At 43.5% G+C, this 72,089-nt stretch overlaps 2 protein-coding genes across 2 annotated transcripts; one reads left to right on the forward strand and one right to left on the reverse strand.

Annotated features, from left to right (window-relative positions):
- Nucleotides 1-4,282: 4,282 nt before the first annotated feature.
- LOC144936387 (alpha-N-acetylneuraminide alpha-2,8-sialyltransferase-like) lies at nt 4,283-23,254 on the forward strand. Its single transcript, XM_078863436.1, has 9 exons — nt 4,283-4,469; nt 12,113-12,235; nt 14,701-14,793; nt 16,537-16,623; nt 17,792-17,933; nt 19,456-19,568; nt 20,533-20,625; nt 22,223-22,337; nt 22,859-23,254. The coding sequence occupies exons 1-9, from the start codon at nt 4,369-4,371 to the stop codon at nt 23,252-23,254; spliced, it is 1,263 nt and encodes a 420-aa protein (XP_078719562.1). The 5' UTR covers nt 4,283-4,368.
- Nucleotides 23,255-27,404: 4,150 nt separating this feature from the next.
- On the reverse strand, nt 27,405-49,710 carry LOC144936459 (receptor expression-enhancing protein 5-like). The gene is made up of 5 exons (XM_078863527.1): nt 49,504-49,710; nt 33,459-33,552; nt 31,616-31,754; nt 30,757-30,925; nt 27,405-28,645 (listed from the first exon to the last, which is right to left on the reverse strand). The coding sequence occupies exons 1-5, from the start codon at nt 49,616-49,618 to the stop codon at nt 28,587-28,589; spliced, it is 576 nt and encodes a 191-aa protein (XP_078719653.1). The 5' UTR covers nt 49,619-49,710; the 3' UTR covers nt 27,405-28,586.
- Nucleotides 49,711-72,089: the final 22,379 nt, after the last annotated feature.

A 72,089-nucleotide genomic window follows, 5' to 3' on the forward strand; every position in this document is an offset into this window, starting at 1 on the left:
TCCCTACTGCCCTCTTCTGTGCAACATCTTCGAGGCACACTTTAATGTGGAATTGTGCAATTATGTGAAAGCCATCAAATATGTTTGCCAATACATCAACACAGGCTCTGACATGGCTGTCTTTGCCTTACAAAACAGAGGGGCAAAGTGTAGATGAGGTTAAACATGTTGTCCAAGGAAGATACATCAGCAGCAATGAGGCCATTTGGAGAATTATTGGCTTCCCCATCCATGAGCGTTCCCCCCACACTAATCCATTTGGCAGTTCACCTCGAAAATGGTCAATGCATCTACTTCACTGAAGGAAATGCCCAACAACAGGCACTGGCTCCATAAGATTCCACCCTTATGGAGTTCTTTGTTTTGTACCAAAGTGATCCATTTTCTGCCACCCTGCTTGACCATGAAGTTCTCTCCTACTATACAAGGAGTGCTAAAAAAAATTGAAGCGACGTGCTGCTCACGGTGAATCTGATGCTTCCAAAGAGTCTACACAGTTCATCCCAACAATCAGGGGTGCTACTTCTCCGAATGCTTCTCTATGTTGTCAAACAACCCAAATATTTCAAAGACCTCAAAACAGTGGAAGAAGTTGTCTGTCAAACATACAGGGAAGCTTGCAATCTTCGTGGAATACTTGAGGATGATCAGCATCTTGATAAAGCTATGACAGAAGCTTCTGTTAGTCAGTCCCCTTCCCGACTGACATTGCTCTTCTGCATAAATCTTCAAGTTTGCAGGCCATCTAACCCCATGGGACTCTGGCAAAATACAAAGAGGGCATGAGTGAGGACATCCTCCACAGAGCTCAACGAGAAAATCTAAACCTCGACGTCAACTTTTCTGATGTCATCTTCAAACAGTCCCTCATCCTTCTTGAACACAAACTGCACCCCATTGGTGGAAAAGACCTCACATCTATGGGACTACCAACACCCTACAGGGACAACCTGCATGCCCTTGCTCAAGAGATCCTACATTAAATATCCTCTGATGGTTTAGAGCTTCTTAAATGTATTGAGAAAAAATAACCAAAGCTGATGGATGCACACAGAGAAAACATTGAGACAAAAAATTTAGTAATTTTAGTTATTTTTTCCTTGATGCACCTGGCGGTACTGGAAAGACCTTTTTTCTCAACCTGCTCCTCGCTAAGGTTCGCCAGAGGGAGAAAATTGCCCTAGCTGTGGCATCATCGGGGACTGCTGTGTAAGTCGATGTGTGTGTGTGAGTCGATGTGTGTGTTTGAGTCCATATGTGTGCGTGTAGGTCGATATGTGTGTGGGCCGATGTCTGTGTGTGTGCAAGTCGATGAGTGTGTGTCTTTTTCGCCTGGGCAACGCCGGGTACTTCCCGCTAGTTATATATAAAATGCATTTGCGCAAAAATAGCATGCTATCTTTTTGCTTCTTTCGGTAAAGTCACGTAGAAGGGAAATAATAAAATAATAAAAATAAAACATAATAAAATACAATTCTCACGGCGTTTCGGCCACAACGCAAGCAGCCGTCCTCAGGTGAAGAACAGGTATGTCGGAAAGATAGCGTCTGACGCTATATATCTGACGCTATATATATCTGAGCCTTATAATGAATACCTGATGTGGCATGGAAAGATCGCCACTGGGGAGACAAAGGCGATCGGACTTGGCTCTGGTTATATAACTTTGAATATCTAAGATTTTTGGTCGTGGAGATTGGCATAATTAAAATATGTTGTTGTCCTTAACGATCCTTAGATTGAATACCTCAACACGAACTGCCATAATTCTTCTTCTTGGTTCTTTCGGTAAAGTCACGTAGAAGGCAAATAATAAAATAATAAAAATAAAACATAAAACTATTCTCACGCCGTTTCGGCCACAACGCAAGCAGCCGTCCTCAGGTGAAGAACAGGTCTGACGGAAAGACATAATTCTATTATCATCAAGTTTAACATGCTTGGAATATATTTTTTGATAACAGTGATTGTTAATACGATCATGCGAAATAGTCATATTAAAAACCGTTTTACCCTGGGCTGTTTTGTCATGTGGTCATACGTCCTCTCATCAAAGTTAAAGTTTAATATCATGATGTTTAAGAATATTCATATGCGGTAGTTTTCATTCTGAATGTTTTTATTCTGCAAATGCCAAGACTAATTTTGATTTTAAAAAATAGCTCAGATGCTCAGTGTTGCCGGTTTGCTGCAATGGGCACAGATAAAACAGCAGGGTCCCCATTTATGGGCTTCCCGGTTCGTGCCACTTCTTATCATCCCAAGCCATCAAGCCTGTTTTGTTTTCCAACTTTGTGCTCATCGTTTTGTTGCCCTTCTGGTTTTTCAACTCGCAGAACACAATGAGCACACATATGTCGACAAGTAACTATGACATTCAAAATACACTTGCATTTAAAAATAAAATTAGAAAAGGCAAATACACAACAACCGATCCTGGGCCTCCCTAGGTCGACTCAGCCTCAAATGAGTACCTGGTGCAATGTGTAAACATCGATTTACTGTACAATATTTATGACGATATTACATGCAAATGTGCTATATTTCTTCTTATTTATTAGTTTAATAATGCTTCAATTATTTGTTGAACCGTAAAACAATGTATAACACTGACCTATGTGCTTTTAAATACAGAATATTATTGTGTTCCGACTTACGAACGGCCCCCAGGAACTGAACTTTTCCGTAAGTCGAGGACTACCGTGTAAGGCAGCGTTCATTAAAGTGTTTTGCTTTTTGCCCTGTCGGAATAGATGTCACATAATATACACAAGCTGTATCATACAATTATATAAATACTATATATGCTGTTGAATGTGAAGGATTTAATTAAGTTTGTTAATGTTGCTAATTTTTACATAGCCCCTTTTATTTGTGTTTTTTTTTCAGTTCGCTCCCAATTACAATGGCAAATTTAAATTAATACTATGTAGTCGTAAATCAAGGCTTTAATTTAAAAAATGACCACATCTGTTTGCTATGTTGACATTGTACGTATATCGGGTGGACTGCGCGTGAAGCATTTATCTCGAGCTTTCACCGGCACGACCTTCTTCAGGAATTGAAATACGCAAAAATACGCAATCTCGCCTTGGATTCATACTTCCTGTTTGGTCTCGCGATTTTTATCACCATTCAAATGAACACATTTCTACTCTATTGATCTCCGATTGGAGATCCTGAGATGCCGACAACTTGGCCTTCATCCAGCAGTGGATGTTTATGTTTAGATTGTTGCACCTTTGCCCGTACCTCCGATTGGCACGGTTGGTTATGTGCGGTGCAAAAGAAGTCCACCGTACATACAACATGGATAATGGTTTTAACAATTGTCTGTACGTCCATAATTATGGATTTGTAGATGCTATTGCCGCAGCCAGATCTATGTATTACCGTATGTTGTACTTCTTTCGCACCGTACGTAGCCAAACGTGCTCATCGGAGTACTCTGGTTTCGGCCGAGTGCGCGTTCAACCTTAATTCCACAGGCCCCTATTTGGGCAAGGGCATCACCAAAGTAAATATGTACGTGTTGTAACAAACGTCCACGTTGGTTTCTGCATAAAGCAGCCCGACTACGACGTTCTACCCCGATAGCGCGTCAAACCAGTTTTTTACTGTTTCCTCTACGAGGAATTTCACAATCTCTCCCTCCCCACCCCCACGAGAGTGTCTCTTTACACTTTAAACATTCCGAACCCGCGAATAAGCATTGCTCAACTTGCACCCGGGCAACAACTTCCGTCTCGAGAGGAAACACAATGTCACTATGAAGCGATTTGCGTAAAGAAAACGCACGTATTACTGATGAATGAACGATGCTTATGTAATTCGTTTAAATATTCATAACCGTAACACCAGCCCAAGGTGCACGAGGCGGAGACGCAACGTATCGCGGCACGCAGGGGTCCAGGTAACACACCTGAACACCCCTGCTCTGGGCAGCAACGGCACGGCTCACACACGCCTCTCCCTGCTGCTGTTCCGCGCGAGTCTACACGCGGATCGAGTGTCGCGCCAAGAGTTGTGAGTCTAAAAGTCGAGTCCTTTGTCTCTCTGCTGTGGGTCCAGTCGTGAGTTTAGAGACGAGTCGGCGCTGTGAGTCTAGAGCTGAGTTCCTGTCTCTGCTGTGAGCATATAACCTCCGGCAGATTCCCTATGCTGTGTGGGTATAGTCGATATCTCTGTCACTGATGTGTGATCCTACAGCCGTGTCGTCTAATTTGTTCATTTATAGTCGAGAGCCGAGTTCATTGTCTAGCTGTGCTTTGTGCGTCTAGGAGTCTCGAGTCTGCAGTCGACAGCTGAGTCTCTGTCTCTCTGTAGCTCTCGCCACTGCTCGAAGGATCCCAGCGAATCTCGGCTGGCATGGCTCGCCTTCACGTGCGCCTATTGCTCAGCGTGGGACTGACCCTGCTGGTGCTCGTGCTCATGAAAGAGATCATCCGACTGGAGCTCACCCCCTCCAGGTGACTGGGCACCCACCCGTGTGTGGTCACACAGGAGCACCACTCAAGTGACGAACGCGCATGAGAGTCATTTCAAACAAGGCCGTAGCCATGGAGTCAACATTGGGGGGGGGACCAAATCTTCCAGGGTATCTGGGGGTCCCAACCCAGAAAAAGATCTAAATTTGAAAATTAATTTCCTGCCTAAAATATTAAAAAAATCACTAACACATGGGATGGACTTTTTCTTTATTTTTTACAATAATATCTAATAGTGTATTGTATTACATTGCTCTGTTTTTACTTTTTTTTACCATTTTTTGTTTAATTGTATGTAATGGCAGAGATTAGGGATTAATGAAGTACAACCATAACCACAATCATATAAACAGAAATCTATGCATTGATTTATATGAAGACAAGTCCAGATATTGTGGCCAAGGTTTAGCAAATTGTTATTTTTATTTACATAGCATAGCTAATTTTTTATAGCAATATATATTGGGGGGGACATTTTGAGTCCACCCCCCCAATATATATTATAATTACGGCATTGATTTCAAAGATCCATTTATAGTTAGCGCTGTGTGTCGGTAGCAGGTGGTCACTTTATCTGTCGTAGAGATAATCCAAGATAAATATACAACTTGAGTACAAAGTTGCGTTCCGTTAGGGACTTGCCCTATAGATACCGGCAAAGTGTTTCAAAAGATTGGCTAACACGCAGTTATAAATGTCAACTTCAGCGATAATTCATACCACATCTCTCTCACTTATTCCGTCTTGTTCATTTGAGGGCATCTCTCTTCTACCACCTCTCCCTTATATCTCATCTGAATGTATCTTCTGTCACCTGTCTACGTCTTAACACATTCCCATGATATCTCTGTTAGCTCATGTGAATGCATCTCCTACCTGATATTGTATCCGAATATTTCTATCATCACGTTATCTTACTATATTTTATCACTACAATTATATCGTATTCATCTCTCTTCTATAATCGCCCTTGTCGACATCTCTCTCGTTTCACGGCATTGCTGTCTCATCTGTATCTTTCTTTATGACCTCACTAACATTTATATTCTTTGTTTACACCTTTAATCTCACTATATCAATATGTAAGTGTACATTTGCCCTTTCATTACTACAGTGCTATCACTTGTCTATAACTCTTCTGCCAACTGATTACGAGGTCATTCAATGAACATGGAGCGGACAGCAGCACTGGACATATGAGTCTGATGTGGACTCGGCACAGCTGACTCGTCTTCGCTCAAGTCTAAAACTAATTGTATTTTTATTACAAAAGAGTGATCGTATTCAAGGTGGATCTAAAAAAGTTACAAGTCTTTGTAGAAGCGATTTCATTCACAGCAGTAGACAAGGTGGCATTGTCGTACCTACCAGAATTATTTTGTTGATTCATTAAGGAAATACTAAATAAGCAGAAAGTCGGAGCAGTGACGTGAATGAGACGTGTCTGGAAGGAGTTGCCTCATGAAGCAGTCATCACTCAAAGTGGCAGGTGAATTCGAGGGTAGAGTGATGGCGCCAATGTTCATAAGCTTAGAAGTCAAAAGTGTGTGGCCCAAGCAAAGCCGAGTCCGATAGAGTTTTGGAGATGACGAGATCGCGTGTGGCCATAGAAATGAGCCAGAGATGATATGAAGAGTGCAGCAGCACATGCTCATGGAGTTTTACTGCAGGTGTTTTATTTAACAACAGGCAGCAGTCCACGTGTAGGGAGATCTTCAAAAGACCTCGAGCTCCCCTTGCCTGTCCCTTAAATACTCTCCTGGCCCCTATGCTCCCAAAGCTTCTCTTAGCCGTTTCCTTTTCAAGAACTCCCGTGAATTCCCATATAAGCTCACGAGCCAATCTCATGCTCGCTCGTCGAACATACCATTGATTGTTAGTGGTTGCCCCGCACAATCAATCAGAATCAGTTAAATACAGCGACCAGCCCAAATGAAACCGTGAAACTGATGCTTAGCTTCGAGTAACGACTTCAATGACTGCCGAATAAGGATCACCCTTCGACGTCCTTTACAATTGAGAGGGATGCATGGAGTTCAGAAAGTGACACAGAGGTGGTAGAGATAGAATTAGATGGATCGTCACCATGCATGTGGAAAGCAGCAGAGGCCTAAGCTTGTGTTAACATCATAAAAGTCAGGCACACTCTTTTGAGTTTGGTTTTGGTGGGGAGCGTAGGCAACAGCGTTGAGAGAGCAGTGGGGGGTTAATGGAGAGCTGCTCAGAAGAGGTCACATTGTTGTGGAGTTTATGGTAGAAAATGTAAAGTCAGGTTAAAGAGATGACGGAAATTCCTGCAGCCTGCCTGCAGAGCGAGCTCCATGCTTGTAGAGGTGGTTGCCAGCGGGGACAGCCACAACTCAGGGTGAATGCCAAGTCTTAGAAAGCATGTTGAAATCGTGTTTTCTCATGATAAACATGCAAGGATAAAAAATACATATTTATTTACTATTGATTTTAATCTATTAAGTAGTTTAACACATAGGCTTTCGCGACCAATGTCATCCATAATGTTTTTTTGGGTTAGATTGTGTAAATATAAATGTGTTGTTAAACCCGCCGCTGCCCGACACAGCCAATTAGTAAGGTTTGTCACGTAAACAGAACATGTCAATTCGTTACTAGTACAGTACACCGCTGTGTTGAAGAGTAAATCCACAAATGTAAATTGTAAATCTTGTGGATTTGTTCACCAACACACCAGTGTGTTATACTAGTAACGAATTGGCATGTTCTGTTTATGTGACAAACCTTACTAATTAGCTGTGTCGGGTGGTCGCGGGTTTAATGACACATTCACGAAAGAAGAGTGATACTTAATACGTGATTTTAACCACTGCGAATTTTAGCCTAAAGTAGCTATGAGAGATATTATCCATTGCACAATTATAGGCAGTAGATGGGGGCAAGTCAAAGGAAGTAGTCCATGGGCTAGAGCACATAATCAGCACCACCTGAGGTTGCAAAACCTTAGTTACAACGATGTGTTTAATCGGCGAATACGAGTGAATTGTGTGATGACCCCATTCACTTTACCAGGTTATCACGTGATTTACTGTTGTGGGCCACATAGAGAAGTTGTAACCCCTCATGTAATTCCACCTCAGGTGGTACTGACACGTCTGGACCCATGGAATTAAAAGTGGATAATGAAATATGGCGGGTAAGAGAGAATCGTCAGAGTGAGGAGGGGGATTCCGAGAATGGGATGCTACTGTGTTTGTCAAGTTGACTGGAGACACATTTTCAGGGAAGGCTGATTTCTCAACTAAATTCAGCTTAGTGTCCTTGCTGGCCAGGGCACAAGTAGTGCATGGTAGTGAGCGATAAAAGTGGTGAGGCTCCGTTCATACCGCAGGCTGCCATGTAGCTATCCGAGATGGAGAAGAGGGGCACTCTACATCAGCAACACAAACCGAGAGAGGTCTCTTTTTGTTTTTTTGCTCTATTTCCCCCCGTTTTACCCTGATTGTACTTCATCATGTCATGCAATGAAATGTCCATTCACATTTCTTACAGAGCAGTAAAACCCTTTGTATTACAATAACAGCCCAACGTAGCACAAGATACAGAACTAACTACTTTTTTGAGACCTCTTCAAGGTGACCTGGTCCACACAGTATGGGACAGCATTTTACGACACACTCCGCCACTGAGGTTAAAGTTATTCGATTAACAACCTTACATAATTTAACTCTCACACCTGGAATTTGGCCAAGCTAAGTGCAGAAATAAATTTAATAATGATTTTGTTTTCGTATGCGGTCATTGGTTACTGGGCTGAGATCATCAACTCACTACATTTTAAAACACAGTTCATAGTAGTCATGTAGAGTTTATGACACGCATAGCATGAGTTCATTCTCAGGGAAGAGAATGATTTCGAGGTGCAGGAAACTTCAAACAATGCGGGAAGGCAGTCCTAACCAGCACCAACAATTACTCAAGCTGCGTGGCCTTAAATTTGGATGTTTAACATAACTCAGAAGTCACAGGTGGCTTCCTGCATTCAAACTCAGGGGACATCAGTCAGCAGTGCCAGGTCACCGCTCCGACAACCAAACCACTCGGCCACCTCACCGAGACAACTTGTGCTGTCACGCTTTGGATTTTTAGCAGGAAAGGGTGGAGCTTTCCTATTAGTTTCATAGCTATCGGCTGTGATAGCCATGTCTCTTGTGCAGAGCAGTGTTTTTTGTTATTAATGCCCCAACCCACGTGTTAACATTTTGGTGATTGGCAGCTTTTAACGATTTCTGAGGATACCTGCACGGGAAAGCTCACGCCACTCTGGCTGACTGGTGTTTGCGAACATCATCCTATTTTAGTTGTACGTATGGACTTTTAACTTCTTTCACACCGAACGTGGCCAACCGCGCTAATCGGAGGTGACTGCGTTAAAACATGGGAGAATCCGGAGGCCCTATACCGTGCTGAGGTGGCAGATACCCTTCACGGATGAGCAGATCCATTGAAAAGAGGAGTTCTCTAGTCCTATTATCGTCGAGAAGTATTATTCTTACTCACTCTTATCCACAACATGGTAGCATTAAGTTAACATGCAACGCCACCCATTTGTGAACATTCACAGATAATGGGATTGATTCTATGCACAAAGGCAGCCATGTCTGCGTGTCTTTTCCACAAAATCTTGCACATGAAAGGATTAGGCAAAAGAGCTTCATTGTGGTGGTTGTGTAGTGTGGTGTGCCATGTAGTGTGGTGGTGTAGTGTGGTGTGTCATGTAGTGCGATGGCATAGTTGGGTGGTGGTGTGTGGTGTGCCATGTAGTGTGGTGGAAAAGTGTGGTGGGGTAGTGTGATATTTTTATTTCGTATGGCTGATGTAGATGCACAGCAACAACTACAATTTCACATCCAGGTGGTCAAGTCAGATAACCGCGTCAGGAGCAGCGGAGTGTATCGCTGTGATGTCTTCTTCGTATTTGTGGATCGGGCATTACATCATTATATGTTGTATGGTCTGTTCTGGATGACCACAGTTGCACACCAAAGAGATTTCTATTTTCCATTTGTGCATCAAGTATCCGCATCTGCCATGGTTTGTGCGGATGCGGTTAAGGGGGGACCATGCGCTTTGTGGAAGATCAAACCCTTTTGCGTGGGGTCTTTCACAAGATGTTTGTTTGTGAGTTATTTTGAACTCCATTCAACTCTCCAGGCTTCATTGCGGTTGAACTCGCATTGTTGAAGGTTAAGCGCATGGGTCCTAAAGGTTTTGAGTGACTTCAAACGATGACAAGGGACGTTATTGAGGTCTTGATGAACGGGAACGCAACTGTTTTCCTCGATTCGCAGGACTTCCCGGATGGTTGCAACATTGCGGCGGATGGTTGGGGAAGAGATTTGTAGTGTGGTGGCATAGTGGGTTGGTGTATGGTGGACTGGTGATGTAGTGTGATGGCATAGTGCGGTGGTGTAGTGTTGTGTGCTATGTAATGCATGTATGTAGTGTGGTTGTGTCGTAGGATTGTGTATTATGGTGTGCCGTGCAGTGTCCTTGTGTAGTATGGTGGTGTAGTGTGGTCGTGTAGTGAAGTGGTGTAGTGTGGTGTGCCATGTCGCGTGCCGTGTCGTGCCATGGCACAGCGTGGTGGGGTAATACAGGACACCCTTGAATCTCGCGGGTTTATCGTTCGCTTTTTTAAGGCTGAGGCGACCTAGGGGAGGCCCAGGACCTATTCAGATAATCGCCACTGGTGTTGGGCGTGAGTAGGAATCTAACTCGGGTCACCGAGTTCGTAGCGCAGCGCGCTAATCTTAGCACTACCGCTCCCCACTCGCAGACAAACACACACACACCCCTGCTTTGGATCATCATCATCATTTATAGGTACAGTATTTATTCAGTCTTTATATTTCTATTTATTGTCTAGAAATGTTTTTCGTATCCGGTTTTTACATGTTTATTTCAAAAAATGTTGTGTTTTTTTTGCATACAGTACAGTACTTATATGCTGTCTGTTTTGGTTGTCGTGTACCCAACCCCATTAGTTAGGTAAGACGTACGTAATGAATATTGCGCGTTTGGCTTTCACGGCATTTTCAAGAACCACGTAACCCCCACGATATTCATGAGTCTCCTGTATTCTATGCCATGGTTGCAGCAGTTAATGGAGACTGCAGCAGCAGAAAAAATTACACCATCATATTCATGACCATCTTATGATCATCAATCTTCATTTAAAAAATATTTTCATGATTCGCCAATATTTATCGACTGCTGGAAAATGACCTCCCCACGCTGTCAACATCCCACATAACTCTGCAATGCCAAAATCAATAGTCAGGGCCGTCCATAGCGGTGGTTGCGCGGCCCGGGACAAATACCACCATGCCCCCCGAAGCCTTCAAACTAAACCGGTAGTATTACATCTGACACCGTAACATCAAAGTGAGCCCCCCCCCAAACGTGGGGCCCGGGGCAATCACCCTGATTCACCGTACCGTTGGGACGGCTCTGTCAGTGTCTTTCACGTGTGAAATGAGACAATTGGTCCCTCTCCAGTGGCCATCCCCTCGGGTGTATTCTCTTCTTTTGCTGCCATCCATCACTGTAGTCTGATCCGCACGTACACTGCAGCGCCAGCGAGCGTTGGCGGATGACATCCCCCTGCCAAACCCAATGGGAGGGAGATGGTAGTGTTCAGCAAGTGTGTACGTGAACTTATCTGTGTGGACCTTTTAGTGTCACGGCCTCGCATGCATGAGTTTGTTCCAGGTATTCCCATGTACAAAATTCTCCTCAAGCATTCACTTGTCAAGCATTCCAAATTAGTACTTTCCTGACAAAGTGTCTTGAGACTCTGGATAAATCACATCATCAGCAGCATCAGCCACAGCAGCATAATAATAATGATGATCTCAAGACTTGTTGGCATCATACGCATATTTTATTCATGGCAATTGCAGTTAGCTGAATGAAGTTAGAGAAGTGGTTCTTAACCTTTACTGCAGCCTGCACCCCTTTGGTTCTCATAAAGGGCGTCTCATACCCCCAGGAGGTGCATGCACGCCAGGTTATAACCACTGATTTAGAGGATACTACGTACAACCACTGCTAGGTGGAAATTCTTATCCACGGAAATGTTGTGACTAATTGTACAACTCTAGACACATATTACAGGAGTTTTGGAGTTTCAATTCGTCCTGCAGATAAAATAATTTGTGGATGGGAAGTCACAGGTAACAGCTCCTCCGAAAACCAACAAATGTGTGACTCTTGGTGGAATGTAAATGGGAAGATAATTGAATGTGATTGTGGTGCTGTCAGAAGCAAAATACAATCTAGATGGGTAAATTATGACTGTTCTTCATGTGAATCTCATGCTGTACAGTAATTATAAACAAATCAGTATAGTCCTGTGCAATGCATTTATTGTAAATTGTTCATTTCATGACTACTTTCCCACTCACTCCACCGACACACACTGACCAGCGCAGTAAAGTACAGTCGAACAAGCCCCATGACCGATACAGCATGAAAATAACTTGGATTGAAGCAGTGGATTGAAGCAGTGGATAAAGTATTACTGTGATTGCTAATGGCCTGAAACAGCTGTTCTATAATTCGCAAATATATGCTGCCCTCTTCTTTTTTAATAGGCACATGAAATCGCATAATATGAATATTTCAACACTCAAATTATTCTCCAACCATACATCGGAAAACCAAAACGTGGCAACGGAGAACCGACCACCAAGGAGGCACATGAGACCGAGACACAGGTGAGCTGAGCATGTTCGTACTGCGAGCACAGAAGGAAAGGTTAAACCTCATCTGTTCATTTCCATCCTAGCAACGTTGACTGAGCTTATGCCACACAACCGGAGCCCACACCCATGATCTTTTTATGAATATTATCGACATCACAACAATGCTTTACAAGTGCTGTTTTGTAGCATTTTATATTTTATGGACATTGAGAATGTTGCTCTCCATGTTAAACCCGTGTCAATGGGAAGAAGTTTTCGATTTGTTTTACAGATGTCATCCAAGCACATACACATAGAGCCATGGGAATGTCTAGCTCGGTACAGAATTTAAGGCCAGATAATCCATCTGCTAGATAACAATTACGATGTGAATCAGGCTCCAGTGCATTTCGAAGAAATTAGTGGCAGACCTCTCCACTGTCAATGATGTCCACCCACCACTACTAACAACACACAAGCCTAAGGCACATCATGAACATTGTTAAGCAATTGCTTTATCTTTCCCTGTTTTTTCTTCTTTTAAACCTCGGTCTTTAAAAATATAAAGAATTGTATTCTTACTTAACTGGATAAATCTCAATAAAAGTTCATTTATGTATTCCCAGCTCTTTTCTATGAGTTGCCCGATGGTAATAATGTAACCGTTGCAACACCTGCCCTATACTGGTGTTCCCTCAAGATAACTTACATTCTGAAAAGCTACAATTGCATGGAATGTTCAGCAAAAGCAGCCCTCCAAATGTAGACGTTTCATTTCTATTCCAATTCCACAGCCGTGGCTGCTGTTCTCTACCAAATGCAGTCCTCTCCTCCATATTTCTATTGGCCATATTTAACGTCTCTTTTGCTGCTTTTGTATATTTGTACTTTGGTTCTTTTTTTCTTTCTCTGGTATTCTGCAACTCAAGCCAATTACTTTTCGCCCTATGGGTTGATGTTTTCTCAATGACTCCACCGAGTCTCGTGGTTAAACCAGTTGTGTCAGATGTCATGCACTGAACGTATGTGCCACTGCAATTCTTAACTGGTTATAAACCAGTTTTCTTAGAATTCCTCTTGCCACTATCTCTCACAAATTAAGAGGACAATGCTATGCTCTAGCTCCCTATTTCTATCAGCAACTTATTTTAATCTGTTTGTGTTTGACACTGTCTCTAACACATTTTAATGTGATTTATTTCAGCTTAGCCTGCATCCTCTTCTAATTTTTATTCTCAGCTATTGTTTGATTCAATTTCTGACCTTAACTATGGCTTTCTTTTCTTTTAACACTGACCGATGTGTCTCTTTGGCTCCTTTCACAGGGAAATGAAGGCCATCATCCGCTTGTAAAATGTCATGATGTTAAATGACTAGAGTCGTCCATCTATTTGCCTTTTAACTATCCCAAGGGCAATAATAGGTGACAAAGCCTTTGCCGTTGCAGCAGCAACGTTTTGGAAAGACTTTGTTTCCTCCCTTAACAGTTTCCTCCCTGAAGCAGAAAATTAATGCTGGATACAACTGCATTTGCCAATGTAATTTGTAACTTTCATCCTTACCCATGTATCGATCGTTCAATTTTTATTTGCAATTTTATTGAGGGACTGTGTGTTGTCTTGTTGTGATTTGGATCTGTTTTTTCTGTTGTTTTGCTGCCTAGCCCAAGCTTCGGAATTGGTTTCCTTATACAATTTGTACTTATATACTTTATTTAACGTATTTATTTTCAGTGATGTTTACCCTTCCTATACTTTGAACTCCTGTCGTTTTTTTTATTGTTTGCTGTTGTAACGTTCTAATCCGCCCCTACTGGACATCTGTGAAAATAGCTCATTGGATTTCTCCAGAGTCGGCCTGGTTTTGTACATTGACAGCTTCGAATGAAAACTCATAGGTGTGGGACTTTTTACGAGCTATGAAACTTTAAAATAGCTAACTTTTATTTATTATTTAAATAAACAATATTTATTTTAATATTCATTAATTTTCATATTCATGAGCCAAGAACAACAGTCCTAATGAGCGTTTGACCGTAACGCCTCCTCAGGCCGGACTTCAACACTTTGCAAGCTAACAGGAAGATAAGCCTTCGGAATTATAGTAGATTTGATAAAGCACATGCATGTAATATGGTTCAAGACAGTTTTTATAAAACATACTACTACATATTATTTTCTTTCTTATGTGTTTACCTGCAATACACAATAATAATCTACATGTTTATTTTGCCTTAAAATTAAAGCATGTAATCAAGTAGCTTGCGTTTTTTAGCAATGGCTCTCTTCACAGCACATAGTGAGGTCAGAGGAATACAGCTGTGAAGAGGGGCCATTGCCAGAAACGTTGCCTATTAGAAACATTGAGGCAGTGTTATTTTAGGAATGTGTTGAGTGTTTTGTCTTATTTGTGCTTGTGCACTGCTGCCAATGCAGCATTACCAAGACATGTTTTATCTTGGCTTGCTGTTTGAAAAATGGTGCTTTTGTTTCTTTCAGTGCGAGACGAGTCAAAAAGATCGTCCACGTGCAATCTGTGACTTCGTGTACAAGACCCGAGTTCATTCTAAAACCCATAGCGCTTCCTATAAGGTGCCACGCATAAGCACATCACATGACCCTCACTTCCTGCTGCACCTCCAAAGCAGGCCCTCAGAATCAACCTCCGCAACAGTGGATGTGATTACACACAGGCAGAGATGTTTTTTCACAGTTTATGTTAAGGCAAAGGCCTTCTTGAAGGAGGTGACCTGCAATGCTGGGATACATGTGTGTTCACACGAAAAAAACATCCTCACATGTTTAGATAAAGTAGCTTTTGGCTAGCCATCGAACTAAGATGGTCACTGCATCGCTCGCTTTCGGATGCGCTTCTTTGAAACTGCTTTTTGTGTTTAGTTTGTTGTCCTTCCCCCGCACCTCTGATTGGCACGTTGGCTATTTACAGTGTAAAAAAAGTTCACCATACATACAACATGGATAATGGATTTTAACAATTGTTTGTACGTCCAGAATTATGGATTTGTAGTTACAACATATGGTTGGCTACGTATGGTGCGAAATAAGTTCAACGTACATACATATAAGAAGTGAAAAACGTTTCTGAGGACTTGAATCCAAGTGATAGGCAAAATCCTCCTCAAGACTGATGTTTGCACATGTTTAGCCAACTATAACAGGGATAGGGTACTGTAATGTGCAAACCATTCATGACACAATTCTACATGGACCTAATTTAGTGGGAATATATAAGATCATGATTTGCAGGGAGAGACATCTAAGTTTGATGTAGTGGATTGAATCCTTTTTTTTTCTGACAAAAATTATTCGACTATCCTGCTGAAGTGTTTCAGTATAAAGAGGCAAGTTATACACAGTACAGATTTCCAACAGAATATGCCACATAGGCTTACAAAGATATGAAATGACCAGAACCACAAGTATATCGCCACAGTCTATACACCTGACAAAGCACTGACAATTCAGCAAGAGACAATTGCAGAGTCGGTTGCCTTTTTTGACTTTGTACAGAAATATGTTAGAATGTATTTAAATGTATTACTATTAACTGGGTCACCCCATTACATGCAATACACTGATGATTGAGCTTAAAATGTGAAAAATGTTATAACAAAATGTGAACATAGTCACCTGAGCGTTTCACTTTGCATGAAGTTGATAGGATGAAATAATAAAATCCCTATTTTAAATTACAATAATAGCATTCTTCAGGTGGCACGCTGGTATAGTGCTTCATTGGGAGGAATTCATCCCATGGGTTGACAAAAGGTTGTACACACGATTAATATGAATATGTTTTATACCGGAATATAATTTAGTACATCAAATGGAATTTGGCACGCGTGAAAATGTGTAGACTAACTTGTAAACTTGTGAAACAACTTGTAAACCTCCTTTGTAACCTTTCTGAAATGATGTGTGAACTTGTGGTCTATCTTGTAAAATGTGTGAACTAATTTGTCAAGGTTCTATTCGTGCACGTGGCAATATGTTCAGGAGCTAAATGCCAATGTCAAGGTTTTCTAGCCACGAGAGGGCTTCAGGGGATAGTCTGTGTAGTTTTGCCATTCCTTTGTTGAAGGAATGCAGCCTATAGTTATTTCTACATGGTCCACAGCTTTGGTTGCATGGCCGGAGTTACACTGAGGCCTGTCTTTAATTTGGCACGTATGAAGATGCGTGCAGTAGCCTGTTGATGCCCGTTTATGTTGTGATGATGGTGCTCTGATGCAGTGCATTGTGGACAGTGCCTCGTGAATTACCTTGTGAACATGTGAACCAACCTGCACCCACGCCCCGTTGGATGTGTGTTAGTTCTCTGGATAACTCCCTGCTTAAGGAAGCGATCAGTGTGAACAAAAACAAGTGGAAGGCCAATGCGTCTAAAAAAGAAGCCTACAGGTCAGTGTGTGTGTGTTGAATTACATTACACGCACGATTGTAGTTGCTAAAATGTATGGTATTAATTTTTTATTTATTCTCCATGCCAAATTTGGTAGATATCACATGTTCCCAAACATATTGCATATCCAGTACCTGTGTAGTGTTGTACAGACGGACTCTTCAACGTCTTTTGTAGCACACACTTTTATTCGTCTTATTAACACAGTCCCTATGCACTGAGGGGTATACGGTCCCCTCATCCGTTACACTCAGAACGTACAAGCCCCCGTACCCTACAGGCTACTTAATATCCTGCTCTTTCAGTGTCCTCTGACTGGACCTAGGGAGATGTCTCCCGACCACTGGTTACTCTGAACCCTAGCCCTGATAAGGGCTGGAGGGCTTGGTCCAGGGTCCTAGGCTTCTTCCGCCGTCTTGGGTCTTCGTGTAGTCCAACTCCCCGAGAGCTCTCAGCGCTCTGGCTTTATACTTGTTCGTGGCCGGGTTGTCCAATCCCCGGCCACCTTGTGGAACCCTGTGATTGGTCGTTCCCAATATGCTTTTCGATCCCAATTCACCCTATCTGACCCTGACCGTTTGGTCACGCGGGAAAACCTTGTTTACGGTCAGCTCTCACAGCTTGTGAGACCCTGACCGTTAGTTTGAGCGGGAAAACCTTGTTAACGATTTGCTCTCCGAGTTTGTGAATATCGAGTGGGTAACTCTACTACACCTGTACTGTATGTAGTTATATAATAAGAACGTTGAATGCTTCATCCTTAACATTTTAATGTAATAGAACTGGATATGATTCATATTTTTTTGGGGGGGGTTGAATCCCTTCCACTCCATCAGTGTTGCCAACTCTGACAATTTCTCACGAGGTCTGGCAACTTTTTGGAATTCCACAATGACAATATATTTTTTGTTAAAGCGGCGAAGAACAAATCTAACGAGGACATTATGCAGATGTAGGAGCAATTTCAGGTGTGTATTAGGAATATTCCATGAGTTCGCTAATGTGCAATACCTGGTAAATTGTCTCGGGACATATTTGATGACTGTACAACGACTATCTAGCAACATGTCGTGACTTTTGAGATCCGTTTGGCGACACTACTCCACGTAATAACCTCTGACCTCAAGCCCTATTACCACGTGTGGCCTCTGGCACTGCTGTGTGCAGGATCTACATGAAGTGCTTCACGGATGGATCGTCAAACATTGTGGTGACGCAGAATAACTCTCCGCTCGGCTCCAACATATCCTACCTCATTGGAAACGCACAGCTCACAGTTGGAACTGAATTAACCAACATCATTCCAATGGTAACTGTTCAAGAAGACAAATATCCATAGTGCAGTAAATCCAATGTGCACGTGAAAATTAAGCCCACCATCATGCAATTGGAATACAACACCGGCAACATTTTATGTGTGTGGCATCTCAATGCAACCGCATCTCACAGCGCATTATATAAGTGAGGGGCAACATTCGCGAAGAAGATGAAATGGGAGGTGGGATGAGCACAGGGATGCATTGGGAGGGGTGGTCCAATAAGTCCAATGGGAAGCTGGGGCAGCATCAACGAGTCCCAAGGGCAGTCTGCCCCAGGGGGGTATGGGGGGGGGTGATCTACAGGGACAGTCCTTTCCCCTCACCACCCTTGTGAGTGGCAGTTCAGTGGTATATCAGCAAATATTATTATAATTGTCGATGGGCAGACAAGAGCCCCGAGGCATATCTTGTGGTGTAGTGTCATAATGATGACAGTGATTTTGAGTTGATATTTTGTAGATGTCTGAACTAAGTTATCAGGTGAATCACAGTATATATTGTATTGAGATGCAAAACAATTATATAATTTGAAAGAACCCCTTTTATCCGTGATGCCTAATGTCCACGAGGGTTGGGCCGATCATTCTTCATGTTTTCTGCAGGTTGCAACACTTTGCCAATCTGACGGTGGCACAAGCCAGTAATCTAGCACAGTGGTGGCGAGGTTTGGTGGATCATACAAATGTTGTTAAACTCCCTGTCAGTGTCAAGGTTCCCACACCCTGACTTGCCAGGTGGTTCAGCTAATGCGGACTCCATCTATTCCATCTGTATGGGAATAGAGTGTTGCCCACTCTCAAATGTAAACACTCATTAATTGGCTTAAACCATCTGAATATATAGAAGGCCAGAGAGCTTGGGCAATTGTTGGTGCCGGCACATCGCCCGGCTACTGCCTTTCCGCTTGCCTGTGGTTCCTCGTGCTTCTGAGTCGTAATAATGTGCACATTACAAGGTGACATTTTTGTGATTATAATCCACTGTTGGATGAAGACCTTCTTTCACCGTGCTGGATGTGGGGTTGTCTTGTTCACCACACTGGTGTGTGTGTGTGGGTTTGTGAAGGGGAAGACCCAGGACCAGTTCAGATACCACATGCTGTTTAGCACGTGCAAATGATGTGAGCCGTGACCAGGTATAAAATTTGAGTAGCTCGGATTTAGTGCAGCTTGATAACCACTGCAACACCAATTGTTCCACAGATTGGCACTTCCTGTTATCCACGATCTTGGATAAACTCACCTTTTTATCCACAGCACCTGTGGTGATGAGGCCATCACACAAGGGGTGGTGATGATGATGATGATGGCAATGGTTGAGGTGTGCGTCAAATGCACTACGATATGGCACTGCATGGAGGAGTGGTGACAGAGGTCATTCCATTGTGTTTTGGGAATAATAACAGTACCTCTATGAAACACATTCCAAATCTTTGTTTCTCATAATTGCGTGTTTTGATGTGTGAAACCCTAAGCTGAATATTTTTGTCATTGTAATTATTATTGTTTCCAGACATTTCCTGGACCTGACATGAAAATGAAAACATGTGCTGTAGTGGGAAATTCTGGGTTTCTGCTAAACAGCAAATGTGGAAAGGAGATTGATAAGTCAGACTTCATAATGAGGTTTGTGATTAAAATCCACTCATTGAACCCACAATGCACAGCACTGCCGGTAGAGGTGCTTCCCACGTCACAGGGGTCGTTGGATTGTTTTGTGTCACACTTCACGCTGGTCAGTGCGGTTTGGTGAAGGCAGGGAGAATAGCCATAGGGGTATATAAATTACATTACAACAGAACATTTATATGCACTCCCCTTTGCTGCGCACCACAACCCTAAAGCCTACAGCAACTTTGCGTGCATGGTCATTCACCCAATTGGGCACCATCAAGACTCAACTTTGCTTGGCTTCTGAGATTCAATGACGATATTTGTCTTAGTGCAACCTCCCAGTTGATGATGACTCCTTGAATAACGTGAGACGTTGCTAACCGCTGTTATGTAATGTAACACCATACTGTATGAGAAACGTATTTCCCCAATGCTCTATTCTGAAGGTCCATTGTCTTACATAACAATGTTTATTTCTGGATAAAAAAGAGAAAATAAATTTAAGCTGTCAACGTACAAATCATATGATAGCTGTATAGGGTCACCTCTTCACCAACCCGCATGGTTGTGATTAAAGCTACCTCTGCTGCATGAGGCACAGACATGCATGGTGCACATTTTTTTAAAATCACACGTCAGATGCATGCATTCTCCTACATACTGTAAATATGTGCTGCAACTTATTTTACTGCTACAGTTATGCTGATTGACGCGTAACTGTTATGTGTAACTCCAAGTTTTGTTTTTATCACTGTATGGTATTTTCCAGGTTATGCAATCGCGTAAAGTGATGCCTATTCATGCTACTCTTGAGCAACACGCCACCCATTAGGCTTGAGTGAAGAGGCCTTTATTTATTTCATTATATCACTTTTCTTGTCACTTCACACGTGTGTGTGTCCAAGTCCAAAACGTGAAGGAAATGCCCCTTTTTAGATTCATAGTACGTCTTTGGTTTTTGTTGTTTTGTAACCAGGTGTAACTTGCCAAACATCAGCAAAAAATACAGCTTGGACGTGGGTGAGAAGACGAACTTGGTTTTTGTGAAGCCATCTCTCATTGTCAACAAGTATGTGTGCAAGGGAAATGCAAATGCCCTTAAGCAAGATTGTCATTTTTAAAAAAAGTGGCTGAAACCCCATTCTCATGTTTTATGTCATCACACTTACTGAGCAGCACCTTTTTTTAATCTGCGGAGACCCAGTAGGTTTAAAACTACTCCAGAGTTTGCTTGCTTAAACAAATTCTTATACAAATGGCAGCGTCTTCATGCACACATTAGCACTAGGTGGTTTCTCCTTTCTATTGGTGGACTCGAGTCAGTAATTGGAATTCTACATTTCTATGAGAAGGACCAGTCTATCCATAGTAAGTCCACTCTTAACGTTCCACAAAGTGGTACTGATTTAATTGACCTTGGAGGATAAATGTGTTGAGTTAACTGCCGGAATTGTAACCTTCAGACTGCGAGTCAAACGCTGATACCACAGCGCCCCTTGGCCAATCGATGTGCATGGACAGTCCCGCAGCATCTGAGTGAAGACAAACGTCATATTCTTTGGGTCTTTCGGTCAAGTCACGCAGATAGGTTCAAAGAAAATAACAAAACAAAAAACTACGACGTTTCGATCGCAACACAAGCGGTCGTCATCAGGAAAAGATGGGTTAGCTTCTAAAGAAAACTTTTTATAAAGGTTTGAAATTGGCGTAGCCCAAATGTCAGCAGCCAATGTTAATGTAGGTGGTGGGCAGCGACTGCGGCGGTGGTGGGTTTTCCACCAATCAAAGGGCTGCCAGGTAAAAAGTTGCTTGTTAATGTAAGATCGCCGAGCATCCTCTACGGCGAGCGCGCCAAGGGGGCGATGTTAATGTAAGAGATTAGCATGTTAATGGGAGATCGCCGAGCAGCAGTATTAGTGTGAGAAATTTAATCTGTTAATGTAAAAAATCAGAGCCGACAATAACAACTAACATCGGAAGGTGGTATGATGGGAACATCACAGACAGTTATGACTTAAACTGGTTAATAACGTCCTTCCAATGATTGCTCAGTTTGTACCCATTTTCGGTTGAAATTGTGTCCGTGTCTATATATATGGATGGCATGAGTGTAGCTGATCATTGTTTTAATGCGGTGGTCTCACACGAAATTGATTTCTCTAAGACGAAGGAACTTTGCAAACCCACTGGCTATCAACAAAGATTCGTTCATGTAGCCATGAACGAATCTTTGTTTAGTTTGAAAGCGACGGGGGGCCCACATGGCGTGATTGGCCCTGGCCTCACATCCCCCTATGGACGGCCCTGGGTACAATGATTGACGTAACTGCATTGCCATCTGCTGACCACCACGTAGCACAGCTCTACGGCCGCCGATGACCTAACGTATGTGACGGTCACTCATCCAAGCATCCAGCCTCAAGCCTGCTCAGCTTCTGAGATCTGAAGAGATCGGGCGAATTCTGGGTGATTCAGTCATGTGTCCGTGTGGCTGTTTAATTACTCTTTGGCACCACGTCCGTGGAAGGAGTGCGCACTATTTTACTGATTAAAGCTTGCTGTGCGAGCTGTTCTGTCTCAGCACTATGGTTCTCAGTCACCCCACATGTCGTTCTCCTGTATGACTGGCTTCATTAGGCTTGACTCTGCGAATATTGCTGTTGCAGGTACTCGGGCCTGAGGGACAGCAGGATTAAATTCGTGGAAGACATGCAGAAGTACGGCAGTGACTTCCTCTTCACTGCCTTCAATCACTTGACTCACACCAACCTCGCTTACAAGGTATTGGTTGAATAAGGAAATTGTAGACTACTGCAATGATTCAGACATATTTCATATTCCTAGTTTCCATAATTGTTTTCACAACAGGCGAATCAGCATGAACAACATTCGTCAGTGTCGCTGCTGCTCAAAATAAGGTGCTTAAATTGTTTTATATCTATTGATATATACCATATGTATTAAAACATTCTCAGCTTACTCAATACATCCCAAATCCGTACTAGGATGAACAAACATCCATCCCCAATATCTCCCCAACCTTCCTTTTAATTTCTATTGGTTTTTGTATCTGGACCCATCGTGTAACCGATAAACTCACGATACCACATCCACGTAAGACACCACAATACGGTGCATTATACTACATGTGGTTATGAAAGCTATTGATCGACAAATAACAATTTTCAACAACAACAAAAAGAACATTGGAAGCATCCATGAATTTACTTCATATGCCAGACCTCTCTGTATGCAGCCCCAGATGTGACTTCGTGACTCTAATTTCCCCACATCTCTCTCAGGCTTTTTACACCATGGATGACTTTGCCACAGGGCAGTCCATCCTCTTCCTAAACCCCAATTACTCACGTGGGCTCAGAGCACTGTGGAACCACCAAGGCCTTGCTTCCAAGTACCTCTCCGCGGGCCTCCACATGACGAGCGCTGCCCTGGAAGCCTGCGAGGAGGTGCACCTCTTTGGCTTCTGGCCCATGGAAATCGCGTCGGTGAATCGCCGTGGTCGCCGGAGCAGAAGGTCCAGGACCTCCATCGTGACCGTCCGGCACAGCTACTTTGAACAAAGCGACCAGGAATCAAAGGTCAAGGAAGTCTTTGATCTCAAGATGGAATTTGCACACCTGCTGAGGCTGCACACCAATGGCATCATCCGTCTCCAGCTGGGCGCCTGTGCGGTGTAATGTAAAGTTTAAGGTAGCAACAACCGCTGAAATTTTGTTGAATGCTTTTAATGTAACTCGCGTAACAATGGGGCATATTGCTCATACTTGCCACAGTGAGCTTGGAATCATTGTATTTAAATGTTTTTTAAATATATTTTTGGAAGATGTTTTTTTCTCCCAGTGTCTCTTCAAAAGATGAAGAATCCATTTGGAATTCTGACAACAGTGCGCCCCCTTGTCAGAGAATGGCTATGGAACAGATTTTTCGCAAGACTTCTGAAAAAAATATTATTTTTGTATCCCGAACACAGGAGTTAACTCTTTCCAATATACTGTTGAGATTGCTTTTTCTAAGACAAAGTCAATGCATTTTTTTACATTACAGATATATTTAATTATAGCCAAATTAAGTACCAAATGTAATTTTGGTGGAGTCATTGGTGACCTGGTTGAGACCGTTAACTCGGTACACTTGAGAACCCAGAGGCAGCTGAACCGGATTCAAGCTGAAGATCTCAGTGGAACCTGACCTCTGAACCACCCAGCCGCCATGGTATTGTGGGATTTTAAGTGACTTCCACACATGATTCAGCATGAATGCGATGTCTCATGAATAGAGCACAATATTTGCAGGAACATCAGTTATTTTCTCATGATGCATTCGATAAAGTCGTATTTTATTAATTATACATCTCTTCCCGCTAATAATTGAATGAGACTGCTTCCGTTCTGATTTAATTGACAGAGCTATATTAATTAAAAATTCATGATTTTCTGCAACCATTCCACAGTACTGTCTGTACACAGTATTTAAATATTGTCACCATATGAAAATGCTCGTAGTATTGAATTTTAGGTGGAGGGTTTTGTTTAATGTTTTTGTCAAATGCCTTAAGTTATTTTACATGACGCTGTCTTACAAAATGTGATATATAAGTAGATTTCTGTGAAGGAAGGGACATCTCGATCTCTCGCAGCGACTTGGAGGCGGCAATAAGTGGGGGAAAGCCTCACTCATTTCTGCTCTGCCTAACCCAAGATTGATGCACAGAAAGTTTATTTAAAAATGAAGTGCATTTTTTCATCACTGAGAGGTAATAAAGACTAAAATTTCGCCAGCTGGCCTTATTCGGGAAATAATACATAATCTTGATTTGAGGCTTGAACACGTATGCCAGGCTCTCAGGAGGAATGGATATTCTGACCGCACAATCCGCAAAGCTGTATCCCCAACCATGGGTAGAGAACCATCTGAGGACCCAATCAAAACCATCACCTTACCATACATAGCAGGGGTCACCAAAAGGATTGCCAAAATCTTAAACAAACTCAAGATCCAAGTTCGGTTCAATACAGTACACAATCCGTGATTTGATCCCATCGGTGAAGGATGCGATTCCGGACATGCAATGTCCTGGTGTCTATAAGCTGAGTTGTGTCTGCGGCAGCAGTTTAATTGGTGAAACGAAGCGACGTGTCTCAGACCGGGTTCGCGAACACAAAGCGGATTTCAAACACGGCAGAACCAACTCCTCGGCGGTGGCGAATCATTGTTTCAATGCTGTGGGCACACGTGACATTGTTTTCTCCGAGACCAAGGTGCTCTGCAAACCCTCGGGCCACCTTCAGAGATTTGTTCATGAAGCCATCCAGATATACAAACGGACAAAACTTTAATCGAGAAGATGGATTCAGATTGAGCAATCATTGGAAAGATGTGATAAACCACGTCAAGTCTGAACTGCTATGATTTTCACTCACCCACCCGATTGTCGTCCGATTACGACTTGAACTACAAGTCCATTTACGTGCTAATTTCTCTAGCCCCACCCATCCATGCACGCCACAAACCTTCCCCCCTCCCCTGTGAACTCCCAGAGCCAAACTCCCCCCCCTCTCCCATCCCGTGCCTATATAATGCCACAAGAGCAGATCATTTTCCTGCGCTCTGGTGGGATGAAAGCCCAGCCCTTGAGTGAAAGCATCGGCCGCACTGTGGGCAAGAGTTACTCGTTTGCTGGATTGTATTTGTGTTATACATGTTCACCAGTTCGGAACATGGTGTCAGGTAAGGGTCAGACTGCACATGGCTCGGGAGTGGTGGATTCAGGGGTGATACAAGTCCTCTTTAACATTAATTCTTACACTTGCAGATGCGTGTTTAAAATTCTGTAGCCTACTGCAAGATAACTGAAAAAACAATTGGTGGTACTTGTTTGGTTTGGAATGTATCAGCTCCAATACTGCGTTTAAGCGAGACATTGAAAATGTACTGCACTGCATCGATATACACGTTGTGCATCTCATTTAAATAATTTACCCAGCATATGAGAACTAGAAGCATCTCCAGATGCTGTACATAGCAACATGCATAACCCAAACCTTTTTTTTTTTTTTATAAACAAAACCATTTAAATGTAATGCATGATACGCATGGAGGTTGAGTTTGCAATAGATCTTCAGCGAAAGGGGCATTGTCATGTGGACTGATGAACGTGTTCAGTATTGGCGTCTTTTGGAATAAAAATGTGTTTTCAACGATTCTCATTGAGAAACTTGTAGAGTGTTCTATTTTCTATCAGAGTAAATACTCATCTTCTTGGTTCTTTCGGTAAAATCACGTAGAAGAGAAGTAATAAAAGAATACAAATAAAAAATAATAAAATAATTCTCACGACGTTTCGGCCACAACGCAAGCAGCCGTCCTCAGGTGAAGAATGAAACACCACCAAGCTTGGAGCGTATATTTAAGCTGGGTTGGAGGGGGGGGGGAAGAAGAGCGTCTAGACAAAATAATTTGCATATCAAGAGGAATTTAGCATATGGAAAATGCGTAGGAGGTGGGCGGGGGGGGTTTCAAATTAATATTATGCCCGTGCATTATGCAGGATTAGCAGCATCAAAGGGAGGGGGAAGGGGGGTAGCATTAACAAAGGAAAGGAATGTTAATAGTATGTAGCTGCAGTTACTAAACAACCACGTAGAAAACTAAAGTATAAACTACATAAACAACGAAAGTATAAACTACATAGCATCATCAGTATACTTACTATACTCTACAATAAGCTGAGTTACTAACAGTAAGTAATACATTACAATTCTACGTCGTAAAAATTATATAATATGCTTCCATCTAAACTTTGTTCTCTTACATCACTTTCAGACCGCGTTCCACTCACTGGCATTGTATTCTCCGCATGGAATGGATTCTTTGCTCCGCTGCAAGTTTCTCCCCACGACTCACCCATTGACACGACGGTCAATGGTACAGTGTATAATAACAAATACAAAGTAATATATTGTATCGTAATATATAGTATCGTAATTGTATAGTAAACATATAGCAGCGTGATACACATTAGGGTGGGTAGAATAATACAGTGTTATATTAAAATGTATAAGGTATAGGGTGGTTTATAGCAACAGTATATAATTTAATGTTGGGTTTGTCTATGGCAGTATATAGTACGGTGTAGACTCGTGTGATGTAAGAGAACAAAGTTTAGATGGAAGCATATTATATACTTTTTACGACGTAGAATTGTAATGTATTACTTACTGTTAGTAACTCAGCTTATTGTAGAGTATAGTAAGTATACTGATGATGCTATGTAGTTTATACTTTAGTTGTTTATGTAGTTTATACTTTAGTTTTTTACGTGGTTGTTTAGCAACTGCAGCTACATACTATTAACATTCCTTTCCTTTGTTAATGCTACCCCCCTTCCCCGTCCCTTTGATGCTGCTAATCCTGCATAATGCACGGGCATATTAATTTGAACCCCCCCCCGCCCACCTCCTACGCATTTTCCATATGCTAAATTCCTCTTGATATGCAAATTATTTTGTCTAGGCGCTCTTCTTCCCACCTCCCCCCCTGCAACCCAGCTTAAATATACGCTCCAAGCTTGGTGGTGTTTCATTCTTCACCTGAGGACGGCTGCTTGCGTTGTGGCCGAAACGTCGTGAGAATTATTTTATTTTTATTATTTTATTACTTCCCTTCTACGTGACTTTACCGAAAGAACCAAGAAGATGAATCCCTGCAGTCACGAAAACTTTAAATCGAAATTCAGTGATTACATATGCAATGTCCACTGTAATAGCAACTTAAAATATATATATACACTTACATAGATTAAAATACACGTGACAACACTTCAAAACATCTGGTTCACATGCTTTATTTTACATATGAAAACTTACCACAAATGAAATCTAGAACATAAATTCACTCCCAACTACATTGGTAACATTTTAATTATGCAACATGGCAACCAATTCTACCCATACTTCACGTTCAAAACAAGCGCCAGATGCTTAATACCTGTAGGTAGGTTCACACAAGCAAACAAAAGCTTAAACATGAAATAAAACATATGCATAACATGCACTAAGGATTGTCGTTCTATAATTATTACTTGAGAATATGGATGTTTTCCTTAAGCCATCTTTGCTATTGTTGTTTCTGTACCAGACTTACAATTGCATGTTTCCCGAAACATTTTCCCACCATCCCCTGCAAAAAAACTCAACATCTTAAAAACAAAACTGCAAGCTACTTTTATTATTTCAAGAAGTCAAAAAGTTTTTTACTGAATTCTAAATTCCCAACTTAGCTTCCAAACTTCAAACCAAAACACACACCACACTACGTAATAAAGCTTACGTTTCTGCATGTGCAAGTGTTGGCCAGTGCAGCCTGCTTGCAAAGTGCATTGTTTACACTAATCATAAACTATCTCATCTATGCAACAAGTTAAAACGAAGGACTTCTTACCAGACTACACACTTACTGTGTCCTCTAATATTAAAGAGCCTTTTGTAATATTTCCGTGCTTTTTCATAGCACAAAGAAAACCCATCCCACAATAACTGCACAATGAGCCAGACTCCTCGAAATACAGTTACAGCATGTGGCGTTTACACCTCCAATGGTTATCACATGCTTACTGTGAGCTCTGTAATGGTCCTGCTTCTGGAAAAAAAGTGCAGTATGCTCTACAGAAAAAAATATTATTTTAACATTCGTTTAGTTTAATAAATGTAATGGCTTGTGATGTCTACCTATGAGAATATCCCTTTTAATGCCTTGGAACTTGTAAATTAATTGTGTGGCTTTGGTTTAGGATCAGGCGCACTGCTAACATGGGGCTCCTAGATTCACTCTTTACTTAAAGGTTGAGATACAAGCACAGCAGCAGCAGCATGACAAGGAAATGCATATTAAGTTCAACCTGAAGAGAGTTGTCTTAGTGGCATGCAGCGAGAGACAGGTGTAAAAGGTATGAGGGGGTGCACTGAGTAAGCAGGACAGCGAGCCAGGCCACAGTGAGCCACAGAGGGGCGCTCACGAGTCCTTTTCGCCCTTGAGCACATGGGCTGCTATGTTGGTAGCAGCCTTGGTAGCTGAAAAACACGCAAACATCCCTCTAACTTCACAACATCTACCACCTTTGTAACTAGAATAACTTTAGAGACTACTTCTTGTGTAGTTTTTTTAACAAAATAAAATATGCTAAACCGTTTAATTAAACACTTTCATTATATTTGGCAAATATTGCTTCACATCCAAATCACAATTTAAAAAAATGGATATTGGTGAAGTCTTGACATCCATGCCACAGCAGCATTGACTTGGACAGGTGGAGTGACATGTTAATTAACTGCACTGTAGGTTAATTAATTTGCTTTCCAATGTGGTCTTCGCAGAATTAAATTCCAGTCATGGTCATTGGTTCTCCGAAATATCAAACGATTGAATATTTACTAACAAAATGGAGACAATGGAATTAGAGGCCTGGATGTGTCCATGCTAATGCTTCAATGCCTTCAAGATCCAGCCAGGTCTATGGGAATTTAAATACTGTTCCAGTCATTGTTCCATAAGGGATTTGTAAAATAATTATGGAAGAATTATACCGTCATTTTAATCCATTGCTTTAACCAGCTGCAAGAAAGATAGCTTATGCATTATGTAAACAAAATATTTGCATTGGTTGAAGTTGAAAATGGCACATTACAATACTAAGATGCATTTAAAATGAATTTAAGCAAGCTACGCTTCAATAAATATTGTACGACCAAAGCTGAACATACAATAGACTTTAATGTATGCTTGTTTTACTTTAAAATTGGACTGCAATTCTAGTGCATCTTCCTCAGTATCCATCAGCTGTGCCAATATTTCACGATAAACATGTATTTGTTTTGCACATAGTTATTAACACAAAACAAATTCACGGTTCCAGCAAAGTCAAGGTCAGAGAATACAAAAAGTAAACAATGTAAATAAATTCTGAGCTGGGCCAATTCTTTATGTTTAAAATAAATGCAATAAACAAACGACTTCAGTATTAGCCTATCAAAAAATGAATGTGATGACAGAATGACTTAAGATTTTAAAACATGCTATCTTCAACTTGATTAAAAAAAGATATGAATATAAATATAGTGGAAGTGTTATACAGAATGAAGGGAAAGTAAAAATATTAGTGGTGACAAAGTCAAGCGTTGCGAACATATGCATTACTTCTAAGCCTTCATATCAACTGGGGGAAACATTCTGAGAACAGACACACTTTGGAAAGAGTACTCGTACATTTACTGTGTCTTTAGTGTACCAGCGCAAATGTGACATTAAAAAAAATAGTTTTTTAAATCAAATTCACACAAGTGACTTTTTAGCGTGTGTCATAGGGGTTCGCAACTCCCAAAGTTAAACCACGGAGAAGAAATGTGGATTGTTGGAAGGTTACACCAGGCAGTTAGAAATGTCAAAAAGCCTGCAAGTGGTCTAGTAATTAGATGTAGTGTGCACAGTCTGCACTCTGCAAAGGCATTTAAATACAGACTTCAGCTAATGCAAGAACTTCACTTTGACCAAGTTTGCTATACTTATTAGGGGACAAGTCTAAAGTAGATTTACAGGATTTAAATACGTACAATTTTGCAATGTGTTCCTCAGTATTCTTATCAGGAATGTCTGGAAAATTCTCACTCTCTCAAAATTGTAAGTGCACTGGAGGTTGCTGTCATACGATCAACTAAGATTTAATCAGGGTTTGAGACTCTCATGAGACAGCTGAGAGGCATTACAAGGATGACCCATAGGTGTTACCACACAGCTGTTTATCAGAATTGAGGTCACCACGAATGATGGGCATTTGAAATTCTCATAATATAATGCCAAAACAATGATGACTCATACTGATCACCTTCCTCAACCACCACTCAACCTCTTCACAACACTCATAACCCACTGTGTAAACCCTAAGAGGCAGAACACAACCTCTATCAGAAGTCCTTTGGAATGCAGATGTGCATTTGGATTTATCAAATGTAAACAATGAGGACCTGGCTTGTGCACAATACTCATTTCCAGGTAGTGAAAACGGTCAGGGAAAGTTTCACAGCCAAGAAGCACCAAGATTTTTAAGTTAACTTCTGTCTGGCAATATAGCCCCGTAAAGCCCTCACTGCTCACGCCACGTGCACCCGCTGTAGGGGGAAGAGGTTACCATCCTTCGTGATGGCGTCGGCCGCCTCCTTGGCCTTCTTGCCCAGGTTGTTGGCAATGTCGTCCAGCTTGCCCTCATGCTTCAGAAACCATGGGCGGATGAGGAGCGTGTAGATTTTCTGCGCGCCATTATACTTGACGGGTGCCATGCACCACACAAGGAACACGCACTGAGGGGGAAGGAGGCGAGCTCATTCAGACCACTTATCACAGCTCTAACACAGGATGACAAGGATGTCACTGCCTCACTACAATTACATGTGTAATGACGACTAGACACACTTATCTTGAGATGGCACTTTATTGAAGGCGGAGATCCCACTGCAACAGTCCCGAGTCTCCCACGCATCTCCCTTATATATCAACACGAGGCCACGCCCCCCTTCTCGATCATTCTCGCTGACTCTGGACGCTTCCTTTACTGGCAGACTCTACCGTCCTCTTCCGTCACCTGACCATGCTCCCTTTTCGAACATTCCCATAGCCACCAGTCCCTTCGCACTCACAACTGATACCCCCCCTGTCATTACCTCCCGTGGCCAATAGTGCATCCGTACTGTAAGCCTATTTCCCTGTCATTACCTCCTGTGGCCACTAGTGCATTCATACTGTCGGCTGACCTCGCTGTCATTAACTCCTGCGGCCATTATTCCCTCACACTGCATGCAAGCTCTATTGTCATTACACATGTAGCCCGGCAAATGTGCGAAACATTTGTAAGAAGTATACCTTTGATCATAAAAGCATTAATTTCTGTCCAGATAGGGCAGGCCCTAATAAGGACGTTTGGCTGTTGGGAAAATCGTATATTTTTCCTATGACAACTTTGAAAAAGTGGTGAAAACTGCCACAGGACATACCTTTATGAAGTAGTAGAAGGGAACCCAGTAGAGGAAGATGTCAGAGAAGAATTCCACCACACAGAAGAAGCCGTACACCACCCAGTAGATGAGCCACTGTGTGTCGTCATCCTTGTTCAGACTCTCAATGGCTTTGATTCTGGCATCACATCAACGTCACAAAAATGGCACCAAATATTCGTTAATGCTAATAAAGCGTTTGAAACAGCTGTTATGCACTGTTTTTTATGTTTGAATTGAGCGGCCCAAGTAATGAACATGGCAGTTTTACACTTGTGAAAGTTTTGCTGGTGGTATCTTTCCTCAAAAGCCACTATTCATTATTAAAACAAGGTGCACTTCCACACCACATAATCGGTAGCATGCACATCCGTTCTACCATGGCTTCATGACGTCATGGTGTGATTCCCCACGGGGGCAATGAATCACAAAGATCTCCCATATAGCCTTAACTGACTGTTGGGACCAGTACTATGAAGCGGGCACCTATGAAGGCCGGAACGGCATATGAGAGGGCGAGAGGCCAGCACCACGCCTGACTGTCTTTGTCTCCCCAGTGGCGATGTTTTTACACACCGCACCAAGTACTCATTTGAGGCTGAGTCGACCTTGGGGAGGCTCAGGACTGGGTGAAATAATCGAACTTGGGACGCTGGGTGTGTAGCGCAGTGTGCTAACTGCTACACTACCACTCTGACATAATCAGTCAAGTGTATTCATGAGTAGCTCTGCCTCTGAGGAGTCACTCTACTTAAAAATAGAACCATGTTTCAATAGTTCCAGTTCATAATGCCAATTTGATATATCAATTCATGCCAACATAATTAATAGTGGCCATATGTAACTAAATGTCCACTTCCTTAGGACTCTGACACTGTGAGCCACAAACATGTCAATATAAATGGAAAAAATGTATTTGCCCAAACTGTTTGGATAAACTGTTTGACAAAAAATCATAAATATGGTTAGACAAACCATTCAAGTATTTGAGAAAAGTGATATACTAGTCATTTGCCCATGACATCAGATCCAGATTATTCTTTGTGATGTGTGGTTCTGCTTTTAAAGAGGGCACCAGAGAGGCGTAAACAGCACGTGACGGTGGTGGAAGGATGGTCAGGATGGACAAAAATATTGTCAGCTTTTCTGTGCACAGTTTGTGACTGGATTGAAAAATCCCATGCAATTATGAATGCCCACGCATGATTGGCTACATAACTGTGCAATATACACAATCCATACATTTAGCCAAAGTGATATTAGTTTAGATTTACATTTTTTTTATGCACGTTATGTCATAATCATAACAAACCATTTGCTCATTATACACATTCAACAGTTCATGTCAGGTATGCATAAACAATAAGGTAGGGAGATATAGCAAAAGGGTTTACCCTTTCTGGTAATAAAACAGGTTTCAAAATGTTAAAACACCAAACAGAATCCTTATTCAAGGAATCCTGTCTGCATTAACCACCCGTACTTGTGGTGAACATGCAAACAAAAAACATTCTCTGATAATAATAATATATGCATTGTCTTTGAAACGGATTGGTCCACATCTTGACACCTGTTTTATTGCCAGAAAGGCTAAAACCTATTGTTATATTTTAATACTTGGAAAGAAAGGTCCCATAAGGTAGGGAGAGGGACTATGCAATCCCCCCAACCCCAAGATTTGATGTATTGTCACAATTAATTGCTATATGATTCAATAATCAATTGTTTTTAAGCACTGCGATGAATGATCGCATATTCTGAGCTTAATAATCGATAAAAAATTACATCTGTCATTCTATCACCAATAAAAAGCGATACTTGAAGAGTTCATAGATGTACTCACGAATAATATGCAGGGTAGAGGAAGCCAATGAAGTTGCAAAGCAGGGAAGCTCCATAGCCAACGATCAGGTAAATGCCGATAAATACTGACAGCCCTGCCAAAACCACACAGCACACACAGTATTTGAGGTGTTCCTCAACAATGTAACTCACTGCAAAATTAAGGGCCGATTCCCATTCTGGGATCGCAATGTCACCCTCCTAAAATCTCACTCAGATCCAGAATAACGCTGGCGAATGGAACAATGCAGACGTCCAGAATATACACCTCATTTGAGACCCAAACATCACACTGGTGTATCATTAACTGCATCAGAACATAAACATCAACAGGCCATTGCACACCTCCTTCATAAATAGAAAATAAAGACAGGCCACAGTGCGACTATGGTCACGCAATAAAACTATGGACATATAATAAACCACTGTGATCTGTGCTCATTCAATGAAGGAATAGCAAAACTACAAATCTCCTGAAGACCTCTTGTGGCTAGCAGACTTCCGACATTGGTATTTGGTTCATTAACATATTGCCATACGCACGAATAGCGTTTATAGTGCGAGTTAATCACACTAACACTACCATGCAATTTCTTTATTTAAAATGTGTCAAGTTGAGGTCGTGTTTCCATGTTGTGTTACAAATTGCGGTCATTTATACACTTTCCACTTTTTGTGATCTCCCCCAACTGCTGACAGTGACCCACCAGCTGATCTGCTTCCTTCCTCCTCCCCTCTTCCCTTCCATTTTCCCTTGCAGAATCATGTCCATCAAATCTCCAGGTGACACGTGGACATGGATATGTCCCACATATGCCACCGTGCTTCTCATCAGTTTGATCGGTGAGATTAAGCGAGTAGAGTATTGTAGAGATTTCCTGTTGTCCACAGTTTGGTGGACCATGCTAATCTTGAATTTCTGGTTAAAACAAAACTTCCTTTAGGGCCCCTCGTACTAAAATAACGATATAAAATAATTAAATGCACAAATGGAGTCGTACAATAACAGCTGCACTCACTGTACAGCACACGCTGTGGTTACAGTCAGCCCCGAAGGTCTCGGCTTCAATGCCCTTGAATAGAATTGTAACGCTGATGAATGTTTCACAAGTTACGTACACCCGAACATTACAATTCCATTCACCCAACGATTTCAAACACAAAAGCCCCACTGTCATACATACATGCTCCAACCCACAAAGTAGCATATCTCAATGGTGTTTGTTTGCCCAAGGCAGCCTTTGGCGAAACAGAAATTCAAACCACACAGTGAACATCTCTGGGCAGTCTTTGAAACCTCACAACATGGCCGACTCAAACCAAGACCACCCATCCTGGGCATTTATTCTCGTTATCTAAAAACAGCCGGATCTAAATGCAGAGCAGTGCGTCTTATTTTAAACTGGTCACTCGCATCTTCCACTCGGGTTTATGAATCACCACCAACTGCCACCCATCCAGTGAGTGTGCATTCAAACGGTGCGCGCACATTTTTGCCAGTTAACATATGGACGAGATTTATGAATGTCTCTTTATATGACCAAGTCGAATTGAGCGATTGAAAACCAAAGTGCTCGTGTGGCCAATGTATAGAAACTTACATTCATAATTACGTTGGAGCTTAACTCTCACTATCCGCAGCCCAACTGCAATGCGATCCATCTAATACAGTACAGTAGGATGTTAACAATGGATTATAATTTTTGTTTTAAGTTGTCGCGTACACAGGATCAGCGCTCATGCACCCACATGTTGGTGTCTGAGTGGTGTTTGTTAGCGACCACACGTGTTCATGTATTTTCGTGCGTGTTTATGTGTATGTTGAGTACTGTACACTACACTAGTGCTGTGGGTACAGTGGTGGTGTGCAGTACAGTAGTGTGCGGTGAATAGTGTAGTATGTGGTGTAATGAAGTGTATATAGTATAGTACTGATACGAGTGTGTGGTGTAGTATAGTGCGAGGGTGAACACGGTGAGGTTGGCCTGTGTGTGAGTAGGGCTGAGTAGGGGGTGAGCGTGGTGAGGCTGGAGTGTGAATAGGGGTGAGTGTGGTGAGGGTGAAGTGAATAGGAAGTTTCGAGGTATGTCTGTCTTTCTGTGTACATGAATGGACTCATGTGTGCGAGGGGCTGTCAACTCCTCCACCATGCAATTACCAAATGCCACGATGGAACCAGCCAACAAGGCTTGTAGGCGTTACTGACATCTTCTGGTCAAACCCCACTGTATTTCCATTTTTAAAAGTACTTATTACCATCCTTAAGGGAAAAAATGGTCTGATCTCTGACCCCCAGGAACAGTTTTGCAGGTTTACTGAGCAATTCTGAGGTTTTGGAGGTGAAACCCCTCGGCACAAACAACATCACAGGGCATGGTGGGGTTGACCTTGCTGGGACCTCAGTGCCTCCTATATTAGACGTCGTACTCGCTCGCTGAGTGGTTCACTGATGTGCTAAGTGCGATCCAGAGCCGAAGACCAAGGAAGCGCCAGGCAAAGACGAGACCTCAAACGAACTGCTGAGGATGGCGTTAGTGTGAAGACTGTGCTACGCGATGTGATTACAACTGTCTGTTCCACAGGATGGGTTCAACACGATCAAAAGGATGCTCTGATGGTCCCCATTTGTTTACACCCTTTTACAGTATTTAACTCACTGTCTGTTTTTTTCTTCTTCTTGGTTCTTTCGGTAAAGTCACGTAGAAGGGAAGTAATAAAATAATAAAAATAAAACATAATAAAATAAAATAATTCTCACGACGTTTCGGCTACAACGCAAGCAGCCGTCTTCAGGTGAAGAATGAGACACTACCAAGCTAGGAGCTTATATATAAGCTGGGTTGGAGGTGGAAGAGCGCCTTAACAAAAAGAATGTGCATATGAAGAGGAATTTAGCATATTCATGGGAAATGCGTAGGTGGGCGGGGGGGTTTCAAAGTCATATTATGCCCATGCATTATGCAGGATCAGCAGCACCAAGGGGGGGTGCAGGGAGTAGCATTAACAAAGGAAAGGAATGTTAATGATATGTAGCTGCAGTTACTAAACAACCACGTAGAAAACTAAAGTATAAACTACATAAAAAACTAAAGTATAAACTGCATAGCACCATCAGTATACTTACTATACTCTACAATAAGCTGAGTAACTAACAGCAAGTAATACATTACAATTCTACGTCGTAAAAATTATATAATATGCTTCCATCTAAACTATATTCTCTTACATCACACGAGCATATACCGTACTATATACTGCCATAGATAAACCCAACATTAAATTATATACTGTATTGCTATAAACCACCCTATACCTTATACATTTTAATATAACACTATGTATTATTCTACCCACCCTAATGTGTATCGAAATGGTTTATTACGTCCTTCCAATGATTGCTAAGCCAGAATCAATTAGCCACTCTGTCTACAGGAAAGCCACCCATACGGATGCTTACCTAAAACCGGATTCCCACCACCATCCATCCCAGAAGAATTCCCTCATCAAGACTCTATATCATAGAGCCCAATGCATCTCCGACCATGAACACATTTCCAGTGAACTCAAACACGTACGCCAAGCTCTTAAGGCTAATGGTTACTCCGACTACACAATCCGCAAAGCCATCACTCCAACCATCAAGAAGGATCCTGTTGAGGAGCCTTTCAAGACCATCACCTTACCCTACATTGCTGGGGTCACAAAAAAGATCTCCAAAATCCTGATTAAACACAAGATCCAGGTCCGATTCAACACAGTACATAAAATCCGTGATCAGGTACCGTCTGTAAAAGATGTGGTTCCAGACATACAGTACCCTGGCGTCTACAAACTAAGTTGCCTCTGTGGTAGCAGTTACATTGGGGAAACCAAACGACATGTCTCGGACCGCATCCGTGAACATAAAGCTGACCTGAAACACGGTAGGACAAACACCTCAGCCGTGGCAGATCACTGTTACAACTCAGTGGGCTCACATGACATTGACTTCTCCAAGACAGAGGTACTCTGCAAGCCATCTGGCTATCATGAGAGATTCGTTCATGAGGCGATCCACATATACAAACACAGAGACAATTTTAACCGAGAAGATGGATTCTGGCTTAGCAATCATTGGAAGGACGTAATAAACCATTTCGATACACATTATGGTGGGTAGAATAATACATAGTGTTATATTAAAATGTATAAGGTATAGGGTGGTTTATAGCAATACAGTATATAATTTAATGTTGGGTTTATCTATGGCAGTATATAGTACGGTATATGCTCGTGTGATGTAAGAGAATATAGTTTAGATGGAAGCATATTATATCATTTTTACGACGTAGAATTGTAATGTATTACTTGCTGTTAGTAACTCAGCTTATTGTAGAGTATAGTAAGTATACTGATGGTGCTATGCAGTTTATACTTTAGTTTTCTATGTAGTTTATACTTTAGTTTTCTACGTGGTTGTTTAGTAACTGCAGCTACATATCATTAACATTCATTTCCTTTGTTAATGCTACTCCCTGCACCCCCCCTTGGTGCTGCTGATCCTGCATAATGCATGGGCATAATATGACTTTGAAACCCCCCCGCCCACCTCCTACGCATGTCCCATGAATATGCTAAATTCCTCTTCATATGCACATTCTTTTTGTTAAGGCGCTCTTCCACCTCCAACCCAGCTTATATATAAGCTCCTAGCTTGGTAGTGTCTCATTCTTCACCTGAAGACGGCTGCTTGCGTTGTAGCCGAAACGTTGTGAGAATTATTTTATTTTATTATGTTTTATTTTTATTATTTTATTACTTCCCTTCTACGTGACTTTACCGAAAGAACCAAGAAGATGAATCCCTGCAGTCACAGAAGCTTTAAATCGAAATTCACTGTCTGTTGTTGTTGTCGTATCCTCAAATCTTGTAACTAAATTTTAACCCACTTCCCAATGTGGTATCGACTGCAAACTTGGTATACTTATGTCATACTGATGACAATACTATATTCTATCTCTAAAAAATGTAAAAATATTTAAAACCATTTTTTATTTTATGTTTTGCCTTGGCTCTAATTGTCCACGCTCAACTCACGTTTGGCTGTAAATCACCACGGTCCCTTAAGTTATGGCAAGCCTCGAGGCCACTTCCTGGAATAGTGGAGTTCTGCCCTTACCAATACGATACAATTCATTAAAGCGTGTTTATAAAAAAGTATTTTTAAATATTACTTATTAAAAAGGGGGACGACACTGATTGCAACACTACCGGGGCATCTCCCTCCTCAGTGTGCTGGGAAAGATCCTGGCATGGATTATTCAATATCACCTTGCAAGTCATATCCGGATGAGAAGCTTAAGGAGCCACAACCTGGTCATTTCTGTGTTCATCTGCTACAACAAATGGACCTGCATCTCTGCTTTATTGAACTATTGGAGGGCAGTAGTCCTCCAACAATAGTGGAGGGAAAAGGAGTAACGTTCATAACAATGACCAGAGCGCCGGGTGGCTAAAATGCAGTAGGTTGGCAAAGTGGGGTAAGTAGATGGTGCATCTGCCAGTCATCTTGGTCGACTAATCCATAGTATATCTCGGTCTGTCCCGTGATCTTCTGCCGGCGAGCCTTAGAAACTTTACGTAGCCTCAATGTATATCTAGCCTGGTATAAGCACCGTGATGACATCATTGCTGATTAGTGGCGAACACCGGTTGCTGTTATTGTGGTGGCACTGTGGATCATTGTGCACTACACTACAAAAGTAGCATCATAAGTAAAATTCCTGGCCACAGCCAACATCAATGGTAACTGATATTGAAACTGGTCTTTGGCCTCCATTGGGTTGACTTAATTGAATACCTGGCACTGTGTGTACATATCATTGCCCTGGAGCAGTGGTTCTTAACCTGGGTTCGATCGAACCCCAGGGGTTCCGTGAGTCAGTCTCAGGGGTTCGGCGGAGGTTAAGACACACACCCGGCTCATATGATTCGTGATGACACGTCCGGCTTGGCCATCATTGGCTGCAAGTGATCACACTACATCGCTTGGCCTATCTGTGCTGCAGGGAATTTGGTGCGCTCGGTAGTCGACTTGTGACTGTCGTGATGGTACGTCGTGTGATTTCTTTCTTAATATTTTAATCCCTTCATACTATGTCGAGCAAAAAAAGAAAGTGGTCGGACGAATATGTACAATATGGATTCACATGTATAACGGAACGTGATGGGAGTCAGCGTCCTAACTGCATGATTTGCAATGCCAAGTTGAGCAATTCTAGTCTAGCACCAGCAAAACTAAGGGAACACTTCCTTATGCTGCATGGAGATGGGGAATACAAGAACACAACGCTCGCTGAATTCAAGGTGAAGAGAGCCAGATTCGATGAAAAGGCTACTCTGCCTGTTCTCGGCTTTGTACCCATCAACAAACCGATCCTCACAGCATCGTACGAAGTTGCTTACCTGATCGCTAAGCAGGGCAAACCACACACCATTGGTGAAACACTCATAAAACCAGCTGTGTTGAAGATGGCGAATATCATGCTAGGAAAAGCGGCTGAAGTTAAGTTATCCCAAATTCCTCTTTCAAATGACACCATCAGCGACAGAATAGAGGACATGAGCAAAGACATCTTGGCTCAAGTAGTTGCAGATCTGATTTCAAGCCCAGCAAAATTCAGCCTGCAACTCGACGAGACCACAGACGTTTCCAATCTAAGCCAGCTTGCTGTATTCGTGCACTGTGTGAAAGACGACGTGATAAAGGAAGATTTTTTTTATTTTGTAAGCCTCTTACAACAACTAAGGCAGCCGATGTGAAGAAACTTGTGGATGACTTCTTCAAAGACAACAATTTTTCGTGGGATATGGTTTCTGCAGTTTGTTTGGACGGAGCTCCAGTCATGCTGGGAAGAAAGTCTGGTTTTGGTGTGCTAGTGAAAGCCGATGCACCACACATCATTGTTACGCATTGTATTCTGCACAGGCATGCGTTGACAACAAAAACCTTGCCTCCAAAACTGACAAATATAAAAAATTGTAGTGGAATGCGTGAACTATGTGCGAAATAGTGCTCTGAAGCACCGCATCTTCAGTGAGCTGTGTAAAGAACTGGGCTCTGAATTCGAGGTACTTCTGTACCATTCTAACGTTCGGTGGTTATCCCGGGGACAGGTGCTGAATCGTGTTTTTGCCATGCATGTGGAATTAGCCCTGTTTTTGCAAGAGCACCAACATTGTCATGCAGATTGCTTCAAAAATTCTGAGTTCATTCTCATTTTAGCGTACATGGCTGATATCTTCGCAGCTCTCAATCATCTCAATCAGCAGATGCAGGGCGGTGGAGTCAACATCATTGAAGCAGAATAAAACCTGAAGGCTTTTCAAAAAAAGCTACCGTTATGGAAACGACGAACAGAGAACGATAACTTCGCAAACTTTCCCCTGCTGGGCGACTATGTAAGTAAGATCGAAGATGTATCTGGAATCGGAGACATTTCTGTACCCGCGGAACTGAAGCAAGCAATTGCCACGCACTTAGATGAGCTTGCAAAGTCTCTCGACGGATACTTCCCTACAAGAGAGTCATATCCAGCATGGGTGAGACAGCTGTTCACGTTTAGTGTTGAGACAGCAGATGTCAATGATGAATACCTCGACGAAATCATTGAAATTCAGCAGAGCCAGGTTCAACAGCAACTCTTCAGAACAACAACGCTCTCAACGTTTTGGTGTCAACAAATGGTAATGTACCCTGTTATTACTAAGAAAGCCCTGGAGATTTTCATACCGTTTGTTACAACATATCTTTGCGAGCAATCCTTTTCGAGGATGCTGGACATAAAAACGAAGAAAAGGAACAGACTTTGTTGCGAAAATGACATGAGAGTGGCACTTGCCAAGGTGAAGCCGCGCATTTCTGAATTGGTCTCTGAAAGGCAACAGCAGAAGTCACACTGATTTGCAGTAAGTATTCATTATTTTGTTTTTGTGTGAAAATCATGTTTTGCTGGTTTTGTTCTTTGAACACAGTGATGTTGATGCACGGTTCATTTTGTGCATCAGTAAAACATATACCTATGTTTTGAATTTGAAAAAATCATATTTTATTTTTCAAATGAAGAAGGGTTCGGTGAATGCGCATATGAAACAGGTGGGGTTCAGTACCTCCAACAAGGTTAAGAACCACTGCCCTGGAGACAAACGTCGAGAGGCGTTGTGCTGCTGAACCACTTTCTTGTGGAATGCGCTGGCCTTAATCGGTGCTTGTTAACAGCACTTTCCCTAACAGTTTGTAACAAGGCTAGCCACAGGGACTGTTGTCATATTGTATTTGCATGAAGCAAATATGTGTTTATTTGTGAGAAGATGTGTTCGTGAGCGTATGCAAGCCTGCATCTGCGTTGAGTAAATTATTGTCCTTGATGAGTCCACACATCTTAACGTAATTTATATAGCGCCTTAACCAAGGTGCTTTACATAGTATTAAGAATGGTACGTACACATGTAATGGCAGAGATGAGGTGAATGAAATAGATGAGAGGAAGCAATGGGCGAATCTGTAATGCGTTAATTCGGTGAAAGCGAAATTGATTAAAGTAAATGATGAATGGATTGAATGAATGGGAAATGAGTGATAGCCATATAATGCGAATATGAAGAGGAAACAACTGTGGTGGTTTTGAGGGGGAGATTAAGGGGTCGTGGGGTGAGCGATGGAACAATAAGTGATCTTTTAGTGAGGAGGAAAAAACTAGTGAGTGAAGGTGACTGCTTAATGTGGAGGGGAAGTGTGTTCCAGTGAAGGGGGGCGATAATACAGAAAGAGTGAAAGCGTGGATTGAGCACAAGGAGAACAGAGAGAGAGAGCAAAGATTGAGAACGTAGAGGGCCAGAAGGCGACACATATACAAGAATGGCAAGATATGGTGGGGTAAGACAACTAAGGGATTTGTAGACGTGTATGACACCCTGCACTTGAGCCGCCCTCCATTCTCCCACCATCTCTGCCCGTGCTGCTCACCCCACCCACGCATGAGACAGGCTGGCCCGTACGGCCATGGTACTGTTGTTATAGGTAGGCACGTTGTTGCGGTCTGGAGCATTGCAGCACACTTGGTGTGTATGTTCTGTTAATGACAGCACAAACCCCCTTATGCATTTCAAAAACGCACTTATGAAATACAGTATTGTATTTGAAAATAAGTTACAAAACAGCAATACCACCAAACTGTAAATAATCATCAGTTAACGCAGTCATCATACATCTGAGGTCGGTTGGTAAGATACAAAAATGAGCCAAGGGGTTTGCTGTATCACGGAAAGTTTGGGCAACAACACAGGCAAGAAGTAAGATTGACACAAGGACCCTTTGTTTATCTTATCCATCCAAAGCAACAAAGCATTCAAACAGATTAAAGTAGCAAACAGCAACACAAAGGCGAATGTCCAAATGCATTTGTTTTTGCTTCACAAAAGTGAGGCGATTTGCAAAACAGATAGATGTGTTTTAGTCACCTCGGCAAAAAATGGGCTCAGACTGAATTAACATAACTTAAAGAAACCACTGTATGGGATGGTGACGCTAACATACCCACTCAAATAAAAACAGTTTGACGGGGCATTACTGTATATGTAACATTATTCATCAGCAAACTAACAGGAGATGTAATAAAGAATGAATCCTGAATATTCATTGGCTTTGGCCTATTTCTGAATAAATTATTAAGGTCGTAAATATTATGTGTTTGCACAGAATTCCTTTTTATATATTTTATTCTAAAATGTGTTTGTGGAAATAGTGATGAAACTTTCCTCGCTATGGAAACACGTGAGCTACGCCACGCAAAATGCGGTTTTTCACCCAAGTTCCTGTCACACGGCGGAAGGGAAGACAAACTAAAACACACTTTATCGCTAAAGGTTGTACATTCCCGCAAGAACACGATTCACACTTGCAGCAAGGTGTGGTGAGGTGGGTGCTGCGGAGGTATGGAGGGACGTGCCTCACCAGCCACCACTGTGCCAAATTTTGGTGAAAATGTTGTCTGAAACATTCCTTGCTCAATCACCTGGAATCTACCCTTAAAATGCACTGCTTGATTGCACACGCCTAAATGTGCCCCGTCGCAATACTCACGCACTAGCTCAAGTGGGTGTTCGTGTCACGGATCAGAGCCTGCGTGGTGCCTCCCTTTTTGAGAGTGGGTTTGCCACATCCATGGGTTGTGTCTTTTTTTAACCCAACGCATACCACCAAACCCGACGTTACCTAAGGAAACAGACTGCCCATTTTGCCCCACAAAAGATACAACAAATTGTCAAGCAAATCAAGTGCATATTACTTACCAAAGTTATTGTCATATATATGTACAGCCCCGATAACTTTCTGAAAACACATAAGTACATTTGTAGTGGGTTCCCACGGAGACCGGAGACGTAGCTTTTGGAGGCAACACGTTAAATTCAATAACGTTACAATAACGTTACCGGCCTCTAACACAAGGGGTGACGGCCCCTTTACCCACTACCTGGGGCTTACGTGCCCTATCACTGGGACCACGGGCTCAGTCCTCCGGCTAAGGGTGACCTAGGGGAGGCTACGCTGACCCGAACCCGCCAGGGTACGGGTCTCAACCACTGGCCTGCGCTCGGGCCCGGCCCTTAAAAGGACGTCGGTTCCCGGGAGTCACCAGTGTCCTAGCCTAGCTGGTCTTCAGTCTTCGTCTTCAGAGCACTGCCTCGAGCCGTCCTGAGGTCCGTCTTTTATATCCACCTCGGGGACTCCCCGCCCCCGGTACCGCCCCCTTTCTGGAACCTTCCAAGGGGCTCTGGAATAACCCCCCAACCCCTCACCTGGGGTCGGGGGAACTCGGCATCTCGAAGGTCAAGCCCTCTCTCTCTAGCTCTGGATGGCACCCCCTACAGACCCGTGCCCGCAACTACAGGTAAGTGTACATAGGGTGGCGTGTGCTATGTATTTCCGACGCTACACATTTATAAACGAGCAACTCTTATAACCCAGGTTATCCCGAGTAAGCTATATGAAATTACGTATGCATTTTTTGCATTGATACATAAGGGATTATAATGAAGTGGGCAAAAGTAAAATGACTAACGCCGTAATCGTTGACACAAAAGTTGGAAAAACGATACTTTAATTATAATAAATATTGCACAAGAGCCACAGCTTCTGCTGCCTGTTGGGTGGTATCACCAGGGGTACTTTAACACGAATACAATCTGAAATGAGCACGATAAATAACTTTCGTTTAAAAACATAAGCAGCACACCGAGTGCTGCAAGCTGTATCTTCCCAAATACATAACCTTCGAATATTACATATCAGCGGCAATCAAACTGCTTGCTCAGAAATTATTCTAATCTTCCATCTAGGTGAATATAAATTATTTTGTTGGGTCTTTCGGTAAAGCCACGTAAATAGAAAATATATAATAAAAATAATAACAAAAAACATTTTTTTCCTACCTCAGCAGCTCTCACCTGATGACGATTGCTTGTGTTGCGATCGAATCGTCGTCAGATAGTTATTATTTTTTATATTTTTTATATCTATGTGGCTTTACCAAAAGACCCAAAGAATATGAATTCCTGCAGTCACGAAAGCTTTAAGTCAATATTTATAAATTAGTTGTCTATGACTTCTTAAAATATAGCACTTAAATATAAACCACGTATAGATTTGATGTTCCATTCCATAAAACACGTTCCTTAAGAATTCACTGCATCCATTTCGTGGCCTCCAGAGGGAATTGCTAATGTCAAGAAATAATATTTCCGTGAATGCTGGCAACGGTGACCAACAACACGCATCATCCATGATGCCCTCCCCCTCCTCCCTCGAGCAATTGAGGATTGAGAATGAATAATTAAAATTGCAGGGAACGTTGAAGCTTCTAGTAAATGCAAGACCATGTAAACCCATGACATATAGCATATGCAAATTGTAAAACATCGCATTTCCCATCATCTCTTAAATTAAACGTATTTCACAGCAGGAAATGTGGTTTGTACACCGTACAAAACTAGGTTATGATCTAGCACAGATGTCTTTCAGATGAAACATCGCTTCTGCCTGAAACCATGCGTCAATGCATGCTCCACCCTTCACACGCACTCTGTTCTCGAAATAGCCTCTATTAACTGCATTTGATAACGCAGCCCACAGCTGGAGAAACAGATTTAACTACGTGCCCACAATAGAACCAACAGCATTCAGATACTCTAACACAGTGCACCAGGTTCATCATCTGTGCTGTGTTGCATGTATCTCTAAAAATACTAAACCAGAAAGCTGACTGGAAGACAGATTACAAACATATATTTGACATTTACTTCATCATCCATGTTTTTAAGTTACTCAATTGGTACCTGTATAACTACAGTACAACACCTCGTGGTTAATGAAAGTAAATGCGCAGCGTACAGACCACGAATGTAATTAATAAGAAATCAAATTTTGGGACCACAGTAATTCATGTGCTGGTGAAAAGACAGCTGCTTACAATATTTGACCACACCACTACTTTTTCTCCTGATATGACATTTTCTTTTGAAAATAAAAGATTTCTGCCATCATATTACTCAGTTTTGTTGAATATTAATACAAATAATAACAACACCCCATATTTACGAAGCAAACACTACAAGATTTAACACGATCAAAACAATACTGGGATCACAACATTGCTATCAACAATGTCTACTGTCACTAAACCACGACTCCACAAAACTTTCCCACAATCACCACACCACCACCAAGTTTTCAATCAACACACAGCACTAATGCCTCTACTGAATCACACACAAACAGTACCTGTCAAACGATGACCGCGGTTTATGCCTCTGCAAACGCAAACAGAACCACGTCATCGCTGCCTCCCTTTCTCAACATCCAACCTCCAACACTAGACCCCTCAACTCCCAACCCTCGACCACTGCATCACTCTCAACCATGACAAAACTTGACCCACCCATTGGACTATGCTTTGGAAGGCACTGTTGGTAGATGGTAATGGCATTCATGGGTGTGAGAGGGGAATGAGGTGGCCTGCATAGGTAGCAAGTAGGTGGCTGACTTGTGTTGATGATTTAATTGTAATAAAGATTCATGCTGATGATCAATTCGATCTGCTTTACATGTATTGGGTTTTTTTCCCATGCAATGCACCCTAGATGTTTTCCTATATACAAATAAAGTTTATTTTTAAAAAATGAAATATCCCATGCTAAACTATTGTGAATAGATCTTGAGGCTAATTTGAAATGTTTGGTGGGAGATAGAATATATAAATAAGCAACGTTTGTAATATGTTCTTTATTATATTAATATTGCAGGACTCAAGCCGTGTCACCATACTAACATTACGATCACATTTAATCACCATTATTAACAAAGAACCCTTACAAAAACTAGGAAATATCACCTTACTACCTGACTACCAACTACTTCCAGTCTGCAGAACCACCATACACTGCACTAACACACCATCTACTAAACTCCAGTGTGTAATTTCCTAAATAATCATGACTTTTTATTGAGCAATGAACCACACCCGACTGTGGTCACATCAGCATCCCTGCCGAAGCACGGGTGATTTGAGTCATTGCTTACGATTGGTCACAGATCAGCTTGATCCCATGCCGCAGTTATAAAAGTGATACGACCAACAAGTAAAGCTGGGTGATAAGGACTCATGTGCTGCATGGACGAGCAGGATATCAACAATGGTTACAGCACAAACACAATTAACTCACTGATAGCAAATGCTGTGTTTCTATGGCAAGAAATGGACTGCATACAACCTCAACAATACACTGTAGCACATTTGTGAGCACTGTAATGGCACATCTACCACATTAATCTTGCACCTAAAAAACAAAAATTATTGTAAATGCCTAAATCTATCGGTCATATATTTTTAATAACCTGAGGCAGTTAAACAAAAACGCAACTTCTCATAGGTTGTTGATAAACTGTGGTACACTGTACACATGCAGGCCAGCTGCCGTAATTTAATATTGGAAACTTGACCTATTCTAAGCTGGAAACGTTTTAGAGGCATGTTCCAACAACACCCTGTTGCCACGAACTTACTCTACAATATTCCACAAAAATATCAACCACCGACATCCACACCATCATCTTAAACATCACTGCCGCCACATTAAGCATCCGCACCACCTTCACCACCACTTCTAACACCAGTGAAATAGATTCACAATGAGAATAAGTAAAACCGATGAAAAAAAACACCCATCAATACAATGTTTGCCTTTTGACGAAATTTTCCATGATCGTTTTATCAGAATGTCACGAGAAAGAGCATCGAGTTTGAACTCTTGCACAGCGGTGTATCACTGTGTTAGAGCGTATCAATTTAATCTTTGAGAATGTTGCCCAAAAAGGTTGAACCCAACTCCCAATGATGCAAAAGAGACATCATATAACTGCTTCTGAAATGTTTTCAAGTGCCCTCCGCACGAGGGGCTGCACATTCCCACCACACCCTGCTACTGAATGTTCGTCGCATGATCATGAAACTAACATTTTTTATTATACAGTACGTTGAGCCCTATGAAGTGCAAACTCAAATTTAATGTGGTGTGGTAGAATAGAAATGGGCACTGAACGGGTATCAGCGTCAATGTCACAATACAAATAATCCAGTTGGTAATCACACGGAGCAGAATGCCTCATGTGACAGAGAAACAGCTTTACCCTTTACACAGTAAATAAGTGACATTTGAGGCGACGTCCAATCTTCATAGCACAAAGAGAGTCCAGAGGTAGTTATTGACGAATGCGTTGAGTTGTATTATGGAGGGCGCTGCAGTGGCTAGGAGATGTTAACTCCCTCGCCTGCTATGCAGGAGGTCGTGGGTTCGATCCCGACCCTGACGGCTGCTGCTGCTGTATATTTGCAGTCTGCGGTGTCTCTCTCCCCGTGGTCGTGTGGATTTTTCTCTGCGTCCTCCGTTTTTTACCTCCGCATTTGGAAACATGCATTTAAGATTATTTGACTGCTAGAAATTTCCACATAAGCCACTTTTTGTTGAGCTATCATTTGCGATAGCCAAGTCGCTTCTGACTCAAGAGCTATACTGTATGGCCCAGTGGGCCTTGGTAATATATAATCGTAAAATGTGTGCATGTGCACCACCACCAAATAATTTCTAGACACTCTAGGAGGCGCGCTATCACACACACTGCTAAATTTGTCGCGTGGCAGTCGATTTTCCATTTTGAGAGCTGGAATTTAGCCACATTGCAACAACAACCCAACTTCCTAGGATGCGTTTTGCTCCTCACTCATGACAGGGATGAGAACATCAACTCGCTGCTGGGATTCGAACCCAGGACATACGTGTGATGGGGGCCAACTCATTGTGTTGATCTCTGCGCCACGTCACTAGCGCCGCCTTAAACACAACACAGCAACATCATCATCACAGTCTCATCATACAGTCAGTCACCTTAACACCCATCAACTGCTGGGGTTGCCACGATTTTCATTTTTACAACACAAAAATTTACGTTGATAATTGTTGCGATATCTTGTTTCTTATGCGTAGTATTACAAATATATGTTGTTGTGCTTTGTTATAATTTTAGTATGAATTGAGATGACATTCTGAAACTGCAGTTCACGCAACGCACGAGCCTGCCATGATGAGTCCTCAATCACCGACATCACAAGCTGCTGTCACCGAGTGGCACGATCAACAAAGTGCACAGTGCTGTGTATAACAATGATGTCATCTCACCGCTGGATCGTTAGTGAGTGGAAAAACAAATAGTTTTACGAAATGGGCAAATGCTATTTTCGTACAACCTAGTTATTACATTAATTTAATATATACCATTGGAAAAAATAACCACCATAATCAGATGACTACATTTAGCAAAACGGTCGATACGCAAATCGAGGAGCCTATGTGGTTAAGAGATATCGCAAACATACTCCTCCTGCTTCAACATTACAAAGCACAGCAACATCACCCATCGTCATCATCGCCGCCGGCGCGGCTTCTCAAGCTCGTACCCAGCGCCAGAATGCTCTTGCTGACTCCCGTCTTCTTCTCCACGAGATCCAGCGCCTCCGTGAACACGTTCTTCTCTTTCACGAAGTTGTCAAACATCTCCTTCAGCTGCGCCATGATTGCCTCCCTTTAGCGATGCGCAGTCCGCGCTCTCTGATCTCTCCTCGATCTCTCCGCCTCCCGTCGCTTCTCCCGAGCTCCACCCCGTACCCCTGAGCCCCGCCCCTTGGCCCCATTTCCCCCAAGCCCCTCCCCTTAACCCCACCCCTCCACCACCAGCCCCGCCTCCCGTGCACCCCAAACCCCTCCCCCTGCCTACGCCCCTCCACCACGAGCCCCCACCCTTCATTTCCTCAAGCCCCTCCCACCCTACCCCGGCCCCTCTTTGTCCGCGCTGCGACTGCGCGAGGTGGAATCGATCCACCCCCCCCACCTGGACTCGAGACGCGAATTGATTACATCATCGGATCGAAAGGGATCGCTAGGAATCGAGCACGTGGCGATGTTATGACATTGAGAAGAAATTATACATTTTTGAACCTACGGTAGGGAACCCAGGTTAAATCGAATAAACTGGCGTTTGACTCTCGCTTCGCAACTGCAGTGATTGCGGGTGGCTACGGCGATAACTGATGCAGAATCAACCGTTGGCATCACAACCGCGGATCGCTTCTCCGGCGCCGCAAAACCTCGGAGGCGACTGTCGCAGTAACGGAGCTCCGCCAATCGCGAGCCGTTGATTTAACGCCACGTGACGGACCGCGCCCGCGCACGTGATCGGCCACACCCAGCCACAAGGTCGGCCCAATCCCCGAGCAGTTCGTGATGCCAGGTTAGAGGGAAGGGTCCCCTCCAGATCGAGCTCATTCCATATTCATAAACCAATGCAATTGCCCGTCATGTGACGGGTTCATCAATATTAAATTGAATGAAAAAGACTAACATTTTAAGATTGTGTTGAATTTACCTAATAAACAAAACAATCTCCATATATCACATATTATTCTTGTAACAAACTAATAGTTATAATTTTAATAAGCCTTTCAGAGCGTACAGTGTCAGGCGTTTAGCACATCGCCAAAACAAAATAATAAAATGTGAAATGCCACAGTTGATAATAAGCTTACGAAGGGTGTTTGGGCATTCGATTTTTTTAAAGACAAGATACACGTTGCCATGAAGCTGGATATTTGACCATTGCATTACATTTAACACTGAAGTGAGCCCACGACAACAGTCCCTCAATGAAATTGCACATTAACATTGAACCAATGCCGTAATCTTCTATATATATCAAGGGTGGCACAGTCGGATTTTTTACAATCGGGTTTAATTGTCTTTTTATATTAAACCCGATCATCTGAGATTGGGAGAAATCCGGTTAAATTGGTTTTAATCGCAGAACCGCACTTTGCCAGCGGCCCGCCGGACACCGCGCCTGCTTCCGCCCATTTGCGCAATTGACGCCATTTTCTTATTGAGTGATTTCCATTTTCCAACAATGATGTCCAACAGCGGCGCCCGCACGGCTCTCAGCCCCGACGTTGATGATAGCAGCGCCGTGTTGTTCGTCTCCGGTGGCGACGAGATCATGTTGATCGACAACTATGATGAAGAAGACGCCGACGGCCCCGAGCAACGGCCCAATAAGCGTGGCCATAAGACAGCCGACGTTTGGGAGCTCTTCACCGAGGCCAGCCAGCTGCACAAGGCCAAGTCGAACATGTGCAAGCACTGCAAGACGCTCATCAATTATCACAAGAAGATTGAGTCAGTCAAGGTGCACCTGAACAAGTGTTAGCCCTTCCGCAAACTCATGAACGGCATGGAGTACGCGGACCGGCCGTATTGGTACAAGCGCAACGCCAAGCCGATGTCCTCGCAGCAGTCGTCGTCTACCACCCCGTCCAGGAGTCTCAGCATGAGCCGGCAGAGCTCGATGAGGGAGTTCGCGCTGCCCGCCGTGTCCAAGCAGGAGAAGGTCCAGTTCCAGCAGAATATCGCCATGCACTTCTATGCTACAGGGACGTCATTTCAGCGCGTCGAGAATGTGCATCTCATGCATGCGGTCCGGACATTTCGGCCCGACGGCGATTTGCTCCCGAACAGGAAGCAGCTGGCGACGACACTGCTCGACAAATGCCACGCCAAGCTCATGGCAAAGGTTAATGAGCGCATATGCAGCGTGACGTCGTGCCTGACAACCGATGCCTGGACCAACATCAAGATCAACTACTTGGCCGTGCCGCCCGCCTGCTACCTGTTCCTGGAGTTGGTGTCGACGGGGCAGCAAGGGCACGACCACCGATTCATCGCTGACGACATCGCCCGCGTCATCCGCCGGCACGAGAAGACGGCATTCGCTGGCGTCGTGACTGACAACACGTCCACCAACAAGAAAGTGTGACTCCTCCTACAGAAGATGTTCCCGTCATCCTACTTCCAGGGATGCACGTCGCACGGCCTGCATCTGCTCGTCAAGGACGTGTTCGGAGCGACCAAGACCAAGAAAGCCAGCCAAGACGAGCCGACGTACCCGGACGGCTATCCATTCGAGCCCCTGCAGGACTTTGTGCAGGACTGCAAGGCCGTCGTGAAGTTCTTTCACAACCACCACATCCCGAAATCCCAGCTGCGCGAGCTGCAGAAGACGACCAACTCGAGAACGCTCGTACGTGCGGCGTCCACTCGCTGGGGAACAATTCAGGGCATGGCCCAGTCGCTGCTGGACTCAGAGCACCACCTGCACGCGCTCGTCACGGCGCGCGACTTCATCAAGGGGACGGCGGCCCAGAAGGCGGAGCGGCTCAAGGTCCGAGAGACCATGACGGACGAGGACTTCATCAGCAACCTGAACAAGACGCTCGCGATACTGCGCCCGATCGACGCGCTCATCGTCAAGTACCAGTCGGACAAGGTGCCCATCTCCCAGGTGCTGCTAGACTTCCACGCCCTGCCGACGCAGTTCAACACGATCTTCCAGGCCCTGGTCATCGACACCGACGAGCTGAACTACCTATGCAAGCTTGCGCATCAGCGCTTCCTGTTCATGTACAGCGACACGCACAGCCTGTCGTATTTGCTCGACCCGTCCCTTCTCGGCGAGGGCCTGCCGGGCCCGAGCAAACGAGATCTCGAGGACAAGCTGATGAACACACCGGCCGACGACATCGAGCCCGTCGATGACGCCCGCAGGGAGGCCCTGTACCTGCAGTACACGGCGTTCATGATCGTGGCGTCGGCCGAACAGTCGGTGAACACGTTCCACTATCAGATGCTGGTCAATTGGAAGAAGACCGTGTTGCAGTGGTGACAGACCGACGGCTCAGAGTGGCCCGACCTGAAGAAGATCGCCATCAAGCTATTCAGCATGGTCACATCGAGCGCGGCATCCGAGCGGAACTTCTCAATGATGGGCTTCATCCATTCTAAGCTAAGGAACTCACTGGTGCCCACGATTGTGGAGAAGCTCGTGTTCATCAAGACCAACCTGCCCGCATTCTACATCTACCCCGTGCCCGACGGCCCCGAGTACGATAGCAGCACCGACGAGGAAGCAGCCTAAGCCTATCAGAGTTTCGTATTCATTAAACCAGGTTTTAATTCCCCGAAATCAGGTTTAATTGTATTAAAGATAAAACCCGATGCCTGCCGCTGGAAAAATTGGGTTTTTTCCACCCATGATATATATAAAAGGGAAATTTGTGAATATGTGTGTCTGTTCAAAATGTTTAGCATACTTCCCGACATGCAACAAACTTGAAATTTGCCATGTGGGTACTTTCCAGACTATACACCATGCAAAAAAAAAGACTTTTGTATTTGGGGGGGGGGGGGGGGCGCAATAATGCCCTATATTTTGCACGGCAAAAGTGAGCTGTCACGTCACATCTGTCATGTCACCCGCGCATGCGCAGTGTGTCTGCTGACGTCACGCACCCCCCCCCAACCCTCCGCGGGTAAAGTGCCATACAAATGTGTTGCAGGTCTAAGGCGTTTTTCGAGCAGCATTGCTTTATTTTTTGTCAGTCGTTTACTGCCGTACGCACCCTGGAAGTTGTGTGTGTCTGCAGCAAGCGCGTGTATGTGTACCTATGGACGCGCGTTGCGTGTGAGTGTTAGGTTAGCGGTAATGTAGCGGTTAGCGCGCTGCGCTACCCCCACACGACCACCACCGGTGACGATTATTTGAACCGGTCCTGGGCCTCCCCTAGGTCGACTCAGCCTCAAACGAGTAACTGGTGTGGTGTGTGAACATCGCCACTGGGGAGACAAATGCGGCCGGGCGTGGTGAATCCAAGTCCCGGGCGAAGCCGGGTAGTAAAGCTAGGTATAATATATATTGGGGGGGGACACATTCCCCCCCCAATATTCAAATATGCTCAAAATGTCCCCCCCAATATATTGCTATTAAATAGATTTCTCTTTATATGATTGTGGTTATGGTTGTACTCAGTGGCGGCTGGTGATATTTATTTTTGGGGGGGCGCATTTTTTTTATTTTATTGAGGGGGGCAAATAAATATAAAGCAGTACCAAAAACCATTTTGACTACTTGAATATAAATTTTGATGATCTTTATTTACATTTCAGACCAAAAGAAGTACCAAAAAGCATGTTTCCTACTTGAACATAAATGTTTCTCTTTTATATACATTTCAGACCAAAGTACCAAAAAGCATGTTTCCTACTTGAACATAAATTTTGCTCTTCTTTCTTTCTGGCCAGCAAATTTCTCAACTACTCTCTGATTAAAGTCAGTCATCTCCGTAACAAGTCTCTTTTCCATGGACAGCAATGCCAGTGCATTCAGCCTCTCCTGGGTCATGGTGTTTCTGAGAAAAGTTTTTATTCGTTTCAAGGTTGAGAAGCACCTCTCAGCTTCAGCCGTGGTCATGGGTGTGGTAATGATAACTTTTAGGAGAGTCACAGTTTCGGAAAAGACTTCTTTGAGATTATTCTCCATAAACAGCTGGAATAGGTCCACAGCACCACGGCAGGCTCTGAACTCTTCCTTGCTGTAGATGAGACTGAGCTCCGTCTTCAGCTTGCTTCCACTGAGCATCGGGTACGCTTTCATGGTGCTGCTCAATGCATCTTCAGGAAAGGTATCCTTGTACTCATCAAACCTGTCCCCCTGCAACAAGGTGGCACAGACAAGGTGGTCTGTGAAGGAGAAACGCTCCCTAGTGTGTCCCAGGATTGTGTCACAGACCTATAGAGATAATTAAACAAATAGATATATAAATGTAGTAGACCACTAATTGTCACAGTTGCAATTACTTTCAAAAGAAAAATAGTGCCATTTGAGTTTTTGTCCCATACAAGACTGTAGTTTTTGGTGGCTTCAAATTTCATTTGATCATTTATTTTTATGTTGCCAATTTATTTTTTTTGGGATGCTATTGTATATTAAAATTAAGATTTTTGTTAGGATTTATACCAAACTAAAAATGTTTTCTTGAGTCTGTAGAATATGATATGTAGGCAGGACATCTCTGCAGCACAACAATAATGTAAAATGGTATTTTGACTGATTTCTATAACAAACTCACCTCTGCTGCAATCCTTTCACGGTCTTCCGAACTGAGCGCCCGGCGCCTCTTTGTTGGACGAGAACCACTGCTTTGCTCACCAATGGAATGGAGAGAGTTTCTGCAAAGGACAAAGATAATTTATTATAATTTTGGCAAAGGATAAAGAGAGTTAAAAATGAAAGAGAAAGCAAATAATGATCATATTACAGGAATAAAGTTACCTGATCTTTTGTATTTCTTGTTGGAACTGTTGGATGCTCACTTTGATATAGACTGAATCAATGTTCTTTTTCTGGAGCTTGGCATAGAGGAAGTCTACATGTGGCATGATGTGGTGATAAAGTTCCAGAAAGAACTTAAAATCCTCATCCTCCAGTAGCATGGCCAGGGCTCCTGCTTCTCTAACAGTATTGGGGTCGAAGTCACCTGAGTCTTGTATGCTCTCAAAACAGTGAATGAGATCCTCTCTGTGCTCAAAAACAGTATTAATGGCACGGCTATGAAAGTTCCATCTGATGTTGCTGGATCTTGGCAGTCTATGGGCAACCACTTTATCCAGAAAACATGTCCGCTTGGGTGACTTGGAAAAAAAGCTGGCAAATCCACCAATGTTAGAAAAAAATATTCTCGTCTTGGATATGTGAGACGTGGCCTGTTGCATTATCAGGTTGAGCTGATGTGCGTAGCAGTGGATGTAGTGGGCATTTGGGTACACATCTTGTATTTTTCTCTGAACACCTGCAGTGGCACCCCTCATCACGCTGGCCCCATCATATGCCTGGCAGATGAGCTTACTTTTCTGATCCTTAGGAAGGATAGAAGCAAGACGCTCTTTTAGTGCAGTAGCAATGGACTCAGCTGTAGCTGACTGCAGAGGGATGAACTCAAAAAATCTTTCCTGCACGTTATTTTTGTCGTCGATGTAGCGCAGCACAAGCACAAGTTGGGACTGTGTGGCAATATCTGTTGTTTCATCTGCCTGGATTGATAAAAAACTACTTGTCTGGACTTCTTTGAGTATTTATTCTCTTGTAACAGACAACATACAGTCCAGTAGCTCGTTCTGTATAGTTTTCGACGTTCCCTTAAATACAGTAGCACTGTCAAGGTGCTCTTTCAATGCTCCATCAAGAGAGGCAACAAAATCCACCAACCTGCGAAATATATCGGGGTTATCTGAGCTCTCACTCTCATCATGGCCACGTAACGCCAACTCAAATGCTCCACAAAATTTCACACAGTCTATTATCCTGGACAGTATGTGTCGATTTTTTGTCGCCTCTTCGTTGTGCCTTCTAATGCCAATCCTGTAGCCTTCATCTAGTTGTTCAGCAATGCTAACTCTGCCCAAAAACGTGAGTTTCATGCTATTATCAATATGGCTGCGGCTACTTTCATGACGTTTGCATTTGTCAGAGAGATGTTTGAGGTCTCTTACCACCGTCGTTGTCCACAAAACTTCAGTGCCGACACTTTGAAATAAAAGACAGGGAAAACAAAAAAGAGAATTGCTAACATCACATCCAGCCAGCCACCTCCGTTTCTCATAACAAGCGCGGGTGAAGCTTCGTGTGTAGCTTCGTCCTCTGTCACTGGCCTGCTGCTGGATTTGTAAATCGGGTTGGTCCAGTCCGAGATCCTTTATCTTTTTTATTTCTTCCAGCGAAAGCCTTGTGAAAGGGTTTTTTTGTAAATAAATTACAGAATTTGGATGAACTGCTGCCATTGTTTACACAAAAAATTTGATCAGCCTAGCAAGTGTCGAAGTGGTGTCGCCTGCGCACTCGCAGTAGTGGCCCAGAGCGTAAAGTTGAATGACAGGTGACGAGAACCAATCAGATTGGATAAAATAACATGTATCCAATTCTGATTGGCCAGGGACGCAACGACTTGCGCCCTGAGGAGAATCTTTAAGAAACCAATTAGAGACCAGCTTCAGGTCACATGCTGTCCGAAAATTTAAAGTCTCACATAGACATCCATTTGTCCGGCGTCCCGCATGAAACACATTGAAAAACATAGAAAATAGTTGACCGATTAAAGCCAGTTTTTATTAAATGCTGATGCTTTTCTTACTACCAGCCGGCACATCGTATGAAAAAAATATTTTATTTATGTATTTTTATATAATTTTTGTATATGTATATTTCTTGAATCTTGATGGGGGCGGCACCCCAGCGCCCTCTATTGACAAGCCGCCACTGGTTGTACTTTATGAATCCCTAATCTCTGCCATTACATACGATGAAACAAGAAAGGTTAAAAAGAAAAAGCAGCAATGTAATACAATACACTATTCGACATTATTGTAAAACAAAAAGTCCATCCTATGTGTTAGTGATTTTTTTTCATATTTTAGGCAGTAAATTCGTTTTCAAATTTAGATTTTGTTCTGGGGGGAGACCCCCATATCCCCTGGAAGATTTGGCCCCCCCCAATGTTGACTCCATGGCTATGGCCTTGCATTGAACTATACACGGGTCAGGTTCAAAGTTACAAATCACATTTCAAAATGTGGCTGTATCTTCTGCTTCAGAATATTTTTTAAGGAAGATTTACGATGTTAAGGGAGGAAACAAGGTTGTTCCAAAACCTCGTGCTGCAACAGCAAATGCTCTGTCGCCCATTCCAATTCTTGTTCTTGAGATAGATAAAATGGCAATTTGATGGACGTCTTAGGTTTCTTAGTTTTGACACTGGCGTTAATGAATAATTACACTGGTCAACAAAAAATAAAATTATGGCCTGGACTTTTGCAGCTGTTTTAGACTAATTTCAGGGTGCTGATTCAAAATCTGATCTCAGATTTGCTCGATTACATCTCATTGTTATGCTATCGGCATACCCTATTTGCATTGATTTTACCCGAAATTAACTCTGTCACTTATGATTGCAAGTTGTTGCGAGTCAGTGACTGCTTTAGTGTTAAAATATGGTGCTGTATTTTTAGGATAGTGTGTTTATAATATCATTTTATGTAGATATCAACATTTATTTAATATTTTTCTTCTGCAGTTTTTATTGTTTGATATCTCAAAAACCTGACGTGATAGACACAAACTAATGCCAGATTTGGAATCAGCACCCCAAAATTACCTTAAAGCCGTTGGAATACCTTATGCCAGAAAAAGTGTGTTGACCAGTGTTATCCAAGTACCGTATAGTGCAGATTTGTCAAGAAGGATTTTATGGATGAACAGGGCCAAATATAGATTTCTTTTCGATTTAAAGCTTTCGTGACTGCAGGGATTCATCTTCTTGGTTCTTTCGGTAAAGTCACGTAGAAGGGAAGTAATAAAATAATAAAAATAAAACATAATAAAACAATTCTCACGACGTTTCGGCCACAACGCAAACAGCCGTCCTCAGGCGAAGAATGAGACATTATCAAGCTAGGAGCTTATAGTTTTTTACTTTGGTTTTCTACGTGGTTGTTTGGTAAATGCAGCTACATATCATTAACATTCCTTTCCTTTATTAACGCTGTTCCTTGCGCCCCCCCGTGGTGCTGTTGATCCTGCATAATGCATGGGCATAATGGGACTTTGAAACCCCTCCGCCCACCTCCTACGCATTGCCCATTGGTATGCTAAATTCCTCTTCATATGCACATTCTTTTGTTAAGGCGCTCCTCCTCGCTACACCTATATAAGCTCCTAGCTTATATAGGTGTAGCCGAAACGTCGTGAGAATTGTTTTATTATGTTTTATTTTTATTATTTTATTACTTCCCTTCTACGTGACTTTACCGAAAGAACCAAGAATATAGATTTCTTCTTGCATCAAGTGACGTGCGATTGAATCGTAGGTAGAGGCCAGACTTGTGCGTCCTGTGTAGCAAATCTAATAGCTGATCTGTAAGCAGCGTCACAATAGTAAAAAAGTGGTAGAATAATAGCTTTAAAAATTTGTAGGTGTAATCGAATGGGAAAACGGTGTTTCTGTATACAACCCAAAACATTTTTCAGATGTTATCAATATGGGGTTGTAATGTAAGCCTTGAATCAATCAGTAAACCCACGAATTGTATGATGCTGTTTATATCCGTAATAGGTTAAGGGAATTAAACTGGATTTTTGTTTTATCAAAAGAGCATGATCTTGGTTTTGGGGGTAATTAGGAACAATTTTAGTGATTGTGTAGTGACTGTGCTTATCACTGTATGGTGCCGGGGCTTACGAAGCCACGGCGGGTAATGCGTTGTCATTATGGGCAGCCCGGGTTACGGGATGTAGTACCAGCCCGAGTGGGGCTTGGGTGAGCGCTGGTTAGCGCAGAGGCACCGCGAGCAGTGTGCGGTGCGGGCTATCGGTGAGGGAGCGAGAGGGAGCGTCAGCCAGCCAGGGTTACCTTGGGGCATGATACGCTGGTTGACCTGCTGACACGTGACCGGATGATATTGGACGGGGGCCGCGGGGCGGTCACATGGTCCAAAAGAGCTCTCAGGAACCTTTGAGAAGGAGCTCGAGAGACCTGGAAGGTGGGCGGGGTGAAGGGCAGAGCCAGCCCCAGCCCGGGGGCATATAACGAGGGCCCCGTGAGGAGCTCGGGGTTCTTCAAGTGTTGGTGTTACGAAAATCTACATCGGGGAGAAGAAGCCTCTAGCCACGCGGTCCGGGACCCAGCTTGTGGTCCAGACCGGGATAGCGAACTGTGCCTAGTTCTGTCATAGCATGGTTAGATGGGCATTCGATACCCGAGTGTAGATTGTGTTATGTTACATACCGTTGTGTAAATAAATAGTGTTGCTCCTAAGATAACGTCTGCGACTCAGTTGGACTCACTACAATTGTATTGAATTAAGTCAAAATCATGTTGGAGATTATGTTTGACTTTGTTTGCAGATTCACCCGAGACCAGCATGACAGTGTCATCAGCAGAGAGATGTAATTCTAATTGATTTAAATTTGGTCCAAGATTGTTTAAATATAAGGAGAACAGAATTGGACCGAGCAGAGAACCTTGTGGACGAGATGTTATCACGATGCAGCTTTTGAGAACTGTCTGATGGGTAACTCTTAAACTAGTTTATTGTACTGTCTTCAAATTTTAGTTGCCTAAAATCTTGTAAGTTGAACGTAATGGTCAACATCATCAAAGGTTTTTTTTAGTTAAGGAATAGTGCACAGCAGTAGTGGCCTTTATTCAGGTTAATGAAGATAAAATGTAATACAGTATATCCATTGTTGCTGTGGTTGTGCAGTAATCCTCGAGAAAATCAGACTGTGTGACTTTTTAGGTAGCAGTTTGTGACTTTTTAGGTAGCAGTTTATTTGTGATTTAAATGTTTTTTTCGAATATATTAATTATTCCTGAAAGATTAGAGGTTGGTTTATAATTATTAGGGTCTTCTTTGGAGCGATTTGTTTATATATACTGGCCGAATAAGAACGAATTTTCACCCAAGTGGAAATGTACATTCGATTACTGAGCGATTGAATATGTGTGTGAGGAGTTTATATATGAGATCTGCCACAACCACAAGTGCAAATGCATATAACTCGTCTTCTCCTGTGGATGATGTCTTAATTATTATTTTGAGTTATGTTTTATATAATTTTGCATCGAACTAGGACCTGGAGCAAAATTGCACATGTGTAGAGAGGAGCCGACACGAGATTGCAGGGGTCTCGTCCTTTATTCCTTTCCTTCCATTCACACCTGTCGCCAGCCGTCCCAATCCCGTTCCCGCCAAAGGCCCCCCCTTCCCGCCCGTTCTCTCCTTATATCACCTCGATCACCCCTCCCCCTAACCCATCTATTGGTGGGAATCCTTCCCCTGACACCCCTACACATGCACGTGACGTGATCAAGCGGTGGAATTAAGTAGCACACGCTTTTGGCAATTGGGACATAGAGACAGTTGTTATTGCTGAAAGGCTGTGTTTTTTGCTCCCAATGTAAAAATAACCACTTAAATCTTGACTTAAAGCTTTCGTGACTGCAGGAATTAATATTCTTTGGGTCTTTCGGTAAAGTCACATAGATAGGTTCAAAGAAATTAACAAAAAACTACGAGGTTTCGATCGCAACACAAGCGGTCGACATTAGGAAAAGGGGGTTAGCTTCTAACGGCAAACTGTTTTTAAAGGTTTGAAATGGGCCTAGCCCAAATGTCAGCAGCATGGGCGGGGCAGCTAATGTTAATGTAAGTGGTGGGCGGCGACCGCGATGGTGGTGGGTTTTCCACCAATTGAAGTGCTGCCAGGTAAAAATTTGCATGTTAATTTAAAATTGGTGAGCGGCCTCCACGGCGAGCGTGCTGAAGTGGCTATGTTAATGGAAGAGATTAGCATGTTAATGGAAGATTGCAGAGCCGCAAGCTCTAGGTCGGCGCGCGACGGTGGCTGTGTAAGTGTGAGAAATTTAATCTGTTAATGTAAAATCGGAGAGCCGAAAATAACAACTAACATGGGAAGGTGGTAGGAGGGGAATATCACAGCAAGTTATGACTTAAACTGGTTGATAATGTCCTTCCAATGATTCCTCAGTTTGTACCCATCTTATTGGTTGAAATTGTGTCTGAGTCTGTATATATGGATGGCTTCATGAACGAATCTTTATTGATAGCCAGTGTGTTTGCAAAGTACCTTCATCTTAGAGAAATACATTTAGGGTGAGCCCACCGCATTAAAACAATGATCAGCCACGACCAAGGTATTGGTCCCACTGTGTTTCAAATCTGCCTTATGTCCACGAACACGGTCCAAGACATGTTGCTTAGTTTTCCCAATGTAACTACTGCCGAAGACACAGCTTAGTTTGTAGACGCCGGGGTATTGCATGCCAGGGATCACATCCTTCACAGATGGGATCAAATCATGAATTTTATGTACTGTGTTAAATCGAACCTGGATCTTGTGTTTGCTCATGATTTTGAAAAAACAATTTGGTGACCCCTGCTATGTATGGAAAGGTGATGGTTTTATTGGGTCCTCAGATGGTTCTTTCCCAACGGTTGGGGTGATAACTTTACGGATTGTATAGTCTGAATATGCATTCATCTTGATAGCTTGGCATACGTGTTCCAGTTCACTGCCTAGGTGATGATGGTCGGAAATACATAGATCTCTATGGTGTAGAGTTTTGATGAGGGAATTGTTCTGGGATGGATGGTGTTGGGAGTCAGGTTTTAGATAGGCATCCGTATGGGTGGCTTTTCTGTAGACAGTGTCCCATTGAGCCATCTGGTCTCTTTTCGATGAAAACATCCAAGAATGGAAGCTTGCTATCCTTTTCCACCTCCGTGGTGAATTTGATGACTGGGTGTATGGAATTTATGTGGTTGAGGAATTGGTTCAGAGCTGGTCGGCCATGTGGCCAGATGACGAACGTGTCATCTACATACCTCTTCCAAAAGGATGGATGTAGAGTGGATGCCTGGATGGCATCTGTCTCAAAATTTTCCATGAAAACATTGGCTACAACTGTAGATAATGGAGAACCCACTAGGGTACCTTTAACTTGTTTTTAGAATGTTCCATTCCAAGTGAAGTAAGTGTTTGTGAGGCAGTGTCTTACCAGAGCAGGTACATCAGCATTCAGTCCTTGTTGGACCAAATCTTCAATTATTGCAATGGCGTCAGGCACAGGAACTTTAGTAAACAAAGAGACTACATCGAAACTAACGAGCAAATCACCAGCAGATAGTGAGATGTCCTTAATTAACGATACCAAGTGAGCTGAGTTAAGTACAGCTGAGGTGGTCTTACCAGTGAATGGTTGTAAGGTCTCAGAAAGAAATCGGGCCAGTTTGTAGGTGGGTGAGTCAATGGTGGAGACGATAGGACGAAGGGGTGTACCTTCTTCATGGATTTTTGGTAAGCCATACAATCTGGGTGGTCTAGCAGCAGAGGGTGTTAAGGAAAACCGCTTGGTTGATTCGATTAAAGATGTCGAATCAGTGATGATATTGTTGGTTTTTGTAACCAGGCTGTTGGTGGGATCTCTTTAATTTTTTTATATAGCTACCATCATTAAGTAGGTCCTGAATTTTGTTATTGTATGTGATTTTGTCCATGATGACTCGAGTATTGCCCTTGTCGGCTGAGAGAATGACGATGTCATCTCACCTTTTTTTTAGCTTTCTCAATTAGTGGTATGTCTCAATGTAAATATAAAAATTAATCGACAAGTGGTCTGAATCATGGGACCTCCACGTGGATGCATGTATCGGTGTATGTTTTGATGTGCGGAAGACTCTCAATGTTGGGCATCAAGTTCTGACATTCCAGCAATGTCATCCCAGACTGCACAAGATAATCAACATCTTCTTATTCTTATTTTTCTCATTTTTTTGAAATATGAAAGTCTCCGTGCGCGCGCTTGCGAGGGATTTAGCTCTCAAACGGAGGGGTTCACATCGAAAAATATTTGCCAGCCAGCACGCCCTAAGCCCCGCGGTGATAATAGGCTATTCCTTTTTCACGTCCGTCACCTTTTAATTAGTTAAATTAGCAATTTAGTGGGATTTTTCTATATTTATTGATTTATTGCGCGACATTGACCTACCAACTCACACCAATTGCGTGGGGGGGGGACCCTGCCAAGTGATGTGCGTTCGGTCGAGCTCATGGGGGACATTTTCTTTTTCGCGTTTAACATGCAATAAATATACACATAACGCTGCGGCTATTTTTTCACAGTGTGATGTCCTCTTCGCCCCCCCCCCCCCCCAACACGATGCGTGTAGTTACTGCTATAAAGTCTGTAGATATGAATATTATTACAGTGCTTAGATAGGATTATTGGAGTATTATTGTTTACTATTATTAAACAAGTACGTTGGCAGATATTACAATAATAATGTTTGTGTGCACAAAACTAATTTTTCATTATTAGGTTGCTAAATATTCCCTTTTTTAGCTGTGCTTTTATGACGCTGCGACGGTCTGTGATGTGGCCTGCTGCCTGCTGATTAATTAACGTCAGTGCACTGACACTCTATTATCTACACTGCTAATTTTCCTGAGACTGAACCTGACGCAGTGCCTGAGGGGTGCTCTTGCCAACGCACCACGGAACCGCAACTCCCGATGACAGTACATTAAGAAAACACGACAATCTTAGTTTATCCACTACGCAAAAGCCAGCTTAGATAAGTGTGCACATTTGTTCTTGCCAACGCACCATAACTATGGGTGGAACGATACACCCCCCCCCCACACACACAGATGGGTCCACACCTTAGTGATCGGTTGCTTGCAACGACACACAAACTCTCTCATGAAGCCCTCTCGTGGCCAGCAAGTTCAAGTTCATTTATTAGGTATAGCCCTGTGAGCCATTCGGCTCTTGAATCGGGTGCAACCGCAACAAACAAAAAACACGAACAAAAAACATCTTAAAGTGAATATGTGATTAAGTGCAAACAGAAAATCCAAGAAAAGACAGCAAAATTTTGCAGAAAAAAACACCGTACACCAACGCTGTGTGCAAAAATCCCAGTGGGATGCAAGTCAAACAACAACAACAACCATAAGACAACTTAGATTAAGGCCATCAGTCTAACTGTACTACAACAAACAAACATGGCTAAACCAATATACTTTTCGAAATCACCAAAATAAAGCCATGAAAGCAATGAAAAAGCAATCATAGGAACTGTGACGGAATTTTCACAATAAATGGCATAACCATGTACTACCAAAACCCTGCAGCCATAGCTGGCTGCATGAGCCACTCCACAACAGCAGGAGCATCAATCGGAGTATTATAATTTTTCAATGAACCTTTAAGATCAGCACACTAAATCAAAACACAGGTCATACTTTGTAGCGATCATCCGGAGCGAAACATTTTTTTTTAGGCCACTGAATAGCACTGGCAGCTAGGGGTGTACAACTCCTCTAGAGCAGTTTTCAGTGAAGATCTCATAGATAGTGACTCAAGTTTCAATTTATTGGCAACAGCATTCCAGACCCTGGGGGCATCAATAGCAAAGGCCCTTCCTCCAGTATATGTACGGCATCGTCAGTGTGTCTTGCAGGATCACCAACCCCTCAGCGGTAACACCTATTCAAGTTCAAAATGAAAAACAACATAATGCTCCATCACTAACGATACCAAATAGATACATTAATCTTGGATGTAAAGTAAAAAGGTAAAGGAGCAGCCCTGCAATTGTTCATGCCACTGCTGGTGGAAGGGACCTCTATGAGATGGATCTGTAGTGGAAGGACTTTATCCAGGAGTGGATTGAAAATGGCTGCAAATATAAATGAATTAGCGTATAGCATGCGTGAAATTATGGAAGTCATGTTACCTGCTTCCGTAAAGTTTTTAAACAGATAGACTGGGAGCCCGTGCGGGTGCCAGCTCAATACTCGTTGTTTGGTAAGTTGTTAGAAACCATATTGTTCCCCTTCTTGGTTCTTTCGGTAAAGTCACGTAGAATGGAAATAATAAAATAATAAAATAAAACATAATAAGATAATTCTCACGACGTTTCGGCCACAATACAAGCAGCCGTCCTCTGGTGAAGACCAGGTCTGTCGGGGAGACAGCGTCTGTTCCCTTTACTACAGGTTCGGTATTTCCTGTTTTGTCCTGCAATAAATTACAATGCAACATTTTTAGTCGACTATTAGGATGAGTTTAGAATTTAGACATTTTAGACTTCAATTTTTTTTAAAGATAATTTTACGTCTATTTTGAGAAATTTGGATTTTCTGATTATTTACATTATACTTCATCATTTGAGATGTCTTCATGCTACCAAAAGTGACGCCGCTCGATGCCACGTGACGCCACTTTTAGCAAGATATGTATGGATGGGACGCAAAGTAAGAGGCAACATTTGATGTGGTGTATAGCGATTTCATCAATCCGAAACTACAACAAAATTTCATATCTAGGCCCGATTTTTTTTTTTTCACATCTAAAAATCAGGAATATGTTCCTGGTCTACGAGTATAAATTAAATCACTGCCATGATCTATTTTTTGTCAGTTCAATTCAAACTGTCAAGAAAATACAGGGCTTAATCATCAGCCATGGCCAATCCACTGCTGGATGAAGGTCTTCCTAAGCCACTGCCTTCTCTCTCAATCCTTAAATGTAACAATCCACCTAGCACCTGGACCCGAACTGATCTCATCACTCCATGTCCCAGATCTATGTGCTCCCGTATGCATTGCATTCCTTGTCTGTCACTACCATCATTATTATTGACCACTGGCCATCACTAGTTCTAGCAATGTGTCCTGTCCAAGCCTACTTTACTTTTGTAGTGGGTCCAACTGAGTCGCAGACGTTCTTTTTCAGAGGCAACACATTTATTACACAACACGTATATACAAAAGGGGTAGCTGCCCCTTTACCAGATACAGCCTAGGGTGGTGACCACCCAGCTAACTACACTACCATACAGGAGTTATGGCTACGACAGACCGGACCCGTACTCAGGTCCCGGGCCACGTGTTGGTGCTTCTTCAGATGTCGAACGTGGAGCTTCCAGCTTGCAGAACGAAGCAACACCGGTCCCTCCCAGGAACCCACCTAATATCTTCCCAGGTTGGGGCCGGCTCCGCCCTTGGCCCCGCCCACCTTCGAGAGCATTCCAGCTCTCTCCCGATCCCTCTTGAGAGCTCTCCCCGGATACGTGATCACCCCATAGCCCCCCCCCCCACATGTGGGCCTCCCTATGGACACTCTGGATCACTGCCTACGGGGTCAACCAGAGTGCCATGGCCCGGGGCAACCCTGTCCCTGGGCTGACACTCTCCCGTTCCCTCTAGTAGGAGCCTGCACTGCACGCTATGTGTGGTGCTATCGCTATTCTAGCGCTCACCAAGCCTCGCTAGGGCTGGTACTACACCCACCGATGGGGTGTACGCGATGACAGTGCATTGCACACCGTGCTCTGCTAGAGCCGGCATCACTCAGTAACAACACAATGCTTTCCGCAATGTAAGTACATCGCATGGCATGGCCCTCTAGGGCCAGCACCATACAGTGACATCCCCAATGTCACTACATCACCCCCCCCTTCTTAGCACTCGAAACCGGCTCCTCTCGGAGAGCAGGAGGCCGAGTCGACGGGTCCTCCGTGCCCAAAGCCTGCAAAGCCGGCATGGGCAGCCGTTCGGGAGACGTCAGTCACGCGGCACCTGTGGGCGGAACAGAATCGTTCCACTGAGGACCAACCTCAGCAGGCACACACCCCGGCTCATCGAACACATCCGAAAATTCACTCGGCACGATAAACGGTTTCAGGCGAGAGGGATGCATGAACCAACTCCGCCGACCCAAGCGGATCTGGACATACTGTGGCCGAACAACCCGAACAACATCGACCGGCCCTCTCCAGGGCTGGAGCAACTTAGGCGATGTACCCAGCGGCACCTGTGGACAGTGCAACCTTGTCCCCAGGTGCCCATTCATACAGAGAAGCACGGACTTCCTTAAGACATTCGTTGGCCAATTGTCGCGACTCAGAATTAACCCTGGAAGCTTCCCGTGCCTCGGAAAGCTTTTGAAGAATGGAGTCCAAAATCTTAGATTTAGACATGTTGGGCATGGCTTGTAACTGCACATCGATCAGGGGGTCGTATTCCCTGCCATACATAAAAACAGATGGTGAGTAGCCGGTGGATGCGTGCGAGGCCATCCTGTAAGTGGCCAGGACCATAGGGATGTGCAAGTCCCAATCGAGTTGTGACTCACTGACCTGGTCGCTTAACATGGAGGTCAGAGTCTTATGTAGCCGTTCGACCATGCCATCTGTACGGTGACGTGCGCACCTTCTTCCTCCCTAACAAATCACAGACTTCACGCAACAATTTAGAAGAAAAAATATTGCCTTGATCAGTCAAATACATTCAGGAGCACCCTTGTCCATAACATAGCCATTGAGGAATTCCTCAGTAATATTTCGATTTAAAGCTTTCGTGACTGCAGGGATTCATCTTCTTGGTTGTTTCGGTATAGTCACGTAGAAGGGAAGTAATAAAATAATAAAAATAAAACATAACAAAATAAAATAATTCTCACGACGTTTCGGCTACAACGCAAGCAGCCGTCTTCAGGTGAAGAATGAGACACTGCCAAGCTAGGAGCTTATATATAAGCTCGGTTGGAGGTGGAAGAAGAGCGCCTTAACAAAAAGAATGTGCATATCAAGAGGAATTTAGCATATTCATGGGAAATGCGTAGGAGGTGGGCGGGGGGGTTTCAAAGTCATATTATGCCCATGCATTATGCAGGATCAGCAGCACCAAGGGAGGGTGCAGGGAGTAGCATTAACAAAGGAAAGGAATGTTAATAGTATGTAGCTGCAGTTACTAAACAACCATGTAGAAAACTAAAGTATAAACTACATAAAAAACTAAAGTATAAACTGCATAGCATCATCAGTATACTTACTATACTCTACAATAAGCTGAGTTACTAACAGCAAGTAATACATCCTCAGTAATAGTCACAGCCGATTGATTGGGGAGCGGCCAGGCCACAGGCCAGCGTGAAAAAATACTCGACCCCCACATGCAAATATTTATTCCCTCGAGCGGTAGTGGGGAACAGACCAAGGATGTCCAGAGCAACACGTTCATTGACGCCTGACACCTGAATCGATTGTAGTGGGGGGCGGCAGGGCTTCACCGGCAGCTTCCGCTGTGCACACTGCACACACCCTTTGAGTAGATTATCGACATCCGCAGCCATGGCCGCCCTATAGAAGTCCAGTTTAAGCGTGGCCAGCGTCTTCTGCATGCCCAGGTGCAAACAGGCACCCATGCACAGCCCAAACAACCTCACCTCACAGGGCAGTGGGGACGACAATGGTATAACGGCGCAGCCCTCCATCCCAATGCATGAGTAAGCCGCCCCGCAGGACGACCGAGGCAATGCCACGTCGACCCATGCCCCTGTCAGCCTCTCTAACACGCTGCCGCAACTTGAGTAGGGAAGAGTCCTCCGCCTGAAGATGTCCCCATTCCTCATAATCCAACCCAATGACCGCATCCCATGCGACAGAACCGCCACCCGCCCCGCCCGTCGCGGCCTCGGCAGATGCCACGAGAGGAGGGAGTGAGGTCACATCGGCTGGTTTACAGTGCCCGGAGCCCGAAAAGCACGCACACCCTCCACTCGTTGGCAATCGCGACAAGGCGTCGGCGTTCGTATGGCGAGAACCCTTGCGATACATGACATGGAACGAGAAGTCCTGCAGGATCTCCAGCCAGCGTGATAGTTGGCCTAATGGCTGGTCTACCCGCAGCCCGTATTGGAGCGCTGCATGATTGGAGCGCAACTCCAAACGTCTACTGTACAAGTAGTGGCGATATTGCTGCACAAAAACCACAATTGCCAGCAATTCACGGCACCTAACACAGTACCGCTGTTCGGCCAGAGACAACACCCTACTGCCGTACGCAACAACGCTCTCCACCCCTTTGACAACCTGCAACAAGACAGCTCCAATTCCAGTATTGCTAGCATCTGTATCAAGGATGAATGGCAATGAAAAATCAGGATAACGCAGGGGCGTTCACCAATCCATCGTGGATGGCACAAAATGTAGCCTCCGCCTCTTCCTCCCAATGAAACTTATGACCCTTAGCTGTCAATGCGTGGAGAGGTTTTGCAATGGACTCGAACCCGGCAACAAAACGGTGAGAGTAGGATGCAAGCCGATGAAACTGTATACCTCACTCACCGAGGTGGGGGTCGGCCAAGTTCGGACACACACGGTTTTCTCCGGGTCGGTCGCAATACCCGATTCGTTAACTATGTGGCCAAGATACCGAACCGATTTCTGGACAAGATGACATTTCTGTGGCTTAATTTCAGGTTAGCTGCACGCATTTTGAGGAAGACAGCACACAGTTGGTCCAAATGGTCATCGAAAGTGCGGCTGAAGACGATCACATCATCGAGATATATTAAACACGAGTCCCATTGGAGACCAACTAGGACCAGTTTCATCAATTGTTGGAACGTGGCTGGCGCGGAATGGAGCCCCATAGGAAGCCGATTAAATTCAAACAATCCCTGCGGCATACGAAAGGCCGTGGAGCAACATGGAGAAGCATTGGGAGAACGTAGCACTGCTGATTGTTGGAATGAACTGTGTAGATTCTTCCTAAGGCATCTCATTCACCTTCAGCAGCACATCGTTTCCATTTTCTTTAGCAGTCCATGTATAGTAGGAGCGAACTTCATGGTAGAGGAGGGAAGCAGCAAATGGGTCACTTGGGCACAAAAGAAAGAACACCATCAGGGTGGTATCTTGTGGCGCCAGGGTCTGTTGTTGGGCATTTCCTTCGGTGAAGTCGATGCGTTGACCATTTTGGAGGTGAACTTACAAACTCAGGCTAGGCTTACGGAAGTCATCGCCACCCCGCATCGCACTCATATGGCCGCCGGGCAGCAAGGCTTAGTTACACAGGGGTGGCTTAGCTTGGGGGCACAGTGGAGGAAGTTAGCTCGACGAGTGATCGCGGGCGCTGCGGCGGCCTCGGCGGTGTCGGGTTGTATTTAAGGAATTGAGGTGCGTGTGTTGGTTGATACGGGTGGTTCCGCTACCATTATATCGGACGTGATTTTTTACTTGTTACTGATCAGGGACCGGCTTGTTAGGCCAGTAGTGAACGTGTGCGTTGCGACGAATGGTGGTAGTATAGAGATTATAGGGTAAATAGAAGCCTGCGTCGAGATTGGAGAGATTGCAGTTGTTGGGCTGGTACTGATCTCGAGGACGCTGGTGGCGCCCTGCCTTCTAGGTACGGATTGTTTTAGTAAAATACCCCTTAAGATCCGCATTGATCAGGGCTGTGTGGAGACGACGTCGGGACGCAAACTTTTTTTGCGGTCCCCACACAGGAGTACAGTTGCTAATGTTAAGGTCCAGGCTCTTGCCAAGGACTCAGTGCAAATCCCATCAGATCCCAGATGTTGGTGCCGCTGCGCTATTGCAAGTGGTTGCAGGTAGCAGATCCTGAATTGGGCATCTTGTTGACTCCGTTGAATGTGGTGACTCGTTGATTGGCGCTGGTTGGCGCACAGACAGTCGTCAGCCTTAACCAGGAGCCGTTCTTGCAGGTGCTCAATGCAGGCCTGGAGACAGCTGTGGTTCAGGCGGGGACGGTGTTGGCTCACACGACAGCCATGTGTCACGAAGGTGATGGTCTTGCACGCGACGAGATTGTTGGCGCGGTGGAATTTTTTTTTACAATGGACGAGACGTGGGCAGAGGTCTTGTGTCATAAGAACCCGCAATTGTGTCCGGCGCAGCAGGGGGAATTACGATCGCTGCTGTGCAAGTTTTTGGATGTGTTTAGTAAAAGCAAGTTCGATATTTGCCATACCTCCCTGTTGCAACATCGCATTGATACAGGGGAGGCCGGCCCCATTCGTTAGAACCCATATTGGCTGAATCCACTGGAGAAGGAACATGGGCAGAAAGCGGTAGATGAGATGTCAGCCGCCGATATTATTTCTCCTTCTACCAGCCCTTGGAGAGTGCCTGTCGTGCTCGTTAAGACACATGATGGCAGTCTTAGATTTTGTGTGGACTTTCGGAAATTGAACAAAATCTCGGTGGCCGATGCGTGCCTGCTCCCTCGCATGGACGATTCCCTGGACGCATTGTCCGGCGCGCATTTTTTCTCTACTCTTGACTTGTTAGCGAGGTTTTGGCAACTTCCCCTTGACAAGTTGTCGAAACCTAAAACTGCGTTCTGTATGCCCCAGGAACTTTTGCACTCGGCCTCAGCCTCTTTTCAGCAGTTGATGGAACTCGCTTTGGTTGGCCTGCAGTGGGACTCCTGCCTCATCTACTTAGATGACATCATTGTGTTTAGCCGAACATTTGAACAGCACCTCCAGCGACTGTGAGCTGTTCTTGTTCGAATGCGATCGGCTAATCTGAAATTGAAGCCTGCTAAATGTAATTTGCTGCAAAACTCCGTGCGATACTTAGGCCACATTGTCAGTGTGAACGGGATAGCGACGGACCCCGAGAAAACGGCGTGTGTGCGGGACTGGCCGACCCCCAAGTCTGTGGGGGAGGTCCGCAGTTTTGTTGGGTTTATGTCGTATTATCGTAG

The sequence above is a fragment of the Lampetra fluviatilis genome, chromosome 16, assembly GCF_964198595.1.
Source record: "Lampetra fluviatilis chromosome 16, kcLamFluv1.1, whole genome shotgun sequence".
In the NCBI taxonomy this organism is placed as follows: domain Eukaryota; kingdom Metazoa; phylum Chordata; class Hyperoartia; order Petromyzontiformes; family Petromyzontidae; genus Lampetra; species Lampetra fluviatilis.

Bases quoted from the DNA above. Each gene is read 5' to 3' on its own strand.
- LOC144936459 (XM_078863527.1), bottom strand. From the start codon at position 49,618: ATGGCGCAGCTGAAGGAGATGTTTGACAACTTCGTGAAAGAGAAGAAC. The intron at 30,926-31,615 runs GTATGTCCTGTG...CTTCCCCCTCAG, and splicing joins CCTTCTACTACTTCATAAAG to TGCGTGTTCCTTGTGTGGTG. The intron at 28,646-30,756 runs GTAACCTCTTCC...CGTGTTTTTCAG, and splicing joins CGACGCCATCACGAAGGATG to CTACCAAGGCTGCTACCAAC.
- LOC144936387 (XM_078863436.1), top strand. From the start codon at position 4,369: ATGGCTCGCCTTCACGTGCGCCTATTGCTCAGCGTGGGACTGACCCTG. The intron at 4,470-12,112 runs GTGACTGGGCAC...CTTTTTTAATAG, and splicing joins CTGGAGCTCACCCCCTCCAG to GCACATGAAATCGCATAATA. The intron at 14,794-16,536 runs GTGCCACGCATA...GATGTGTGTTAG, and splicing joins CCCATAGCGCTTCCTATAAG to TTCTCTGGATAACTCCCTGC.